The 72,089-nt window shown below is 38.3% G+C and overlaps 1 protein-coding gene, 1 long non-coding RNA gene and 1 pseudogene across 2 annotated transcripts in view; 1 reads left to right on the forward strand and 2 right to left on the reverse strand.

Moving 5' to 3' along the window:
* Positions 1–5,947: 5,947 nt before the first annotated feature.
* On the forward strand, positions 5,948–40,969 carry LOC112825493 (uncharacterized). Its single transcript, XR_003208709.2, has 4 exons — positions 5,948–6,032; positions 31,874–32,008; positions 39,835–39,937; positions 40,704–40,969. It is a non-coding gene; the product is annotated as an uncharacterized lncRNA (long non-coding RNA).
* On the reverse strand, positions 22,516–40,673 carry LOC112825492 (alcohol dehydrogenase 1-like; annotated as a pseudogene).
* Positions 40,970–67,395: 26,426 nt separating the features above from the next.
* Positions 67,396–72,089, reverse strand: part of ADH1B (alcohol dehydrogenase 1B (class I), beta polypeptide) — an 18,822-nt gene continuing 14,128 nt past the window's right edge. The window contains exon 9 of the mRNA XM_025873554.2: positions 67,396–70,169. Coding sequence (XP_025729339.1) covers positions 70,145–70,169 — 25 coding nt within the window. The 3' untranslated portion in view covers positions 67,396–70,144. The remainder of the gene's footprint in view (positions 70,170–72,089) is intronic.

The following is a 72,089-nucleotide window of genomic DNA, read 5'->3' on the forward strand; positions in this document are numbered from 1 at the left end:
GGAAGAAACAGAAAAGCTGAGCAGACCCATAACCAGCAATGAAATTGAAACGGTAATCAAAAATCTCCAAACTAACAAGAGCCCAGGGCTAGATGGCTTCCCAGGGGAATTCTATCAAACATTTAAAAAAAAATTAATACCCATTTTTTCTGAAGCTCTTTCAAAAAATTGAAACGGAAGGAAAACTTCCAAACTCATTCTATGAGGCCAGCATTACCTTGATCCTAAAACCAAAGACTCCACCAAAAAGGAGAATTACAGACCAATATCCCTGATGAACATGGATGCAAAAATTCTGCCAAAATACTAGCCAATAGGATCCAACATTTCATTAAAAGGATTATACACCACGACCAAGCAGGATTTATTCCTGGGTTGCAAGGATGGTTCGACATCCACAAATCAATCAGTTTGATACACTACATAAATAAAAGAAAGGACAAGAACCATATAATCTTCTCAATAGATGCAGAAAAAGCATTTGACCGAATACATCATCCTTTTTTGATCAAAACTCTTCACAGTATAGGGATAAAGGGTACATACTTCAATATCATAAAAATCATCTGTGAAAAACCCACAGTGAGTATCATTCTCAATGGGGAAAAACTGAGGACTTTTTCCCTAAGGTTAGGAACATGGCAAGGATGTCCACCATCACCACTGCTGTTCAACATAGTATAGAAGTCCTAGCCTCGGCATTCAGACAACAAAAAGAAATAAAAGGCATCCGAATTGGCAAAGAAGAAGTCAAACTGTCACTCTTTGCAGAGGATATGATAGTCTATGTGGAAAACCCAAAAGACTCCACCCCAAAATTGCTAGTACTGATACAGGAATTCAGTAAGTGGCAGGATATAAAATCAATGCACAGAAATCAGTTACATTTCTATACACAAGCCTTGAGACAGAAGAAAGAGAAATTAAGGAGTCAATCTCATTTACAATTGCACTCAAAATCATAAGATACCTGGGTGGTCCTCAGAGGGATGTATTTATCTGGTTACCAAATAACCAATTTATTTGGTTAGAATAAACCTAACCAAAGTGGCAAAGGATCTGTACTCTGAAAACTGTAGAATACTTATGAAAGAAATTGAGGAAGACACAACGAAATGGAAAAACATTCCATGCTCATGGATTGGAAGAACAAATATTGTTAAAATGTCTCTGCTACCCAAAGCAATCTACACATTCAATGCAATCTCTATCAAAATACCATAAGCATTTTTCTCAGAGTTGGAACAAACCATCCTAAAGTTTGGATGGAACAAGAAAGACCCCAAATAGCCAAAGGAATGTTGAAAAAGAAAAGAAAACCAAAGCTGGTGGCATCACATTCCAGACTTAATTTTGTTATTAATTGGTTTATAGACTTTGCTCCTCCCAAGTTAGGGACATAAGTATCTATAATTGTTAGATCATCCTATTGGATAGATCCCTTTATTATGATACAGTGTCCTTCTTCATCTTTTATTACAGTCTTTGGTTTAAAATCTAGTTTGTCTGATATAAGGATGGCTACTCCAACTTTCTTTTGATGTCCATTAGCATGATAAATGGTTCTCTACCCCCTCACTTTCAATCTAGAGGTGTTTTTGGGTCTAAAATGAGTCTCTTTCAAGCAGCATATCAATGGGTCTTATTTTTTTTAATCCATTCTGATACCCCATGTCTTTTGATTGGAGCATTTAGTCCATTTACATTCAGAGTAATTATTGAAATATATGAATTTAGTGCCATTGTGCTACTTGTAAAGTCACTGTTCCTTTAGATTGTCTCTGTTTCTTTCTAGCCTTTGTTAATTTTGGGCTCTTTCTCTGCTCAAAGGATCACCCTTTAATATTTCTTGCAGTGCTGGTTTGTGTTCACAAATTCCTTTAGTTTTTGTTTGTCTTGGAAATTCTTTATCTCTCCTTCTATTTTGAATGACAGCCTTGCTGGATCAAGTATTCTTGGCTTCATATTTTTCCCATTTAGCACCTTGAATATATCATGCCAGTCCTTTCTGGCCTGCCAGGCCTCTGTGGACAGGTCTTTATGTCTACCATTGTAGGTTAAGGACCTCTTGTCCAGAGCTGCTTTCAGGCTTTTCTCTTTATCATTGTAATATACAAGCTTCACTATAATATGTTGAGGTGTTGATCTATTTTTGTTGATTTTGAGGTGGGGAGTCCCTGTGCCTCTTGCACTTGAATGCCTGTTTAGTTCCCCAGATTAGGGAAGTTTTCAGCTATAATTTGTTCAAATAAAACCTCTGCCCCTTTTTCCTGCTCCTCATCTTTTTGGGACTCCTGAAATAACAGATGTTATTTTGCTTTATAGAATTGCTGAGTTCCTTAAGTCTACCTTCATGATCTAACAGGTTTCTTTTCCCCTCTTTTCAGCTTCCATATTTTGCATAATTTTATCTTCTATACCACTGATTTGCTCTTCTGATTCATTCATCCTTGTTTTTATGCCTCTACTTGGGACTGCATCTCAGTAATAGTATTTTTAATTTTGGCCTGACTAGGTTTTAGTTCCTTTATCTCTATTGTTAAGGGGTTCTGTAGTGTCTTCCATGCTTTTTCAAGCCCAGCTAGTATCTCTATAATCTTTGTGTTAAATTCTAGTTCAGACATCTTATTAATAAGTGTATTGATTAAGTTTCTTCCTGTGAGTACTACCTCCTCTTCTTTCTTTTGGAGTAAATGTCTCTGTCTCATCATTTGGTCCAGAAAAGAAAGGAAGAAAGAAAAAGAAAAAGAAAAATAACACCAACAATAATAACAACAACAACCACAACAAAAACTTCAGGAAGTTTCTGGTGTATGCTGTGTACACTGTGTTGTTGCGTTTGTCTGCTCTTTCCCCCTGGTCCTTCCTCTACAGAGTTCCTCCTTGCTTGTAGTGGGGAGTGTTTGGACCTTTAATTAGGTGTGCTTTGGTTTGTTTGTTAAGATAAGCTCAGAAGAGAAAAACAACAAAAAGTCTTGATCCAATATAAGAGAAAAGTTAAAGGAACAAAAATGCAAACAGACAAACAAAAAACTATAAGCCTGATTCCAAGGAATAAGAAAGAAAGAAGAAAAAAAAAAGGAAGAAAACAAGGGGGGAAAAAAAGCCTGATTTGAAAAATAATAGAAGGAAACAAATAAACCAACAAATGATTGATTATAAGCCTGATACCAAAAAAAAGGATAAAACGGAAGAAAATAAAAGAAAAATAAGAAATAAGAAATAAAAAAATAAAGAAGTTAAAAATTTTAAAAATCAAGGAAAAAAAAGAAGCAAGCCTGATCCTATTTCCACCAGAAGCTAATGTTTTTTTGGAGCATTCTTTAATCAGTAGACTTGGTAGATGCAGGGGCCTGTGTTGCTCTTCTGAGGGAGAGGCCTGCTGGGTAGGTTCACAAGCAGAGGTGCCTTTGTAAAGATGCCCCTGACAGGTGCAGGGGGGCAGGATCTAGTGTAGGGGACTCCAGCCTCCACTGGAGGTGCTGTGTTTCTCTTTGATGTCTGACTGTGCTGGTGGGTGGGAGGAGAGAGAGGTGGTGGAGGAGGAATATGGCGTCCCCTCATCCTTTCATCACCAGAGAGGGGAACTCCTGACCACCGATGTTCAGGAGGCCCTCTTAGAAGGGCAAATGATCTCCTGTGCCTTGGGCTTTTGTCACTTTCCTGCCCTTAATCTGTCTGTGCCTATGCCGTTGGTTTGCCCAGTGCCATGTGTTTTATCTCTAGCGGGTGGCTGGGATTCAAAACTCCAAGTTTATAGGGCCTGGCAAGGCCCACCTGTTGGCCCATTCCCCTCCCCCAGAGGAGAACCTTGCAGTGTACCTGACACTGTCCTGTTCCAGAAAAGCAGTCACACAGTTCACACAGAGGCTAGAGTTTATTGTGAGGCTCAGTGGAAAGCTGGAATCAGGTTATCTGCCATCTGTGAGTGACTCAGTCCCCTACCCCGTTCTGTCCCAGAAAAGCAGTCATAGAGGCTTGAGCCTGTTGCAGCAGACAGCAAAAAACAGCAGCCAAGTTATCTGCAGTCTGCCCGTGTCTCTGCTCTTTGCTGAGTTCTGTCCCAGAAAAGTAGCTACTTTGGGTGGTTTAAGCCTATTGTGACTCACAGCGAAGAGTTAAGAGGTTTTCTGCCCTCTGCACACACCTCTGGCCCTGCTGTTGAGCACCACTCACTGGCTCCTGGCTGGCCTTTTGTCCTTGGAGAGGCAAAATACGCTCTTCCAAATATACTACGAGAAGAGGAGACCTCTCTCTGTGTGTGACCCAGGGGAGCTCCTCACTGGGGCTTATTGTGTGATCCCTACCTTCTATGCTTACTCTGTTCTGCTCTCTCTCTCCCTGTCCCTGACTTTGCTCTGTGAAAGGGTTCCCTCCCCTTCCTGGTCCCACCACTTTCCTCTCCCCCAATTCATGGCTCCAAACTTCACATCTGCCACAATGTCTCTCTCCAACTGTGCAGATTCATTTCTTAATCCTCAGGTCATATTCCTAGTTGTTCAAAATAGTTGGATATTGATCCAGCTGTGTTTGAGGGATGAGGCAAGCTCAGGTTCCCCTGCTACTCCATCTCCTGCATGAATTCTTGATTGCATAAGCCAGTAACATTTCTGTGACTTTACAAGCCTGCTTTTAACTTTTCTTTTAATGGGGATGGAGCAGAATTTTGAGATCCATGGTCATCTCCCCATATATTAATCCTCATCTGCAGCCAAATTATTCTAATCCTCAAAAGAATTTTTCCAGGAGAGATGTTTCCATCTCTAAAGATTTGTCTTCCTTTGCAATAAAAGACTATTTGAAAGAATTTTCTGGAAGCTGTTTTATTTTTATCTCCTTTGGTCTTCATTCATTCTACACATATTTTATTTTGTATCTACTCTGTGCCTAATCCTTTGCTAGGCACTGGTAATCTATGGTGAACTTGATGAATAAAATCTTTGATCACAAGAAGGATTCACTCTAGTGGAGAGGGAGGGCAGAGGGCGGAGGCACTGAACAAGTTAAACATACATAAATCAATAATTTCTTATAGAGGTAAGTGCTATGAAACTGGGTATTGAGGTAGGCACTTGAGGGTGAAGTGTTTGATAGGGTGTCAGGGAAGCCTTCTTTGAAGAGATGATAATTAAACTGAGACCTGACTGACTAGAAGGAGGCAGCTTTGCAGAGTTCTGGGAGGAAAACATTCTAGGCAGAAAGTTTTCCCTTGATAATTCGTTACTTTAGTTTTCGATTTCTTGAGTCAACTTTAAATAATTATGTTTTCTCAGAAAATCATTTATTTATCAAGAATTACAAACATATGTCCATAAAAATCTACTTGGCATTTTCTTGTAATGAAAAGAAAATGTCTGTCTTTGGTTAGTCCTTTTCTTACTCTTAATCCTCTGTATTTGTGTTGTCTCTCTTGATTTGTTTTGCTCAAGGTTGCTGAGGGTGATGTGGGCCCTGGTAAAAATTGCTTTTTAGAGCCTCCAGAGACAATAAACTGGCTTGAAATCTTTGCATGGGATCTGTATTGATATTTTACACAGTCAGGCCTGAGGCTCTGGTAATTTATGCCCACTTCCCTCTGTTTTATCAACCCAGGTATTGCCAGTTACACAATGCAGGCAAGAAGGAGTATGTGTAGAAGCCATGTGATCCACTTGGGTATCTCCTAATATTCCATCATACAGTTGTAACTGTGACGGACATTGCAGCAACCATCTCTCAGGAATACTGTGATTTCCAAGTGCTCAGATCCCTCATGGAAAATGATAGGTTCCACCACCAAGTAACTCACTAAGACTTGCTAAGGTGATAGCTAAGGGAGAAGGACATTTAGAATGGATGGAGAAGAGGGAAACAGTGAGTGGTAGTTGCAGCCCTGAGATGAACTGCAGCAGTAGAGCCTCTGGTCATCCAATTATCATCTCTTTTCTTAACTTCTCCTCAGGAAAAAGACATGGGAATCATGGAGGAGCTGCTTCTGATCATGGAAGGAGAAATGGATGTAGTGCAAGGGACAGACTATGGAGGCCATGGAGGTGAATTCTCAGATCTCCTTAAGAGAACCTGCTATGGGGAGCATAGTAGATGGAAGGCCTCCAGTTGCCACCCCAACAAATGCTGACATTACACTCCCCTCTAGACATTCTGCTTTTAATCCTATTAAGAGAGTCTGATTCCATTTTTCATGTTTGGCTGCTGACTGCTTTAGCCCTTACCCATCTATTTTCCCTTCTTGCCCCACATATCATCAGAAATGCTGCACACTGTCTCCTTTGGTGATGGGGGAACGTTCAGACCACATGCCCTGGTCTGCCCTTATCTTGACCCACCCCTTAATCCCAGTAAAGATCAAAACCAGTCATCCCACCTTGTTCTCTCACGCCATTTTTGATCCTGCTTGAAAGCATGCCTGTTCTCCCTAGGAAGCCTCATTATGTTGTTTTTTAAAAAATATATTTTATTTATTTGTGAGAGAGAGAGAGTGAGAGAGAGAGAGAGAGTATAAGTGGGGGGGAGGAGTAGAGGCAGAGGGAGAAGCAGACTCCCCACTGAGCAGGGAGCCTGATGCGGGCCTCAATTCTAGGACCCTGAGATCATGACCTGAGCCAAAGGCAGATGCTTAACCCACTGAGCCACCCAGGCACCCCTCATTATGTTAATAATAAATCTTTTCATACCTTCTTGGTATACACATAACATCATTGATCCACATTTGATTGGATTTTGGGTGAGAAGTCTGTCCTATCTCAACAGGGTGTGTGACAGCAGCAGTTCCTAACCACCACCACTGGGGGATCTTTTCTTCCTTTGGCTTGCTAATTTGCTCTGCTGCTAGCTGGTGAGTGCATACTTTGAGCCTCAGCTTGCTGGCTAGCATGCTTTTTGAGCTATGCTGGCAAGCTTGTACTTTGAGCTATTGTCTAGTGTTGCATTTGCTGAGTCCTGTGGAGTCTCTGTTACAGATTTAACTGTCCTAAATCAGAAGCTTTGATAACTTCCATTTGGGGAGAGGATATAAATTTGGAGTCCTCCTTAACTTGGCCCTGAATTGTGCATCTTGGCCCAGACCTACCTGTATACCTCAGATTGAATCATGCATTTCGATTCCAGGATAAGCTGTGGCTGATGCTAGGATCAGGGAAATGATTCTTATTCTGTGATGATGACTGTGTATCTCAGCCAGGTGTTGGTGCCATTCTATAGAGAACTCAGGAGAAAGACTGATACTCTCTTCAATGTACTGGTTATTTGGGTGGTTGCTTGTGTGGAGGAAGAATAGTCACCATGTGGTATGTGAGGTCCACACTCCTAAAACAGATTGCTCACTAGGACCCTCTGTAATGCTGTACAGCTGTTGCTGCCTATGCCTCTGTCATCAACAAAGATCCCATTTCTCAGGGTGATAGGGCAGAATACCCATGGCTTGGCCAAGGTGTTAATTCAAACTTAACTTAAGTCAGGGGGTCTTTAAACCCTACAGAGCAGCCATTGTAATGAGTGAGTCCCCTAACCCAAATAATACAGATTTGAGGCTCTGGAGGAAGAAACCTATAAATATAAACACAGTAGAGAGAACTCCTTCAATTAGTCAATTACCACCAAAAAAGACATCCACAATTTGACCTGATTAGAAATCCAAAATTACTAAGAAGATTATATAACAGAAAACAACACCAGAAAGTTTTTGTACCCATATAATGTAGGTTCTAAATTAACAGCTCCTGAGATGCACCAGATGGCAAACTTTTCTGGACTTAATACTAGGACTCAAAGTATAGTTATACCTGTGGATTCTACTGAATTTAAAGGTTCCCTATTCATGGGGATCTCATTAAATTGAAATAAAGCACACCCTATACTCTTAGGGAATTTGCCAAATATAAAACAGAGGAAAGTTAAGTATTTTTCACTTTAACAATCAGAACTATTGCCTTGTGTAAATTTCCCATGGTTATAAAGCTCCTTGTTCTAAAATATCTCCCGGGCATGGAGATATTGGGGATAGACACTCTGGCCTACCAAGTAATTAAATTAAATTAAATTAAATTAAATTAAATTAAATTAAATTAAATCTTTGGTACTTATAATTGCCCTGACAAAATAACCTTTTTCCCCTACTTGAAATACTTAATATGGCACAATATAAATTAGAACAGGGCTTTTAAAGATTGAAACCCATTATAAAAGACCTATGTAGAGAAAGGATGATTATTCCTGCTGTTTCCACATTTAACTGTCCCATTTGGCCTACTCTCAAACCTGGCAAGAATGAATGGCTTTTCATAGTGGATTACCACAGTCTGAATGCTTATGGGCATACCCATTAAGGCCTCTGTACCAATATCATTGAAATTAAAGATTACATGCAATTAGTAACTGGAAAATATTTTGGACTTATAGATTTGACTAATGCTTTTGTTCCCTGCCTATTTCAAAAGGCTTTTAGTGTGTGCTTTACCTTCACCTTTGAAGGGACACAGTATCCTTTTATTAACCTGGAGCTGTCTATTCATGTAATGCTTTAATAGCCCTGGCCATTGTACACAATCCCTGCAGGCAAATTCTTACCTGCATCCACCCTTCTCTAGGAACATGGGTATCATATTACATTGATGACATTCTTCTCTGAGATTCATTTGAGACACTCATTAAGAATATACAAATATTCACCAATTTGCACACAAAAAAGAATGGGTCATTGCCCCATGCTTAGTAACAGACTTCACTACTTCAGTAACATTTTGGGGTATTATTTGATCAGTCAAGGGCCTCTCCATCTCTCATACTGTCAAGAAAGAGTTACTGACACTCTCAGCACCCATAATGTTAAAATAAGCTGAACATCTTTTAGGCTGTTTGGGATTTTAGAGGCAATATATTCCTCAAGTTTTGTTTAGGCCAGTTTATACTGTTACTTGACAAATCACCCCTTTGACTAGAACCCTCTATAGCAAAGCTCTAGAATCTGTTTAAGTTGCAGTATAAAAGGCATTTCCATCAATGCCCACCAAGACTCCTTTTGTAGAGGTCTGAACAACCTCCTTTCTTGCCTCCTGGGGTCTCTGGACTGCCTCTGATGGCCATAAATTGTCCACCTCCCTTAGCAGCCTCAAGCTTCAGGCCACTCAAAATACCATAATGGTTTACCTAATAGTGTCTTCTGATACAAGAGACTGCCCTCTTAAATCCCACACTATATGCCATTTGAGTGACAACTGCTGGCCACATACTAGGGTCTTTTGGTACAGGCCCTGAGTCTATGACCTTCCATACCCAATTGCCTATTAACCCTGTGTTATGGAAGCAGTACCCTACAAGCATGACATGACCTCTAAATCCTCCTTGCTAAAATGTAAATAAGGATTCTACAGGATAGGGCCAGATCTGGACCCTCTGACATATGCCGCCTGCAAGAGGGTAGCCTTCTATCCTTAGTCCCTGGCCAAATGCCATACAGGAGGAAGTCACCCATTTCCTGGATCCCTTGGCTACATAGGGAGCCTCTTGAGATCAACTGAGTGAACAGCAAAAGGAGTTTGTTTTGCAGATGGCTGTACCACCATCACACATATGGAGCTCCAAGGAGAGTTGTCGATTTTCATTTCTTACCATAAACATCCCTGGTAAAGGGTGGGACTCAAGGGTCAACACAACTGGCCAAACGTCAGGTAGTCATCTTTGCAATAGAGGATGTCCTGGGCCCAGTTGGCTCCATAGGCACTTTCATACAGATTTGCACACTGTTGTCAATGATATGACCATCTGGCCCGACTAATGGCAGCAACAATTCCTTATCCAAGATTGCTCCCTCTGAGGAAAAGGACTGTGAGAATTTCCTGCTTCACAGATGTGCAAAAATATAAATCAAGGCCACAAATGGATATGTACACGTTCAAGCCATAATGAAGGACTTATCCAGACATTGCCTATCACCCAGATTTACAGACATTATTGAGAGTAACCAAATCACTGATTTCTCTTCTTAAAATACACAATATTAGGCTCTTGAAGAAGGCAGTCAGTAGAATTTTTACCTCTCTTACCAGGCTCAGGCTTGCTGGCCAGGTAGGATTCCATAATGACTTACGTTCAAATTCAACTAGATTAAACAAACAGAAACTCTATGGAACTTTTACCCTAGCCTCACCCTTTAACCCCAATAAAAGCTGAAGATAATCAGCTCAACCTTCTCTCTTGTGTCATTTTTGGACATAGTTGAGAGTCTGTTCTCTTCCTGCCAGAAAACTTCATTATATGAGTAATAAAAATTTTCAGTTTCTCTTGGTGTGTGTGGCATCATCAGTCTCAGCATTTTACCTATTAATTAAGATATGGATAAAAGTAACCAGTTGCAATTTGGCTACTTTTCTATTTTTAGTCAAAATTTTAATTTTTGTATGGGTTGCTGCTCACTTTGCTAGTTAATATCTGAAGGGAAGAGTAACATTTTGACATATGTATATACCTATATACCTATATTTTGGATACTAACCCTTTATTGGGTATGTCATTTGCAAATATCTTCTCCCATTCTGTAGGTTGCCTTTGAGGTTTTGTTGCTTGTTTCCTTCACTGTGCAGAAGCTTTTCATTTTGATGTAGTCTCAGTAGTTTATTTTTGCTTTTGTTTTCCTTGCCTCAGGAGACATATCTAGAAAGAAGTTGTTATGGCCTATGTCAAAGAATTTACTGCCTGTGTTCTCCTCTAGGATTTTTATGGTTTCAGGTCTCACGTTGAGGTCTTTAATCCATATTGGATTTATTTTTGTGTATTGTGTAAGAAAGTGGTCCAGTTTCATTCTTTTGCATGTTGTTGTCCAGTTTTCCAACACCATTTGTTGAAGAGATTTTTCCCATTGGATATTGTTTCCTTCTTTGTCAAAGATTAATTGACCATATAATTGTGGATTTATTTCTTGATTTTCTATTCTGTTCCATTGATCCATGTGTCTGTTTTTGTGCCGGTACCTATGCTGTTTTGATCATTACAGCATTGTAATATAGCTTGAATGTGATGGCTCCAGCTTTGCTTCTCTTTTTCAAGGTTGCTTTGGCTATTTGGGGTCTTTTGTGGTTCCATACAAATTTTAAGATTCTTTGTTCTAGCTCTGGCCTCTTTTTTATGATATCTTTGTCTGGTTTGGGTACCAGGGTAATACTGGCCTCATAGAATGAAGTTAGGAGTTTTCCTTCCTCTTGTATGTCTTGGGATATTTTCTCCAAAGAAGACATACAGATGGACAACAGACACATGAAAAGATGCTCAGCATCACTCACCATCAGGGAAATACAAATAAAAACTATAATGAAATATCACCTCACACCTGTGAGAATGGCTAAAAACTGTTGTAAAAAAGAATGAAATCTAACCATTTGCACAAAATGGATAGAGCTAGAGAGTATAGTGCTAAGTGAAATACATCAGTCAGAGAAAGATAAATACCATATGATTTCACTAATATGTGGAATTTAAGAAACAAAACAATTATCAAAGGAAAAAAGAGAGACAAACCCAGAAATAGACTCTTAACTATAGAGAACAAATTGATGGTTACCAGAGGGGTGGTGGGTTGCGGGATGAGTGAAATAGGTGATGGGGATTAAAGAATATGCTTATCATCATGAAACATAAAATAAAATAAGATGATTAAAAAAAGAATATTTGTCATGTGGTGTTTCAAAATTGTGTGTAATCTACCCTTTTCCAGGCATAAGTGGTTTGACCCTGCTATACTGTTCATTTGTATAGATTTTCGGCATCAGATTGCTTTCAGCGTATTTATTCTGGGCTGTATGTGACAAGTACAGTGCAAATATAAATCAACTGTATTATTGAAAATTCAAATGGTATATGTAAAATTTACACCCAGCCAAAAAAAACCAAAAAACCAAAAAAACAACAACCCCAAAACAAAAAAAATTGAAATTGGTTTGACTTGCTTCCTTGAAGTATTTAAATACAGATGATTTCAATTGTTTGAGATCAGGCTAGAACTTAGAAAGCATACCAACAATCAGAAATTTAAGATTATCAAAATCTTGACCTTGTAACATCCATTGACAGATTTTCTGAAATTTCACTCTGGATCCAGCTGATAACACCACAGAAGGACTTGTATGTTCTGAGCCAATCAAGATGCAAATAGTCTTTAGAATGTGGGGTGGGAAATCATGAACAATCACTTCAAGTCACTACTTCTCTAGAAAATAAAAAGAGTTTGGAAATACAGAAAAAAAGTGTTCATACATAAATAAATCTATTTCTTTCAATAACATTCTCATAACTACATACATTTCTTATGTAAACCACCATGAGATTCCAATGTGTATTTAAGGTGCATTTTAGGCACTCCAACTATCCAAAAAAGCTTCCTTCTTTGCTAGTGAGTAGAATAAAGAGAGAAGCCTGGCCTCAGCCATCTTTCAGTGCTCTGAGACTTCTGAAGGGAAAGATCTTGCTCTTGGTGTCAAGGGGTATCTTATCTTAAGTTCACCATTCTTGGTGAGTATAGATTTGAAACAATTTGTAAAAGTCTCTCTGATGAACAACCTCTCCTCTCTCAAGAGACCTTCCTTGAGATTGGGGGTTGTCTCTTCTCTAGCTGGCTTCTCTTGATCTCACACTATGAAGAAGATGGGTAGAGCTAAGCTTCAAATTAGTCATCATATTAGGTAGAATAAATCTCAGAATAACTTCATAATATTAGAAAATCAATGATATAACAATAATGCCAAATGCTTATCTACAAACCCTTATTTCTGTTTTCTCCCCTTACTATATTGGGAGGTACAAAACCACGTGGTTCTCCTCTGAAGTTAGACTTGGAGCTTTGCAAGAGGTCCCTCCTTGGAGATGGACATTAAAGCGATGCACATACACATGCATGCATGCATTTACATAGAACTCTGGTCAGCCTTTCAGTCACAAGAAAAGCTAATAGGGAAGCATATCAACCTACACGACAGTAAAGAAAAACATCTACCTATAATCAGCCTAGTCATTCATTCTTGAATCAGAATGTACCACACATAAAATACATAACTAGCAGCATATATATAACAATGGAATATTATGCAGCTATTAAAAAGAATGAAATCTTGCCATTTACAACAATATGCATGGATCTAGAGGGTATTATGCTAATAAAATAAGCCAGGCACAGAAAAGACAAATACCATATGATTTAACTCATATGTGGAGTTTAAAAAATAAAACAAATGAACAAAGAAAAAAGACAAACCAAGAAACAGACTCTTAACTATAGAAAACAAACTGTTGGTTGCCAAAGGGGAGGTGGGGGGGGTGAGTTAGGTGACGGGAATTAAGAGCACACTTATCATGATGAGCACTGAGTGATGTATAGAATTGTTGCATCACTATATTGTACACCTGAAACTAATATAACACTGTATGTTAATTATACTGGAATTAAATAAGTAAAAATCTTTAAAAAATACACATCTAGCAGCACCAATTACGAGGAACAACAATCCACACACACACACACGAAAAATACAGCAAATAGAAGACTGAGTTTTTAAAAATCTAATGTCTGTGCTTAGAGAGGATACAGATATTAATTTTATGAAACAGGATGCTATGAAAAGGGAACAAAGAAGAAAGCATTCTTGTAAAGTTAAAACATGATTTCTAAAATTATAAAATAATAATGATGATGATGATGGAAGTCCTTGAAAATCATCTAATAAAGGGAAAAAAAAAACCCCAAACCCAGAAATTATGACAGGAAAAAAATAAAGTGGAGCAACAAGGATGTCAGGCAACTAATTGAAATATAAAAGAGAGAAGAAACAAAAAGGAAATTACAAAGAAATAAATAGAATATTTCTCAGATCTGGAGGTATAGAATACTTAAAAAAAAAAACCCTCATCAAGTATTCAAAACAATTAAGGATTTGTATGTAGGATGAAAGTGGTGAGAGTAGTCATACTTATCTTGTTCCTGACCTTAGGGGAAAAGCTCTCAGTTTCTCCCCATTAAGTATGATGTTAGCTGTGGGCTTTTCATATATGGCCTTAATTATTTTGAGATTTATTCTCTCTAAACCTACTGTGTTGAGGTTTTTTTTTTTTTTTGTCATGAATGGATATTATACTTTGTCAAATGCTTTTTCTACATCTATTTCTGCATCTCTTGAAATGATCATGTGGTTTTTATTCTTTCTGTTATTGATGTGATATAGCACATTGATTGATTCGTGAATATTGAACCACCTTCACATCCCAGGAATAAATCCCACTTGATTGTGGTGAATGATTTTTCTAAGGTATTGTTTGATTCTGTTTGATAATATTTTGTTGTGGAATTTTGCACTCATATTCATCAGAGATACTGGCCTATAGTTAGTTCTCTTTTTTGTGTGGTGTCTTTATGTGGTTTTGATATTAGGGGATATCATAGAATATGATATGGCCTCATAGAATGAATTAGGAAGTTTTCTTCCTGTTCTGTTTTTTGGAAAAGTTTGAGAAGAATAGGTATTACTTCTTCTTTAAATGTTTGGTAGAGGGGTGCCTGGGTGGCACAGTAATTTGGGCATCTGACTCTTGGTTTCAACTCAGGTTGTGATCCCAGGGTTGTGGGATCGAGCCCTACATCGGGCTCCGGGCTCCAGGCTCAGCAGGGAATCTGCTTAAGTTTCTCTCTCTCCCTCTTCCTCTGCCCCTCTCCACTGCATGCTGTCCCCCTCAAATAAATAAATAAATCTTAAAAAAAAATGTTTGGTGGAATTCATCTGTTAAGCCATCTGGTCCTGGACTTTTTTGTTGGCCATTTTTTGATTACTGATTCAATTTCATTGCTGGCAATGTGTTTCTTCAAATTTTCTATTTCTTCCTGTTTCAGTTTTGGTAGGTTAATATGTTTCTAGGAACTTATTCATTTCTTCTAGGTGGTCCAATTTGTTGGCATATGATTTTTCATAATATTCTCTTACAATCTTTTGTATTTCTGTGGTGTCAGTCATTTCTTCTCTTTCATTTCTGGTTTTATTTGAGTTTTCTTTCTCTTTTTGAAGAGTCTGGTAGAAGTTTATCAATTTTGCCAAGTTTTTCAAAGAATCAGCTCCTGGTTTCATTGAGCTATTCTATTTTTTTAAATTTCTTTGTCATTTATTTCTGCTCTAATCTTTATTATTTCCTTCCATCTGCTGGTTTTGAGTTTTGTTTGTTCTTTTTCTAACTCCTTTATGTTTAAGATTAGGGTTTTTTAAAAAATAAAATAAACTTTTTATTGACATGTAAGATACGTACAGAAAAATTCACAAACCCCGATTGTGCAGCTTGATGAATTAGCACCAGGTGAACACATTCATGGAATCATTCAGGTCTAGAAGTGAAACACTTCATCAGCATCTCAAGGGCCTGCCTTACACACTTTCTCAATCACTAACTCCTACCTAAAGATAATCAGTATATTGATACTTAATATCATAAATTAGTTTCATCTGTTTTTTAGCTTTATAAAAATACAGTATATATTCTTTTGTGTCTGGCTTCTTCTGTTTAACATGAGTTTGCAAGATTCATCAAAGTAATTGCTCTAGTGTACTTCACTTATTTTCATTTCTGTATAGCCCTCCATTCTGTGAATATACCATAATTAATTTGTCCATTCTACAACTGATAGACATTTGGGCTATTACTAGATTGAAAATATCATGGATAATACTACTTTGAACACTCTAGTGCATACCTTTCAGCACATATACCTCTTAAATTGTCTGTCATTTCAATGTTTTAATTAAGAACATCAAATCCATGAACCACATTAGTACATTGGCAAAGCCAAAATTCAAAAAGCTGTTAATGTGTTGCAATAACTGGCCCAAACTAATGAAGTTAAATGTAACAGGGATAAATGTAAAGTTTTACATTTAACTTTAATGAACGTGTACGATTACGTTGAGATTTTTCTTGCTTCTTGCAGTAGGCCTGTATTGCTATCACCTTCCCTCTTAGAACCACTGTTGCTGCATCCCAAAGATTTTCAACCATTGTGTTTTCATTTTCATTTGTTTCCATGTAATCTTTTATTCCTTCTTTGATTTTCTGGTTGACCCATTCATTGTTTAGTAGCATGTTATTTAACCTCTACATATTTGTGGTTTTTCCAGATTTTTTCTCATGATTGATTTCTAGTTTCATAGCACTGTGTCAGAAAAGATGCATGATATCACTTTGATCTTTTTGTATTTTTGAGACTTGTTTTGTGGCGTCATATGTGATCTGTTCTGGAGAATGATCCATGTGTGCTTGAAACAAATGTGTATTCTGCTATTTTAGGATGGAATATTCTTGATATACCTGTTAAATCCATCTGGCCCAAAGTGTAATTCAAAGCCACTCTTTCCTTGTTGATTTTCTGTTGGGATGATCTGTCCATTGATGTAAGTGTGGTGTTAAAGTCCCCTACTCTTATTGTGTTTTTATCATTTAGTTCTTTTATGTTTGTTATTGACAGTTTTATGTATTTGGGTGCTCCCATGTTTGGTGCATACATATTTACAGTTGTTATGTCTTCTTGTTGGATTGTCTCCTTTGTGATTATACGGTGTTCTTCTTTGTCTCTTGTTACAGTCTATTTTATCCTATGTAAGTATTGCTACCCTGGCCTTCTTTTGACATCCATTTGCATGACAAATTTCTCCATTCCCTCACATTCGGTCTGCATGTGTCTTTAGGTCTGAACTGAGTCTCTTGTTGGCAGCATATAGATGGGTCTTGCTTTTTTATCCATTCTGTCACCCTATGTCTTTCGATTGGAATATTTATTCCATTTATATTGAAGTAATTATTGATAGGTATGTGTTTATTGCCATTTTGTTACTGGCTTTGTGGTTGTTTTTGTAGTTCTCTGATCCTTTCATCTCTTGCTCTCTTCTCATGGTTTGCTGGCTTTCTTTAGTGATATACTTGGATTCCTTTCTCTTCAATTTTTTGCATATCTGTTACCAGTTTTTGATTTGTTACCATTATGTTTGTATATAATATCTTCTGCAGTCTGTATTGAGCTGATGTTTGCTTACATATGAACCCATCCTTTACCCTCCCCCCACCGTGTTTTAGATATATGGTGTCATACTTACATCCTTTTAATCTGTGATTCTGCTGACTGATTTTTCCAGATATACTTATTTATATTCACCGCTTTTGTGTTTCCTACCTTTTCTTTACTCTTCCTTGTGGTTTTTCCTTTCCACTCAAAGAGTTCACTTTAACATTTTGTAGGACTGGTTTAGTGGTCATGAACTCCTTTAGTTTTTGTTTGTCAGAGAAACTCTTTCTCTCTCCTATTCTGAATGACAGCCTTGCTGGATAGACAACCTGCTTGGTTGCAGGTTTTTGTCTTTCAACACTATGAGTATATTGTGCCTCTCTCTTCTGTCCTGCAAAGTTTCTGCTGAAAAATCTGATGCTAGCCTTCTGGGGTTTCCCTTGTTTATAACCATCTTTTGTCTTGCTGATTTTAAAATCCTCTCTTTATCTCTACTTCTTGCCATTTTAATTACTATGTGTCTTGGTGTGGACGTCTTTGGGTTGATTTTGTTGGGGGATCTCTATGCCTTCTGCATCTGGATATCTATTTCTTTCCTCAGATTTGGGAAGTTTTCAGCTATTATTTCTTCAAATAAATGTTCTGCCCTGTTTCCCCTCTCTTCTCCTCCTGGGATCCCTATAATGTGAATGTTTTTATTCTTGAAGGTGTTGTTGAAGTCCCTTAATCTATTCACATTTTTTATTATTCTTTTATCTTTCTCCTGTTCAGCTTGATTGCTTTCCATTACTTTGTTCTCTAGGTCACTGATCTGTTCTTCTGCTTTCTTTGGCGTATTTTAAATTTCAGTTATTGAGTTCTTCATTGCTGATTGGTTCTTTTTTTTTTAAAGATTTTATTTATTTACGAGAGAGGGATAGAGCACAAACAGGGGGAGCAGCAGGCAGAGGGAGAGGGCGAGGCAGGCTCCCTGCTGAGCAAGGAGCCTGATGTGGGACTTGATCCCAGAACCCTGGGATCATGGGCTGACCAGAAGGCAGCCACCTAACCTTGACTGAGCCACCCAGGTGCCCCTGATTCGTTCTTTTTGATATTTTCTATCTCTTTGTTGAGGGTCTCACTGAGGTCCTCCACTCTTTTCTCAAGTCCAGTGACTATCTTTATGACCATTGCTTTAAATTCTCTAAAAGACTTATTAGTTATCTCCACTCTGTTTAGCTCTCTTGCTGTGATTTTGTCCTATTCTTTCCTTGGGACATATTCCTCTCTTTCCTCATTTTATTTAATTCTCTCTGTTAACAAAGACAGGTATATCCCCTGCTCTTGAAAGTAGTGGCCTTATGAAGAAGTCCTGTAGTGTCCTGCAGTGCAATGTCCCCTGTTCACCAGAATCTGGCACATCAAGAGTGTCTCCTATGTGTGTTGCATGCACCCTACTATTGTGGCTGAGTTGTGTTTGCCTTCAGTCCAATCATCTGGACTGGATGGCTCTTTTTGCCTATTGTGAACAGGGGTTGATCCCTGTGTTGTTAGTGGGCCATTCTGGGGTGCCCTTGTGCTTGTGTTGGGTCAGACTAGGCATTTGCTATACCTTTAGTAGCACTGAACTGCAGGGTGCTCTCCTTGCCTTGTTCCCTGAGTGACATTCATTGGCAGATGGGGCCGGCAGTCAGACCAAGATGTCTGTCCCCAGCCCACTGCACAGTCAAACTGGTGTGTGTGGTGTTCTTTCCCTCTTCCTGTAGCAGGAGTCACTTTGGGGTGGTGTTGACCCCTGTTGAGGCTGATTTGCATACTGCCATATTTATGATGCCACTTTGATGAACTCTTGCCTAGGGTGTGTTACAGGGGGCAGGTGTGCAGAATTCAGGGGCGGGGCATGTGGTGTTTGCAAAGTTTGGGCTGCTGTGGGAGAGGACGTGTAGCTGCTTTGGAAAACTCTTGCTGAGGTTGAGTTGGAGGGGGCTGGTCCACAGAAGAGCACAGGGGCAGGATGCACTGTTAGCAGGCGAGGTGGAAAGTGTTTGTGCTGTGCTATTTTCTGCAGGTGTCTATGTATCTAGACTGGGTGGCAGGTGAGGGGAGGATTGGGAGGGAATGGCATCTGCCAGCTCCTGTGTTCTTGGAGAAGCCTCCCAAAGATCCCCACACTTCCAGCATACTTTCTGAGATTAGTAAACAAATCTCCTTCCTTTATACCCCAGATGTTTTCCAAACTGCTACTTCTATGCTGTATCTCAGTGGAGTTGTTTGTTGTGCTGACTCTTTAAGGACAGGGACTCAGTTTCCTATTACCTTCCCACTCTCCCAGAGCTGAGCCTGCCAATTTTTAAAGTTCCAGATGTTAAGCCCCACTGACCATAAGAATTCATGAAGTTAATCCCTTTGGTTTTCAAAGCCAAATATTACAGGAATTCATCTTCCTAGTGCAGGTCCCCTGTGCCTGGGATGCCTGGGGTGAGATCTGCTCTTCTCCCCTCGGTGCCCATGATGTCCCTTCCTCCTAGTTCTAGGGGTCAGTTTAGTTTCCAATTGTGTCTGCCCTTCCTACCTTTTTTGGTGTGACCTCTTTACATTTAGCTGTGGAGAGTCTGTTCTGCATCTTTGGATCATTTTCTGGGTTATTTACACTGATGTGGGTGTTATCTAGGTGTATCTGTGGGAGGAGGTGAGTGTAAGGTCCTCATACTCTACCTTCTTCCTTGGAAGTCCCGTGTACTCATCTTTTATGTTGTCATCATATATATATGTGTGTCATTATATGTGTGATATATGTCATATGTATATATATAATCATGTATGTATATTACTTATACATGTTCATTCTAAAAATTGACATAGTACATAAGAAGTGAAGTGGAAGATGGAAAGTCTCCTCTCTCTCTCATCTTCCTTCCCACACAGATTTGAAGAGTGGGAGAATAGTTTTGTTATATGTTAGTCAGTTTATGGCCCAGCTGCAAAAACCAATAAAATAACAGCACTTCACAGATTTGTTGCAGACATGGTGTACTGATAAGGGGAGAGAGGATGCAAGTCTGATCAAAGTCATGTGTTCTGTTTTCTTTCTACCTCCATTCAATCTCTGTGGTTCTCAATGATTCCAATAATGAGCAGTAAGAAATGGGAGTTAGTGGGCTGAGTCTAGCTTATGGTCTTCTGGCCTATGAACTTGGGAAGAACACCTTGGCAGTCATGGGTCCCAGATCCATATCCATATCTATATCCATATATACTTAGCTGGGCCACATTTTAAAAACAGAGCTAAACATCAAGCCTCAGCTCTTTTCATTTTTAAATTCAAGAGAAATACTCCTTGACTGCCTATTTCCTTCATTCTCTACCCCATACTCCTTATTTCCTTCACAACCCAAAAATAATTCAGTGTATCTTTTCACTCTCTACTCAGTTTCTGGAGCTCTTGTACCAACAGATCATATCCTTTTTGCTTCCCTCATAGCAATTTATTTATACCACTAATATAGGATTTATATTAATATATAATAGCCTTATATGTTATATACATGGTAGATGCTAGAAGTTCAAAGAATAATGTGACATGTCCCTACTTAATTAAGTCACCAGAATACACTTGGTTACTTACTAAATGCCAGTCACTGTTTTAAGTACTTTCTATGCATCATATAATCCTCATCTCAGCCCTATGGCTTAGGAATCTTTTCTCCATTTCACAGAAGAAATAACAGAGAGACAGAGAGATTAGTTATTTTGCTCAACAGCAAAGACTAACATTTGGTAATATAATCACAGAGTCTGTGTTTTTAAATCATTTTTCTCTATTATTTAATTTTTACATTTAAAATGTAAATTTGTCTGAAAATTAATTTTGAGTGCAGTGAGTGTAAGGAATCCATCTTCATCCCTCTCACCCTCCCCACCCCCAAATTTAGCCAGCTGGCCTTACCAAAGCATGTGAATATTTATTGACACTCTGTCCTTCTTAGACTGAAGTCCACACATGAGCTAGGTAATTTGAGGGCAGTTGGGTTAACTTGATGTCTCTCTAGTCATGTCTGGGGACATAAGGCTCTCAGAGAAAGCGAAGAAAAAACTTTCCATCTAAGTATGTCCTGCTCTTGGCCCTAGTATGTGTTTCATGTTTCTTGGTTCCCAAGCTTCTTTGCAAGTGCAGAGGTCCTCTAGCTTAAGAAACTGTCCTTGATGGCTGGGTACTCCAACCCCAATCTTCTGATAAAGATGCAACAGTGCTACCAGCTTTTTTTCTATTTGTGATTTATTAAGAATATGTTCTATTACTGTTTTATTTTCTTTCTCATATTTTCAGTCACCATGATAGCTTTTATACTTTATTTAAAACAGTTTTCATTGTATTTTTTGAAATTCAGTTCTTCCTAGTCTTACTTGTTGTTTTATTCTATAGGATGTTTTAATTCTACAGTTAATTTTTATTTATAATTGATTAGTTTAAAGTATTCTTTGCTCTATCTTCTTCCTCTTTTAAAAATCCTAATTATTTTATTCTTTATGCTTTTTAGAGATTTTCCATTTTATTTTTATGTTTATGCACATGATCTCCAGTCTTAAAAATCATCCAACAACATGGCTTTTATTTTCCCCATTTTACAGTGTGGCAGTTGATACTCAGAGAGGGAAGGGCTTGTGAAGGTGAAAGAACCAGATTGTCAGGATCGTATTTAACATAGTCACCTTTTAAAAACTTTTTTTTCCATGTGTTTTCTTTAATTCTTGAACTTTTTCCTATTATGTCAACTGGCAATTCTCTGCCCAAATATCAGGAAGGGATATTGCAATTAAACAATTATAAAAGGAATTTTCCTCTTGGCTTTTGTGTTTCAAAAGCTGAAGGATTAAGGAGAGTGGAAATGACTCAAGGACAGATGAAAAATATTAGAAAAGAAGCAGGGTGAGAAGACCTAAATTTTTCCTTCTGCTTCCAATCTCCCAACCCCAATGAGGAAATGATTACACTGACTCAAAGACTGAAAAGGAAGTTAGGAGGTTGTAGACATGGAGGAATTCTTCTGAGAGGGTCCTATACTTGCTACCTAGGGGTGGAGTTGGCAAGATTTCCCAAATGTGTTTTCGTGTTTGAAAGCAGATGGGAACTGTGGCTTGACATTTCAGGGGTAGAGGCATAGGATAGTGTAGGATTAGGATAGAAAATGGCTTACTGTGTCCTGAGATAGCCTTCCAAAGATTTATGACAGCCCAGCATGTTGAGGGAGCAGCAAAAGCCTGCAAACTCTTTTGTGACATGAAAGATAAAGAGAAATCTGTGTATTATGGAGGTACTCTGAGGATGGGAACAAGGGATAACTCAATGACACATTTTGTGGACTGGTGACAGAGATCATTTGGGTTGATGAACATATCAACAGTGTCACCACTAAATCCCATCATCTCTCTTCTTAAAGTTATAGGATGAATTATATAACATCTGTTCTCTAAGAAGTTATTTTATTACAGCTACATTCAAGTTGCACTTATTTTATTTCGCAGAATTACACTACATTTCCAACTTTGATACTCTTCCTCTCTACTGGTACAATCAGAGAGGTGATACAGGAAAGAATGAAATCCCCAAGGATGCTCTTGCACCTTTTATCATCTGGGATCTCAGAACAGTAGAACACAGCGGATGCTGAAAAATAAAAGCGCAATAATAAAATGATTGATTTGTTTAGGAAACAGTGATTTCAGCAAAGCAATTTTGCACTGTACCATGTGAGGTTGCGTTGCCTACCTTCTCCCTTGCTCCTCCTCCTGACTCCACCTTCAACCTAGTTCACCTGTATGAAATATCACCTGATCATCTGATTGGGATCATCATTAATATCACCACCTGGATACGGTGAAAGCAGGATCAACATCAGGATCCAACATCAGAAAGGAAGGCCTCAGCTTTGAGTCCTGCTCCCTCAGGCTGCATGACCACAAAGACATCCAAACCCTCCGCTACAGCTTCAGATCAGCTTCTGTCAATCCCAGAATCTAGCACTGTGTCTGATTAGGAAAGAAAAAATGCATTTTTTTGGGGGGGGGTTCCTTTCCTTTTGTTGTGTGTCTGCTGCCTGCTAAATCCTCTCTCTGCATTCTCCAAAATTTGATTATAAAATTTCAGATGAGGTTTCTTGATTCTTCATTCCTGGTTTGTTTGTTTGTTTATTATGTTATGTTAGTCACCATACAGTACATCATTAGTTTTTGATGTAGTGTCCCATGATTCATTGTTTGCGTATAACACCCAGTGCTCCATGCAGAACGTGCCCTCCTTAATACCCATCACTGGGCTAACCTATCCCTCCACCCTCTTTCCCCTCTAAAACCCTCAGTTTGTTTCCCCAAGTCCATAGTCTCTCATGTTTTGTCTGCTCCTCTGATCCCCCCCCTTCATTTTTCCCTTCCTTCTCCTAACGTCCTCCATGCTATTCCTTATGTTCTACAAATAAGTGAAACCATATGATAATTGACTTTCTCTACTTGACTTATTTCACTTAGCATAATCTCCTCCAGTCTCATCCATGCCAGTGCAAAAGTTGGGTATTCATCCTTTTTGATGGCTGAGTAATATTCCATTGTATATATGGACCACATCTTCTTTATCCGTTTGTCTTGGCTCTTTCCACAGTTTGGCTATTGTGGACATTGCTGCTATGAACATTGGGGTGCTTATGGCCCTTCTTTTCACTACATCTGTGTCTTTAGGGTAAATGCCCAGTAGTGCAATTGCTGGGTCATAGGATAGCTCTATTTTTTTTTTAAGATTTTATTTATTTATTTGACAGAGAGAGACACAGGGAGAGAGGAAACACAGACAGGGGGAGTGGGAGATGGAGAAGCAGGTCTCCCGCAGGGCAGGAGCCCAATGCAGGGCTCAATCCCAGGACCCTGGGATCATGGCCTGAGCCGAAGGCAGACGCTTAATGACTGAGCCACCCAGGTGTCCCAGGGTAGCTCTATTTTTAACTTTTTGAGTAACCTACACACTGTTTTCCAAAGTGGCTGTATCAACTTGCATTCCCACCAACAGTGTAAGAGGGTTCCCCTTTCTCCACAACCTCTCCAACATTTGTTGTTTCTTGCCTTGCAATTTTTGACATTCTAACTGATGTAAGGTGGTATCTCAGTGTGGTTTTGATTTGAATTTCCCTGATGGCTAATGATGATGAACATTTTTTCATGTGTCTGTTAGGCATTTGTATGTCTTCTTTGGAGAAGTGTTTGTTCATGTCTTCTGCCCATTTTTTGACTTGATTATTTGGTTTTTGGGTGTTGAGTTTGAGAAGTTCTTTATAGGTCTTGGATATCAACCCCTTTCTGTGGTGTTATTTGCACATATCTTCTCCCATTCCGTGGGTTGCCTCTTAGTTTTGTTGACTGTTTCCTTTGCTGTGCAGAAGCTTTTTATCTTGATGAAGTCCCAAAAGTTCATTTTCCCTTTTGTTTCCCTTGCCTTTGGAGCCGTGTCTTGAATTAAGTTGCTGTGGCCGATGTCGAAGAGGTTACTGCCTATGTTCTCCTCTAGGACTTTGATGGATTCCTGTCTCACATTGAGGTCTTTCATCCATTTACAGTTTATCTTTTTGTATGGTGTAAGCGAACGGTTGAGTTTCATTCTTCTGTATATAGCTGTCCAATTTTCCCAGCACCATTTATTGAAGAGACTGTCTTTTTTCCACTGGATCTTTTTTCCTACTTTGTCAAAGATTAGTTGACCATAGAGTTGAGGGTCCATATCTGGGCTCTCTATTCTGTTCCATTCGTCTATGTGTCTGTTTTTGTGCCAGTACCATGCTTCTTGGTGATCACAGCTTTGTAATATAGCTTGAAACCAGGCAACGTGATGCCCCCAGCTTTGTTTTTCTTTTTCAACATTTCCTTGGTGATTCAGGGTCTTTTCTGGTTCCATACAAATTTTAGGATTGTTTGTTCTAGCACTTTGAAAAATGCCATTGGTATTTTGATCGGGATGGCATTGAAAGTATAGACTGCTCTGGGCAGCATAGACATTTTAACAATGTTTATTCTTCCAATTCATGAGTATGGAATGTTTTTCCATATTTTTGTGTCTTCAACTTCTTTCATAAGTGTTCTGTAGTTTCTAGAGTATAGGTCTTTCATCTCTTTGGTTAGGTTTATTCCAGGTTATCTTATGGTTTTAGGTACTGTTGTAAATGAAATCGATTCCCGAGCTTCTCTTTCTACAGTTACATTGTTAGTATATAGGAAAGCGACTGATTTCTGTGCACTGATTTTGTATCCTGCCACATTACTGAATTGCTGTATGAGTTCTAGTAATTTGGAGGTGGAGTCTTTTGGGTTTTCCACATAAAGTATCATATCATCTGCGAAGAGAGAGAGTTTGACTTCTTCTTTGCCAATTTGAATACCTTTTATTTCTTTCTGTTTTCTGATTGCTGTTGCTAAGACTTCAAGCACTATGTTGAACAATAGTGGTGAGAGTGGGCATCCTTGTCATGTTCCTGACTTTAAGGGAAAAACTCTCAGCTTTTCCCCATTGAGAATGATATTTGCTGTGGGCTTTTCATAGATGGTTTTTATGAAATTGAGGAATGTTCCCTCTATCCCTATACTCTGAAGAATTCTAATCAGGAAAGGATGCTGTATTTTGTCAAATGCTTTTTCTGCATCAATTGAGAGGACCAGATGGTTCTTCTCCCTCTTCTTATTAACGTGTTCTATCACAGTGATTGATTTATGAATGTTGAACTACCCTTGCATCCCAGGGATAAATCGCACCTGGTTGTGATGTATAATCCTTTTAATGTACTATTGGATCCTATTAGCTAGGATCTTGTTCAGAATTTTGGCATCCATATTCATCAGGGTTATTGATCTGAAATTCTCCTTTTGGATGGGGTCTTTACCTGGTTTTGCGATCAAGGTAATGCTGGCCTCATAGAATGAGTCTGGAAGCTTTCCTTCTGTTTCTATTTTTTGAAACAGCTTCAGGAGAATAGGTATTATTTCTTCTTTGAATGTTTTGTAGAATTCCCTAGGGAATCCATCAGGTCCTGGACTCTTGATTTTTGGGAGGTTTTTGATCACTGCTTCAATCTCGTTACTGGCTATTGGTCTATTCAGGTTGTCAATTTCTTCCTGTTTCAGTGTTGGTAGTTTATAGATTTCCAGGAAGGCATCCATTTCTTCCAGGTTGCTTAATTTACTGGCATATAGTTGTTGATGTTAATTTCTGATAATTGTATTTGAGCAAATTGTAGCTGAGAACTTCCCTAATCTGGGGAATGAAACAAGCATTCGTGTCCTAGAGGCAGAGAGGACCCCTCCCAAGATCAAGGAAAACAGCATGTAATAGTAAAACTCGCAAATCTTAGGACCAAGGGAACCATCTTAAGGGTAGTTAGGCGGAAGAGATTCCTTACATACAGAGGGAGGAACAACAGAATAACCTCAGAACTGTCCACAGAGACCTGGCAAGCCAGAAAGGGCTGGCAAGACATATTCAGGGTACTAAAGGAGAAGAACTTGCAGTCAAGAATACTTTATCCGGCAAGGCTGTCATTCAGAATGGATGGAGAGATGAAGAGCTTCCAGGACCGGCAGAAACTGAAAGAATATGTGACCACTAAGCTGGCCCTGCAAGAAATATTAAGGGGGGGCTCTATAAAAGGATAAAGACCCCAAGAATGATATAGAATATAAATTTACAGAGACAATCTATAGAAACAAGGACTTTACAGGCAACAATAAAATCATATCTTTCAATAATCACTCTCAACGTGAACAGCCTAAATCCTCCCATGAAATGGCACAGGGTTGCAGATTAGATAAAAAGACAGGACCCATCCATATGCTGTTTACAAGAGACTCATTTTGAACCTAAAGATACATCCAGACTAAAAGTGAAGGGTTGGAGAACCATTTTTCATGCCAACAGACCTCAAAAGAAAGCTGGGGTAGCAATTCTCATATCAGACAAATTAGATTTTAAGCTAAAGACTGTAGTTAGAGACACAGAAGGACACTATATCATTCTTAAAGGGTCTATTCAACAAAAGGATCTAACAATTGTAAATATCTATGCCCGCAACATGCTAGCAGCCAACCACATAAGCCAATTGTTAACCAAAATAAAGAGACATATTGATAATAATATGTTAATAGTGGGAGACCTCAACACTCCACTCTCAGCAATAGACAGACCATCTAAGCAGAAAATCAACAAAGAAATAAGAGCTTTGAATGACACACTGGACCAGATGGATCTCATAGATATATACAGAACATTCTACCCTAAAACAATAGGATACTCATTCTTCTCGAGCGCACATGAAACTTAATCCAGAACAGACCACATACTGGGTCACCAATCAGGTCTCAACCGATACCAAAAGACTGAGATTATTCCCTGCATATTCTCAGACCACAATGCTTTGAAACTGGAACTCAATCACAAGAGAAAATTTGGAAGAAATTCAAACACTTGGAAGCTAAAGACCACCCTGCTTAAGAATGTTTGGGTTAGGGGGGCCTGGGTGGCTCAATTGTTGAGCGTCTGTCTTTGGCTCGGGTTGTGATCTCAGGGTCCTGGGATTGAGCCCCGCATTGGGCTCTCTGCTCAGTAGGGAGCCTGCTTCTCCCTTTCCCACTCCCCCTGCTTATGTTCCCTCTACTGCTGTGTCTCTCTCTGTCAAATAAATAAAATCTTAAAAAAAAAAAAAGAATGTTTGGGTCAACCAGAAAATCAAAGAACTTAAACAATTCGTGGAAACCAATGAGAACAAAAACACATCGGTCCAAAACCTATTGGATACTGCAAAGGTGGTCCAAAGGGGGAAATACATAGCCATGCCAGCCTCACTCAAAAAAAGCAGAAAAATCCCGAATTCACTAACTTTACACCTTAAAGAACTGGAAAAAAATCAACAAATGAAGCCTAACCATGCACGAGTAGAGAAAAATTAAGATTAGAGCAGAGATCAGTGAATTAGAAACCAGAAATACAGTAGAGCAGATCAACGAAACTAGAAGCTGGTTCTTTGAAAGTATTAATAAGATTGAGAAACCACTGTCCAGACTTATCCAAAAGAAAAGAAAAAGGACCCAAATTAATAAAATTATGAATGAGAGGGGAGAGATCACGACTAACACCAAGGAAATAGAAACAATTATCATTCCTGATTTAGATGGGCTGACATGCTGGGTCAAAACGAAGGAAGTGTTATAGCAGGGTAAAATTTAAAGACCTAGATTGAATTTAAAAAAAAAAATCACTTAACAGAAAATGTAGGTAGAGTTGGGGGACAGAATATGAAAGCGAGATGTGCTTGGAATCAGAATGAGAAAATCAAAGCATTTATCACAGGAGAAATTCCTTTTTACTTATTGTTGCTAGTTCTCTTCTGTGTCTCCAGCACTTAGGACAGTCCTGGCAAATATTGCACTATCACTAAATAAACACTGAATGAACAAATGAACAAACTGAGTGAACACTCCATCCCTGCTAGCTGAAGCAGAGTGACTATTTGTCAGAAATGATGTAGAAGCATTAGTACTCTAGGTGGAGTCTAAACCTTGGCCTTTAAGATTCCTTGCAAGATTGTATGACTCCAGTCATGTCACCTCATTCATACTAGATCATTTCTCCGACCAGAAAACAAACAAACAAACCCACAATTGACCAGTGTAGTGTGGAGTGGTTCTTGGTATTATATTGAATTCTCAAACATTTCTTTAAAATAGATGTGGATATTTCCTGAAGAGGGGCCTACAGGTAAAACCTTTTATTTTCCTGGTGACAGTAGGGAATAGGGTTGAGCATGTGAAAGATATTGAAGATCCAAATAGCCCTCTCTTTCTCACAAAACCACTTGGAAATGTTTGAAGAGTCATTTTCACTGTGAATTCAGGGTATAGGAGATCATCAAATAAAGCACTCACGTTTTTCCAGCATGGTACAACTCGAAAGCTTTGTGGAGTTGGTCAAAAGGCAACTGATGTGTTACTAATGGGTCTATATTAATTTTATTTTGCAGGTAGCCAGTCACTAATTGGGGAATACAGTCTCTGGTTTTATAATCTGCAAAACAAAAAGGCTATTGTAATAAGATTTGAGAAATGCCAAACCAACCAAAGGGAAAAAAATGATGTCATGAGATTTTCTTCTGAAAATTTGACACTGAACATGGAAAATAAATCATTTATACATCAGAAACCATTGACTACTGTTACTAAGTGTGCTGCTCCAGAAACTCTGTTACCTAGAATTCCTTTGGAGAAAAACTGGGTCAATATTCACATTTTACTGAATTGAAAAATGGTCCCTTTAAACTAGAAGTCTCTAGCTCAGCTCCTGGGCTTACCATGGCATAAACATTTCCTCCCCTTTGTATTCACACACGTGGAGATGGCATTGGGAACTTACTATCAGAGGAATGGAGACAGATGGGATTGTTAATTGACTAAAGCTCTTGGTCAATATTGCTCATAAATAAGGGCTCTTCTGGAAAGATAAGAGTCGGTGCCAAAACACCAGGTTGGTGTTATATATTTATAAATAATTATATATATATATGTAGTTTATATATGCACATATATAAACATATATATTATTTATATAGTATTATATAATTAAGAAGTTTTGCTGCTAAAAGAGCACAACAAACCCACAGGCTTGGAACTGAGGTTGACTGAATTATTTGAAACACTGGAAAAACCCAAAAACTATTTTGCAGGAGATAAAAATTGTATTTGCGCTTAAAAAACCTATTTAATTAAATTAACCGAAATTGATTTGCAAAATTATCCAACTCACTGGAGAAGTCTTTTCTACCATTATAACTCTGTTTCCTCAAGGAGAGGAATTTTGAATTATATGTTTCTACAAAGTCAAAAGGGATTTCATGAAAGCAACCAACCAGTCCTCCTATTCATTGACCTACCTCCTAAGCATACACCCTTCAGTGTCCGTCCGGAGATAGTCACTGATGCATCCAGGGAAAGCTTTGAATTTAATGGAGCCAGCCCAACAATCAGACAGACACCATGGCTCAGGTGGCAGGAATCCCAAGCAGCAAGCTGATAATGATAATAATGACCATAAGCACCTTCCCATGAATAACTAACAACTACCACCAGGGGTGGAAGGAATCACGTTCCTAAATCTTGAACCTCTTCCTGGCCAGATGCTACCTCAATCTCAGTTTCGACACTGCCAGTGATAGGATCTCATTAGAAAAACCAGTAGAATTTAGTGGGAAAGAGCACAGACTGCTAGCTGTATGATCTTAGGTAAGTTACTTAACCTCCCTATGCCTCAGTTTCTTCATTTGTAAAAAGAAGAATAATACTACCCACTTCGTAGAATGGTTATGAGGATTAAGTGATTTATCATTCTTAAAATATTTAGAACACTATCTGGCATAGAGGAAGGAGCACATATTTGTTAAATAAAATTACCCACTGCCTTTTGCCAGACCTTCTCACTTGCCATGGTTCTCTGTCTAGATTGTCTTGATTGTATTAAAACAAAACAAATACATACATACGGGTGTGTGAGAAGCATTATTATTTTTTTAATTCGGTTTTGTAGGGATGTATAGTGTACTTCTTCACACCTATTTATTTTACTTTCTGGTTAAGAACAGGTTGACTGAGCCTTTCTGTCTTTCTCCTTTCCTCTGTTTTGCCTTATTTTCTCTTTCCTGTAACCTATATCACTACTTTTACTTCCTTTGTTTTTCAGTCAAGTACATTAGGTACACACTGAAACATATTAAATGCCTACATTCTGTCCTCTAAACTGTAAGATCCAAGAGTATGGTACCTATTTTATTCACCCTTGTATCCCTAGAACATAACACATTGGTGCATAGGAATTCATTTTTCAAACGAATGAATTGTTCTAATACAGGACCCATAATTATCATGTGAATTAAATAATGTTTATACTTAAATATAAAAGCATATATGCAGAGCTAGGAATAAAGAAAAGGGAGTACTGGTATTGTGGCCTTTTGAGTGTTTAAACTTTGTGTACTACAATGACATATTTTTAAATGTCTATTGCTTTTATTTTTAAAATAAATGTTTTAGAGTGAATTTACATTCTGTTTTTACATATGGGGTCCACAGGTCCAAAACCTATGTTCAGGAGAGTTTATACCTATCTACATGAGGATATTTAGCACGTCCCTCCCCACAATTAAGCATCTAATCACTGTGCCCCACGCCCACGTACCATGACATCACTGAGTCCAATGGCCTCAAAGGCAAAGTCAGCACCAACTCCTGTCATTTCCATGACCACCTGCTGGACAGGCTTCTTGAGTTTTCGAGGATTGAGACAATCAGTGACCCCTAACGCTCTGGCCCGGGGAAACTTCTCCTCATTGATGTCAACCCCAATGATTCTAGAAGCACCAGATGCTTTACAGCCCATGACAATGGCTGAACCGATTCCTCCAAGTCCATAGACCACGCAGGTGGAACCACGAGTGACCTACAAATTCACAAGGCATGTTTGTATTAGGAATCAAACCTGGGCACATATGTAATTAAGAAAACAAACAAACAAACAAAAACAACCATTGAAACTTTTGGAACTGTATATAACAGTTGAACATTTAGACTGATTGGTGTAATTTTCATGTTTTCCAGGCAAATCACTATGACATATACTAACACACAGGTACCTTCCTTACCTTGGCCGAGTTCACAGCAGCCCTGTAACCTGTGGGCACCTCACAGCTTATGACACCGACTTTATCCATAGGAGCAGCATCATCAATTTTTGCCACTGCAATCTCAGGTACAACAGAATATTCAGTGAATGTGCTTGTGCGGAAAGAGTGATGAATCTTTTTGCCTTCGCAGGTAAATCTGCTAGTCCCGTCCAGCATTCATCCCGAAGAAGACAGAGCACTGTTCCGCAGGGACATAGACAAAGGTGCAGGCAGTGGCACAGACATACGGAGTTGTAAAGACAGAAGTGAGCTCCTTTAGTTACAGGTCGGTGCTTATACAATATCGGCAATTTAATAAAAGAGTAAGGGGTAAATTACTAACTCTTGCTTCTCACAGAAGTTTCCCTTGGGATGCAAGCAGAAACTGCATTCTCTACACTGTGGAATAGCGAGTGCGAGGACTTTATCTCCTATATATGTAAAAAAATAATACAAGCATTATTTAAAAATATTATTGGAACTGAAATACAATTGGATGGTTTGAAAACTTGCTGCGGGCAGATTATGGCAGCCAGGATAACATTGCCCATTGTTGTTTTTTTTCTTTTTAAGTTTTTATTTAAATTCCAGTTAGTTAACATACAGTGTTTTCTCAGTTTCAGGTACTGTTCTGGTATAACACTTCCATACAACCCCCAGTGCTTATCACAATAAGTGCACTCCTCAATCCCCATCACCTGTTTGACCCACCTCCCCTCTGGTGACCATCAGTTTGTTTTCTATGGTTAAGAGTTGGCTTCTTGGTTTGTCTTCCTCTGTTTTTTTTTTCTTTCCCTTTGTTTGTTTATTTTGTTTCTTAAATTCCACATATAATTTAAATCATCTGAAATTTGTCTTTCTCTGATTGGCTTATTTCACTTAGCATAATACCCTCTAGCTCCATCCATGTCATTGCAAATGGCAAGATTTCATTCCTTTTTATGGCTGAGTAATATTCCATTGTGTGTTATATATACCACATCTTCTTTATCCATTCACCAGATGATGGACACTTGGGCTGTTTCCATAATTTGGCTATTGTTGATAATGCTGCTATAAACATTGGGGTGCATGTATCCCTTTGAATTAGTATTTTTGTATCCTTTGGGTAGATACCGAGTAGTGCACAAAAATGCTCTATCATAGAGTAGTTTTATTTTTAACTTTTTAAGGAACCTCCATACTGTTTCCAGAGTGGCTGCACCAGTTTGCATTCCCCCCAGCGGTGCAAGAGCGTTCCCCTTCCTCTGCATCCTCACCAACACCTGTTGTTTCCTGAGTTGCTCATTGCTGTTTTGAATGAGAAACCATATAACCTGGTTTTAGAAATTACATTATTCTTTTGGGCAAATAATGGAAATTTGGGGATATTTCTTATGGGGTGGATAGTTGTAGGTCTGCTTGCCCCTGCTCTGGAAATACAATAATGAAACTAAGACTAAAACCTTACAGATGTTATCTAGTTTAACCCTTTTGTTTTCCATTTGAAGGATTTAAGCCCCACAGTGTAGTCACCTGCATAAAGTGGCCTAAGTAGGTAATAACAGAGCACTTTTCATTGAGTCTTCTTGCCCTATGATGGCACACTGACCCATAGCAGCCTCTGACATATTTTCTTTAGTGGGGCTAAGTTCCTAGATAGGCTAATTCCAGAGAATAAAAGGAATCACTCTCCCTCTGCAGAGAGAGTTCTGGAGAGAATATTGATTATATTTGGATCCAGTCATTAGCTAGCCTTCCTAGGCCTTAGGGTGACAGTCTGGATAGGGTCTGTGAAGAAAATTAATCAACACAGTCATCACAGATTTACAAAGACCTGGTCAGAAGTCTACAATATTGTTGCTACGGCCCTTACAATTTTCCTAACAAAGAACCACCCCCACCCCACCCTTGGTCTCTTGCAGAGTTTAGATGGCATTAAAACCTCTTGTAAGTTTAAATAAGGCACATCTTAACTTCACTGGCCCTTAAAAATTTCAAAGGTCCTGGATCTCAAATTCAGGAGAACTTTTGCTGTCTTATCCTTTCCCTCCAAATGCTCATTGTTTTTCACAAAACTTTCACTGGAATTTTTTTTCTAGCTAAAGAGGATGAGTTAGAGCATATATCTCACCTGTTTGCATTATGTTCTTGGAGACATAGAGACCATGCCTTTTACTTTTGTCCCCCTGCTATGCATAGCATCAGATGCATGGTAGCCACTCCATAATTGTTTGCTAAATGAATTCCCTGGTAAGAGCTTCACAAGTGTCCTGACTATGCACTCTCTTAAATCTCTTTGTGTTCCTGGCTCCAAATTGTGAGGTTCTGTAGTATCTTAATCTGTGTGATTGCTTTTATTCATTCTGTTCATTTCAGACGTACTAAGAATAGCTATGTCAAAATCTTTTTTGATTGTCTGGGGAAGAGCATATACTTGCTTTCTTTGATTCTTTGAAATATCTTTATCATCCTGTCAATTAAAATCCAAATTCTATATTCCAGTTGATTAGAACATTCATTTGTCAAACATTCTAATGCATTCTAACCCCGGGACAGGCACTGTGCTAGGCAAGTGGGGGGTAAAAATATATATATAAGAAACAGTCTCAATAGTTTTCAATCTATTTAGAGGTACACTGGTCCTATCTCAAATCTTATTTAGCTATGGATATACACTTGGCTCATCTATTGCCCCTCTGGATTGCTAGAGAAGACAGTAGGGAAATTGTGACTCTTGGAGTCCCTGGATACACTTAATATAATGATATGTGATTAGTTAGAAGATCTAGAGGCAAACCCATTTTTTTCTCCTGTAAATATATGTTAATGCATTTAAGTTCCTCTTCTGTGCAAGGGTTGCTCTTTGGGAGGCTTTTTGTGGGAAGGGTTTCATGGCCCCACTTCCTACCTGGTTTCACTGAGCTCACTCCTTTGCCAATAAATACTCTCCACAATCCCAGCTCCTTCATGGCCTGGGATAAAAGGAAAGACTGCTGAGATTAATCCTTTTATTGCATGATCGTCAGTACCACAGATCCCTGTAGATGCCATCTGCATAGGAATTAAGTGACCAAGGGTCAGTTGGTTTGGAGTTTTTCTTTCTTTCTTTTTCTTTCTTTCTTTCTTTCTTTCTTTCTTTCTTTCTTTCTTTCTTTCTTTCTTTCTTTCTTTCTTTCTTTCTTTCTTTCTTTTTCTTTCTTTCTTTCTTTCTTTCTTTCTTTCTTTCTTTCTTTCTTTCTTTCTTTCTTTCTTTCTTTCTTTCTTTCTTTCTTTTTCTTTCTTCTTTCTTTCTTTCTTAAATCTGAATCTGATTATTAAAATTTTTTTACATGAATTATGTCATTTGATCCCTATACCAATGCTCAGAGGAATACAGGGCAGATCTTATCATTTCCAATTTAGAGATGAGGAAAGGGAGATTCAAAGACTGAAAATGACTTGTCCAAAGTCACATGGCACATGTTCAGATCTGGAAATAAATTTAGGTTTTTTGAAATCTACTCTGTACATTTATGTCATCAAATAGTTTTGAAATATGAGGGACAGTTGCATACGATGAAGGACTTTTTGCCCACATTATCAATAGCACCGCCATTGAGAAAGAATTTTAGGCCCGTATTGTGGAATGTTTTTCCTGTGCTCTGGGAAAATCTGTTTTTTAGCATTTTAAACTTGTATATTGGAAACATCCTTTAAATTAATAATGAGTTTCAGTTAAAATTAACCATTACAAAATTTAGTTGACATTGAGAAGTGTTTTTTTTTTTTAAGATTTTATTTATTTATTTGACAGAGAAAGACACAGAGAGAGGGAACACAAGCAAGGGGAGTGTGAGAGGGAGAAGCAGGCTTCCCGTGGTGCAGGGAGCCTGATGTGGGGCTCGATCCCAGGACCCTGAGATCATGACCTGAGCTGAAGGCAGACACCTAACGACCTTGCCACCAGGCTCCCTGACATTGAAAAGTTTTAAAACTTCTTACTTAATGGTTTGAGTTTTCTTGTCTGTTAATAGGCCTGATCCAACTACATTGATCATAAAAATGAAACATTTCATGTACCATAGCCCCTAAGTTACTGCTCTGCCCAGAATATAGCCAGGAAAACATATGCCCAAACAGACTGACTAGTTTTCCAGTATGTGTAGTAGTGGGAATGGCAGCATTTATAACGGGAACGCTGGGAACAACCATGTGTATGATTGTGGCAAATGGCTAAGAATATATCTCATGAGCAATATGCTGTGGTTTGGGTTGCCACAGTGCTAAAATGGCTTCAAGATGCTATCAAAGGCCAGAAGTGTTGTTTCAGGTAAGCAGCAGGCTGGAATCCCCTTGTTAGGTTTGTTCTATATATCAGAAAAAAATATGCAGTTATTTTGGGGAAGTTGTCCATGGCATAAGCTGGAGGTGGAATTGTCTGTGCTTATGAACAGATCCAGTCCTTAAGCTTGATTTTGTCTAGGGCTCAGTGTGATATTGCTCAAGTTCTTGCTGCCGCAACATCTACCTTGGTGGCCTGTGGATTTATTATTTAGGGGTTACCTTTGTGGTGAAGGAGCTTATCAGTGTAAGAAGAGAATATTGGCTAATTAGGAAACATTTCAGCAGTTGGTGACCCAGTATACAGTAAGCACTAATTGGGGCGCCTGGGTGGCTCAGTCGTTAAGCGTCTGCCTTTGGCTCGGGTTATGATCCCGGGATCCTGGGATTGAGCCCCGCATCGGGCTCCCTGCTCAGCGGGGAGCCTGCTTCTCCCTCTCCCACTCCCCCTGCTTGTGTTCCCTCTCTCGCTCTCTCTCTGTCAAATAAACAAATAAAATCTTTAAAAAACAAACAAACAATAAGCACTAATTAAAAGCTGTTTGGATGGATGATAAATAGAAAAACATAGCTTCTGAGAGACTATGGACTTTGAGAAACAAACTGAGGGTTTTAGAGGGGATGGGGGTGAGGGGATGTGTTAGCCTGGTGATGAGTATTAAGGAGGGCATGTATTGCATGGAGCACTGGGTGTTATATGCAAACAGTGAATCATGGAACACTACAACAAAAACTAATGATGTATTGTATGGTGACTAATGTAACATAGTAAAATAAAATAAAAAAAAAACATACCTTCTGAATAGCAGTCAGTTACTAAACTCCTTTCTCTGTGTACATTCTTATCACTTTTCATTTTGTTCTTTACCATCTCTCACTGGTGAAATAAAATCTCTAGTGTAACACTAGACATGGAGTTGATATATTCAATGTTAGTTCCCATATTCTCCTGTTTTGTCTTTCACTGCCTATCTGTCTTTTTCTACTTTCCTCCTTCCCTTCATTGCCTTTCCATCTGTCATCTTTCCAATTCCCTTCATTTTTTTCTCCTGTAACCATCCTCCTATACCTTCTACTTTGATTAGATATAGTGTGGACTAGAAGCATGTGGCTTTCAGTATTTGTTGTGTTCATTAAATCAAGTGTTGAATTTCCTGGTCTCAAATTAGAAGATAGGTGAAGTTAATGTTTAATAAGACTTAACACAATAATACTCTGAATACTGGGTATTTAATGATTTTGTAAAATTTGAGATGCAGTGATTGAGAGGTGATTTGAGAGTGGCAAGGAGTCTTTGACAGGACAGTGTTCTCCCATCCCTGGTCTAAGTTCTGTTCAATAATGGTTAACTCTTCCAAGTCGCTTTGGAGACTATCATGGAGTCCTAGCTGCTCATTCCTAGAAACTGAAATTTACCACAGAGTGAACTTTTTCAACAAACTCTGAGGTTATTATAATGTATGAGCCCAAAACAATAGAGATAGAAAATTAGTCTGTTAGTCACTGCACATTCATTTGTTGATATCAATTTTGTATCATACAAGTAGGGAGAAATGCACTTCTTCTCCCCTTTCCCTCAAAAATGAAAAAAAAGTTACTACTTAAAGCACGTTCTAGGTCACATTGTGAAGTATATAGGCCTATGGTATTATATAATTTAAGTAAAAATTTCAATCCTGAAAAAATAATTACAGTGGATGAGTGAACTACTAGTATTTTACAAGTATTAAGAATATTTTAAACATTCATTACCTCTATTCATTTATCTTAGTTTTAAAATTTCTTCTTTTACTAAGAAAAGTGGACAAACCCCAAATGCAAATTTTATACATATTTTATATATATATATATGTAATATATATATGAAATGAGACAGGATTTCCTTACATTTACCTTCAAAGGTAAAAGTTAAAAGACTTAAGTTTACCTTAATTCAAACTTCCCCAGCCTTTGGTGGTTCAACTTGTACTTCCTCAATTGAAAGAGTAGAATTTGCCGCCCAGGCAATGGCAGCCCGGCATGTAATTGTCTGTTGACACAACGACAATAAAATGACATCATTTAATGAAAAAATTTAACTTTTATTCTGGTCGTACAAATGCCACTTATTTGTTACAATTAGTAAAAATACAAAAATCAAAAAGAAACAGAAGAAGGATCATTGCAATTTCACATACAACCTGTTGAAATTTTAGCATATTCCCTTCCAGTCTCTTAAGACAATTCTGATGTAGTTGAGACTGTATCTACAAGCAGTTTTGTATTCTGCTTTTTTGCTAGTAACAGCCACCATATAGTGAGCATTTATCATTTACTTGTAAGTAAGCATTTTCTCATGACTCCAAATGCTTTGTAATCAGAGATTTAAATGGCTACTTTGTACTTCATCATTTGAATGTGTCCCAATTTGCTTAATAACTATTTAGATATGTAATTACTTCCATTGTTTTGACTATTCTAAAGTATACAGTGACAAACAACTTCGTTCATAATTTTGACTTGCCTGGTTTCCCAAAGTAACAATTACTTTGGAAAAGATAGAGACATTGTTAGGGCTAAATTGATTTCCAAATTTCTTTACAGAAATGTTGAATAATTTGGCACAATTCCTAGAAGCATAAAAGAATATCTGTATCATCATTTATTCCACCCTTATTAGCATTGACAGTAGTCGTTAAAACCAAAGTATCTAATAGGTTACAAAAAGCTAGTTATTTTTTTCCACTAGTATTTTTTGAATGCTAATCATGTTGAATATTTTTTATATTTATGTTAGTCATATGTATTTTCTTGTTTTGTGGAGTGTTTGGTCATATAGTTAATATAAGTATCTACTGGCATCTTGGAGTTTTTCTTATTAATCATTTGACCTCTTTACACATTAAAGGAGTGAGTTATTATCTGTCAGCTTGTCATACATGATTTTCCCTGGTTGATATTTGAACCTTAATTTTTATGAAGTTACATGCATGCGCATGCACATACACACACACACACATTTTAAAATTTGGCTAGTTGAAGTATCTTTTCCTTTGTTATTTATTCCATTTTTATACTTTGGAGATTCTCTCCATATAGAGACTAAATATTTATCTTCCTTCTGGATTTTTATAGTTTGATTTTTAAATATTTAATTCTTAAATCCAACTTAAAATTATTTTTTTGTGTGATGTGCCATCATAGAATCTAAATGAATTGTCCTAGCATGAACTCTTGATTGTTTCTTTCATTTCTGCTTAAATTAGCCCCTTTACTACAGAAGTTCTTACATCTACAGGTTAGGTTGCTCTTTGGAAACTGTTTCTATTGTCCCATTTTTCTTCTTGGCAGTTCCTGCAGCAGCCATCTTGATGATTTGAATACTTTAAGTTTTTGATTTATTTTAATATCTGGTGGGGTTAGTACACGTTATAATTTTATGTATGTTCCATTTGCAGGTTTACTGCACTAGTAATTGTAAGTTGTACTGAGCTGACTAAATCTGTTATGTCTTCAAGAAATTTAGACACCACTGGAGGAGTTAATATATATCTTATAATACAAAGAAAAGGGACAAATGCCAGAAGAGAAATTAAAATAAATGATACCAAAAAACAAAATTACTTCTGGGATACCTGGGTAGCTCAGTCGGTTGGGTCTGCCTCTCAGTTTTGGCTCTGCCCTACCCCTCCCCACCACGTGCCCCCCCAAAATAAATAAATAAATCTTAAACAAAAAAGGAGAAAACATTACTTGTTTCAGGATGAAATAATTCTGCTTTTACCTACTGAACTCAAGTAAAAATTTATGAAAAATCTTTTGTAATTTCAGAATGATACACACTCAAGGCAAAAAACTTGGAAAACTCAGACAAAGGTAAAAGGGAAAAACTGCAAGTCTGGCACCCATATATTACTATTTGTAACATTTTAGGGTAAGTGTTTCCAATTGATAGTCTATGTGTGTTTGTGTAATCCTACTAAGAATACTGTTTTAGAGTCTGCTTTTGCATTTTGCTTTATAAATGTTTTCCAGGTAATTTAAAATGATCACTTAGGACTTTATTGACTAATATATCATAACTCATTTAGTCAGTTTATTAGTATTTGACACATCTGCTTCCAATGTTATACTCTTTTTTTTTTTTTTGACAGAGAGAGAGAGTGAGCAAGCACGAGTGTTGGGAGGGGCAGAGGGAGAGGGACAAGCAGACTCCGTGTGGAGCACAGAGCCCAATGTGGGACTTGATCCCACCACCCCAAGATCACAACCTGAACCAAAATCGAGTCAGAGGTTTAACTGACTGAGCCATACAGGCGTCCCTCCCGTGTTATATTCTTAAAAACAATACCACAGTTAACCTATTTATAAAAACAACATAATTATTTCCTTTGAATAAATTTCTGGGTCATATGATAGGCAAATTTTTAAGACATTTGATACAATATTTTCAAACTATCACCCAAGAAATTTCTAGCAAGTTGTTTTCCCACCAGTGATGTTTGAGTTTCCATAGGTGGGAAACATTAGGTATTGTCATTAAAAATCTTTGCTAGTCTGATTGGAGAAAATGGTGTCTTGATTTTGTTTCAGTGTATGTTTTTAGATAACTGATGAAAATGATATAGATCTATTTTAAAGGTAGCACTTACTTTGCCTGAAGTGTCCATGATGAATTTTCTTTCCATGGTGCCTTACAGGTATATCCGAGAGAACCGTACTTCTTTGACTCTGCTCCTGGACAACCTAGACAGAGTATTTATAATATTTGCATGCCAAAAGTTATTAAAAATAATTACGTAATCCCATGTCGACATAGGAAAAACCAGACAAGTGAAGTGGTTAGCAAATATGTGAAGGCGGAAGACAGAAAGGAACATAGGAGTGATTAGGGAGAGAGTGGGTTAAAACAAGGATGCTGAATTAAAGAGAGCTTGAAAGGTAGCAGTGCGTGAGAAAGCAATGAATGGACTATTAAAATGTGAATCAAGCGGCACCTGGGTGACTGAGTCCTTAAGCGTCTGCCTTGGGCTCAGGTCATGATCCCAGGGTCCTGGGATTGAGCCCCGCATCGCATTGGGCTCCCTGCTCAGTGGGAAGCCTGCTTCTCTCTCTCCCACTCCCCCTGCTTGTGTTCCCTCTCTCATTGTGTCTCTCTCTGTCAAATAAGTAAATAAAATCTTTAAAAAAAATGTGAATCAAGTGATAGAAACTAAGAGGAAGATCAACTACTAATTAGTTAACAATAAGAATTTCTGGAATGTAGTTACATGAAAGGTATTGCTAGATCCAGGCAATGAAAGTATAACACAGGGTCTCTGGGAGTCTAAAAAGATGGAAAAGCACAAATAATGATACAAAGTACAAGAAGAAAGTCAGAAAGAACTCAAATACATGGAGGCTAAAGAGCACCCTACTAAAGGATGAATGGGTCAACCAGAAAATTAAAGAAGAATTTAAAAAATTCATGGAAACAAATAAAATTGAAAACATAACAGTTCAAAATCTTTGGGATGCAACAAAGGTGGTCCTCAGAGGGAAGTATATAGCACTACAAGCCTTTCCAAGAAACAAGAAAGGTCTCAAATACACAACCTAACTCTACACCTAAAGGAGCTGGAGAAAGAACAGCAAATAAAGCCTAAACCCAGCAGGAGAAGAGAAATAATAAAGATTAGAGCAGAAATCAATGAAATAGAAACCAAAAGAACAGTAGAACAGATCAAAGAAACTAGGAGCTGATTCTTCTTTTTATTTTTTTTTAGATTTTATTCATTCATTTGACAGAGAGAGACACACACACAGAGAGAGAGGGGCACACAAGCAGGGGGAGTGGGAGAGGGAGAAGCAGGATGCGGGGCTCGATCCCAGGACCCTGGGATCATGACCTGAGCCGAAGGCAGATGCTTAATGGCTGAGCCACCCAGACACCCTAGGAGCTGATTCTTTGAAAGACTTAGTATTGTTGATAATCCCCTGGCCAGAGAAAAAAGAAAAGAGAAAGGACCCAAATAAATAAAATCATGAAAGAGGAGATATCACAACCAACACCGAAGAAATACAAACAATTAGAAGAGAGTTATTATGAGCAACTATATGCCAACAAATTAGGCAATCTGAAAGAAATGGATGCATTCCTAGAGACATATAAATTACCAAACCTGAACCAGGAAGAAATAGAAAAGCTGAACAGATACACAACCAGTAAGGAAATTGAAGTGGTAATTAAAAATCTCCTAACAAATAAGAGCCCAGAACCAGATGGCTTCCCAGGGGAATTCTACCAAACATTTGAAGAAGAATTAATACTTATTCTTCTGAGACTGTTCCAAAAGATAGAAATGGAAGGAAAACTTCCAAACTCATCCTATGAGGCTAGCATTACCTTGATCCTAAAACCAAACAAAGACCCCACTAAAAAAAAAAGAATTACAGACCAACATCCCCGATGAAATGGACACAAAGTTCTCACCAAGATAGTAGCTAATAGGATCCAACATTACATTAAAAGGATTATTCACCACGACCAAGTGGGATTTATTCCTGGGCTGCAGGTGTGGTTCAACAGCTGTAAATCATTCAATGTGATACACCATGTTAATAAAAGAAAGGACAAGAACCATATGATCTTCTGATTAGATGCAGAAAAAGCATCTGACAAAATACAGCATCTTTCTTGATCAAAACTCTTCACAGTGTAGGGATAGAGAGAACATACCTCAATATCATAAAAACCATCTATGAAAAACTCACAGCAAATATCATTCTCAATGGGGAAAACCTGAGGGCTTTTTCCCTAAGGTCAGGAACATGACAAGGATGCCCACTCTCACCACTGTTGTTCAACATAGTGCTTAGAAGTACTAGCAATAGCAATCAAACACAAAAAGAAATGGCATCGAATAAGCAAAGAAGTTAAATTCTCACTCTTTGCAGAGGACATGATAGTCTATGTGGAAAACCCAAAGACCCCACCCCCAAATTGCTAGAACTCATACAGCAATTCAGCAAAGGGGAGGGGTATAAAATCAATGCACAGAAATCAGTTGCATTCCTATACACTAACTGAGACCGAAGAAAGAAAAATTAAGGATTTGATCCCATTTACAATTGCACCCCAAACCGTAAGATACCTAGGAATAAACATAATCAAAAGGCAAAGTTTCTGTATTCAGAAAACTATAGAGCACTCATGAAAGAAATTGTGGAAGACACAAAGAAATGGAAAAACATTCCATGCTCATGGATTGGAAGAATAAACATTGTTAAAATGTCTATGCTACCTAGAGCAATCTATACATTCAATGCAATCCTATCAAAATAGCATCAACTTTTTTCACAGAGCTGGAACAAATAATCCTCAAATTTGTATGGAAACAGAAGAGACGCTGAATAGCCAGAGGAATGTGGAAAAAGAAAACCAAAGCTGGTGGCATCACAATTCCGGACTTCAAGCTCCATTACAAAGTCGTCATCATTAAGACAGTGTGGTTCTGGCACAAAAACAGACACATAGATCAATGGAACAGAAGAAAGAACCCAGAAATGACTCTCAACTCTATGGTCAGCTACTCTTTGACAAAGCAGGAAAGAATATCTACTGGAAAAAAGACAGTCTCTTCAACAATGGCGTTGGGAAAATTGGACAGCCACATGCAGAAGAATGAAACTGGACTATTTCCTTACACCATACACAAAGATAAACTCAAAATGGATGAAAGACCTCAATGTGAGACAGGAATCCATTAAAATCCTAGAGGAAAACACAGGCAGCAAACTCTTTAACCTCGACTACAGCAACTTCTTACTAGACACGTTTCCAAAGGCAAGGGAAACAAAGGCAAAAATTAAATACTGGGACTTCATCAAGATGAAAAGCTTCTGCACAGCAAAGGAAACAGTTGATAAAACCAAAAGACAACCAACAGAATGGGAGAAGATATTTGCAAATGACATATCAGATAAAGGGCTGGTATTCAAGATCTATGAAGAACTTATCAAACTCAACACCCAAAGAACAAATAATCTAGTCAAGAAATGGGCAGAAGACATGAACAGACATTTCTCCAAAGAAGACATCCAAATGGCCAAAAGACACATGAAAAAGTGCTCAACATCACTCAGCACCAGGGAAATACAAATCAAAACCACGATGAGATACCACCTCACACCAGTCAGAATGACTCAAAGTGACAATGTAGGAAATGACAGGTGTTGGCGAGGATGTGGAGAAAAGGGAACCCTGTTATATTATTGGTGGGAATGAATGCAAGCTGGTGCAGCCACTCTGGAAAAGAGTATGGAGGTTCCTCAAACAGTTGAAAATAGAGCTACCATATGATCCAGCAATTGCACTACTAAGTATTTACCCCAAAGATACAGATGTAGTGATCCAAAGGGGCACATGCACCCCAATGCTTATATCAGTAATGTCCACAATAGCCAAACTATGCAAAGAACCCAGATGTCCATTGACAGATGAATGGATAAAGAAGATGTGATATATATACACATACACAGTGGAATACTACTCAGCCATCAAAATAATGAAATCTTGCCATTTGCAATGACGTGGATGGAACTAGAGGATATTATGCTAAGCAAAATAAGTTAATCAGAGAAAAAGGTTACCACACGATCTCACTGATAATGTGGAATTTAAGAAACAAAACAGAGGATCATAGGGAAAGAAAAAATAAAATAAGATGAAACCAGAGAGGGAGAGAAACCATAAGAGGCTCTTAATCATAGAAAACGAACTAAGGGTTGTTGGAGGGGAGATGGGGGGGATGGGTAACTGGGTGATGGACATTAAGGAGGGCATGTGATGTAATGAACACTGGGTGTTATATAAGACTGATGTATCACTGACCTCTACCTCTGAAACCAATAATACATTGTATGTTAATTAATTGAATTTATGCCTGGGTGGCTCAGTTGGTTGAGCATCTGCCTTCGTTGGGGTCATGACCTCAGGGTCCTGGGATTGAGCACCACATTGGGCTCGCTGCTAAGCGGGGAGTCGCTTCTCCCTGTGTTCACTCTCTCTCTCTCAAATAAATAGATAAAATCTTTTAAAAAATAAAATAAAATAAATTTATCTAAGTAAAAATGTAAAAAAAAAAAATTGACCTAGTTGATGGTATATTTGTTATAGCACCCTGGACACACTAAGACAAAGGTCTTTGGAGATGTATAGTTAAGATGAGGTCATACTGGATTAGGATAAGGACTAAATTCAGTATGAACAACTGTCCTTATAAGAGGAGAAGATAAACAGTGATGTGCCACACAGGTGAGAAGGCCATGAGAAAATGGAAACAGACCATGATTGGAGTGATCTCACAACAATTCAAGGAATGTGAGGGATTGCTGGGAACCATCAAAATCTAGGAGAGGGGCATGGATCATCTATCTTCTCCCTCAGCCTGCAGAGGTCACCAACTCTGCTGACCCCTTGATTTTGGACTTCTAGCTCTAGAATTGTGAAAGAATGAAGTTTTGTTGCTTTTGTTATCCCGTCTATGGTAATTTGTTACAGTAGCCCAAGGAAACGAATACAGATTTTTGTATGGAGAAGTGGGGTGCTCCTTTAACAGGTAACTAAAAATGAGTAAGTGGCTTTGGATTTGGTAATGAGTAGAGGCTGGAAGAATTTTGTGACACAAGTTAGAAAAAGTCTAGTTTGCTTGAAGAGGCTTTTGGCAGAAATATAGTTTTTGAAAGGTGATTCTGGTGAGGGCTTGAAAGGAAACGAGAAATCTATTATTGGACACTGGAGGAAAGGCAATCCTTATTATGAAATGGCAGAAAACTCATTTTTTTTATTATGTTCGGTTAGCCACTGTATAGTACATCATTAGTTTTTGATGTAGTGTTCAATGATTCATTAGTTACGTATAACACCCAGTGCTCATCACAACACGAAGTGGTAGAAATCTTATCTGAATTGTATTGCAGTGTTGTGTGGAAAGCAGAACTTGTATGTGATGAACTTGGTTATTTAGCTGAGATTTCTGAGCCAAGTGTGGAAGGTGTGTTCTGGTTTCTCCTTGACGCCTAGAGTAAATAGGAGAAGAAAAGACAAATTGAAGAGAGAACTGGTAAGCAAAACAAAACAAAACAAAACAAAAAACAAAAAAACTGTTGAGGATCTAGATAATGCAACTCTGAAACAGAGCCAGGATGTCGCTGGACAAACCTTTGCTGAAGAGATCAGGTGTGTTATCCATGGATGTGGTCAACTATCTCATTAGAAGCCAGGAATAAAAATGAGGTTACCGAAGAAGGATCTGTGGAAAACCCTCTTATGTAATGGCATGGATCCCCTGACATACACAAAAGACAAACAGCATTCTTGAAAACATAACAGGAGAAATACTACCAGCTTGAACTGAAGGGGCCAGAGACAGGACGAAGGAAGGCTGCCAGACTTCTGGGAGTCTACAGACAGGAAAACGGCTGACAGAACTATCCAGCTACATACATGTGCTACCCTTCAAGACAAAGGAAAAATGATCCTGAGATAAGGCTGTGGATGCAGAGTCCAGAGTGACAGGCCCAGAGAGTCGAGCCTCCATGAACCTACAGGGTATCTCCACCATAGACATTATTCCATGTGTCTTCCTGTATCTCTGCTTCTCTTCCTCTCTCCTGTCTGACTGGGAGTGTTTCTCCTTCACTTTTTTTTTTTTAATTTTAATTGCACTATAGTTAACAGCCTCAAAAAGTTAAAAATAGAACTACTCTGTGATCCAATAATTGTGCTACTGGGTATTTGCCCCCCAAATACAAAAACACTAATTCAAAAGGATACATGCACTCCTATATTGATAGCAGCATTTTTGACAAATAACCAAACTATGGAAGCAGCTCAAGTGTTCTCCTTCACTTTACATGTCTGTTTCACCTTTATTTAACTCTCTCTCCACATAACTATGGAGGGAATTTTTGTCTGTCTAGTTTATTTGGAACTTAGCATGCACACTGTCTTTTGTTTTCTGTTTTCTGTGTAAGGACTGCTTTCTAGACTGGAATTGAGTCAAAAAATGCAGAAGTCAGGGCGCCTGGATGGCTCAGTTGGTTAAGCGACTGCCTTCGGCTCAGGTCATGATCCTGGAGTCCCGGGATCGGGTCCCGTGTCGGGCTCCCTGCTCAGCTCGGAGTCTGCTTCTCCCTCTGACCCTACCCCCTCTCGTGCTCTCTGTCTCTCTCTCATTCTCTCTCTCAAATAAATAAATACATAAAAAAAAAAGAAATGCAGAAGTCAAAACTACAAAGTAAAAGTTTTCTTTTTCTTCTTCTTCCCCTTTTCCTTCCTTCTCTTCCTCTGTTACATAGGAGACTGGGTTTGAATCTCTAGCCAGGACGGTTTAATGATAGTTATTTTTAGGGATTAAATTTGCTTAGATATTTTTAGTCTTAAACTTCAGTTAAATTGATATTGAGTTAAATATTGACTCAATTAGTAGATATTGACTTGAGTTAAAGTGATATTCATTCATATCAATCTCTTTTCATTATTATAAAACTACTACCAGTCAAAACATTTTTTAAAAGATTTTATTTAATTTTGAGAGAGAGAGAGAGCACAAACAGGGGGAGCAGCAGTGGGAGAGGGAGAAGCAGGCTCTCCGCTGAGTAGGGAGCCTGAGGTGGGACTTGATCCCAGGACCCTGGGATAATGACCTGAGCCAAGGGCAGACACTGAACCGACTGAACCACCCAGGCACCTCAGTCAGACATTTCTGTAGAGAGACTGACATATGTTCCAGCACTCTCCTCCTCTTCATAGCAGGAAAGTCATATACACCAGTCAGTCACAGCAGAAGTGCTCACCATCTCTGGCATTTCTGCTCCATGCAATAGAAATCAGCACTGACTACACACCTCCCCCTTCCAGGCACTCAGCTGGGCACAGTGGAGTGGCAATGATGGATAAGAGATGGCCTCTGCCTGTGCCAACAGGGAATTTGGAGCAGTGGTTATGGCATGGCCTTGGGTTCAGGCAGACCCTATCCCAACTAGTTGTTTAACTTACACTTATTAACTGTGCTTGACCCTAGTTTCCTTATTTCTAAAATGAGGATGAATAATAGTACCTCCTCAAAGGGCAGTTTGATGAACAAATGAGGTAATGCTTTTAAAGGATTTAGGAGGCATTCTGGCAGATAAGACAACCCTCAATAAATATTAGCTACAATTATTATCCATAAAAACAAGATTACAATCTATGGGAGAAAAAGATACACAGACAACCAGGGCTTGTGTTGGCCTATCTGGGAAGTGCCATATCATGGGTATGAGATAGTGTTCTGGGAGCAGAGAGGGAGGCGCTGTTCTGAATGAAAGACTCAGAGGAAGCTTTGTAGAGAAGTAGGCGTTTGAGGTAGACTTTAAATAATCTTGGAGACTAGAGAAAAATCCTCACTGGGCCATTTCTATTGTCCTTTATTCAGTATAACTAGTATGTGTATGGTTTCCAGAGAATAGAAGTTTGCTTTTTTTTTTTAATTCAAATTTGGCAACCTTATAAAATCCATCGTATAGCTAGCTACCTAATTAAATGTAGTTTTTCCAGTTGGATAAGTTAACATAAAGAACATCTTTCCCTAGAATTGCCAAGGGAACAATGTCATGACTGGTCCATGGCTGTATCAGCAAGTTTTAATTATGTAGTCATTGAGAAATGACTGGGGGCTAAGAAACATCACCTACCAGAGGCAAGGGAGGGCCTATGATTTCAAGTTGCTTCCTGTTTGGAAAGGTTTGAAGGAAAGAAGAAAGTGCCAAATCTTGTGTCTGGCATTCAAGGCCCATTATAATCTGACTCCAACCTTCCCATCCACCTTCCCTCTCCATTTTCTCCAGTGGAGGATGTATGTTCTTTAAAATCTTCTGTCTGTGTTGTCCCCAGAACAGAAATCCATTCCTCATTCAGCCCTTGTTCATCATGTTCCTTTCTTTTTCTGTCCCCTTGGTTCATTTAGATCCTACCCAAATGCTGAGACCTAGGTCAAAGTGCCCCACTATGGAAATATGTTAGCTCCATCTCATAGTCATCCCTTCACTACCAGCATTCCTCCTGTGGCATTTGGAACCCATTCTCTTCTGTTGCTCTTTTTATTTAGTATAGAGATCAGTTTTTCAAATCCTACTGGAAATTTCTGGTTAGGCACCTTCTTAAATTTCATTTATGTTCCCAGCTGTATTTAGTAGCATATATACAATAGGTGTTTAATAAATAGTTGATGAATTTTTTTGCTCATTTACCTTAGGGCAGGCATATGCTAACCATGAGGAATCTGTAATGAATATAATCCAGTGCTTCTTCTTTAAGGACTTGCAGATGGCTGTGGGGTCAGCATTCATTAGGTCAACAAGACAGAGAAACCCTCGTATGTGGTAGGAAGTTGTCAGTGCCATTAGAGTTCCAAAGTGGTATCCAGAGGAGGAGGACTCTACCCTGTTTTTTCATTTTGCATTCTCAACACCTAACTCACTGCCTGGCACATAGTGAGTGCTCAGATATTTGTTCACTAAACTGAAGGGGCGACTTCTACTTACAGAGTCAAGAAAGCCTTGAAGGAAAGTATTTTATTAAGTCTTATCTAGAAAGATGAGTTGGAATTGAGAGGTAGAGATGGAATCAACATAGACAGAGAACCTTAAACAAAATCTTTTCTCTTAATATCCTTTTTTATACTTTGTCCTGTTTACTCATCTCCCCTGCCTGGAGCCCTGGGGTTTGAGGGAATTATATCCATTACCACCTTGTTTTCAAGTCCGAAGTGATTTTGGAGCTCTGATACCCAATCATGACATTCCAGCACTCCATGAACATATGGTTCCAGGAACAACCAAAAACACACGAGGACAAACTCCATAGAGTCAGACTATCTTCTTTAATACTCTCTGGGAAGTTTTCTGCTTTTACCTGTTGCCCTGCCTTCTAGAAGTTTAGATGGGCCGGTCAGAAGAGTAGGGGACACGTTATTGGGTATCAGTGTTCCAAAATCAAAATGGCCATAACAGACCTGGAACAATGTTTGGAATATTCAAAGGTAATCCTATCAGTTTCTAAAGGGTCACAGGTATCCCTCCCCTCTGCTTCTCTCTCTCTCTTTCTCACTGTTTCTCTCTCTGTCCCTGTCCCTCCTTCTCTCTGTAACTGAGCCCAACTCCATGTAACATTCTAATCCAAGCACAATCTTTGAAGTTCAGATTCTCCTCTCTCTGTCTCTCATGAATAAATAAATGAAGTTCAGATTCTCTAGAGAGAGGATATGATTGTTTCAGGCCAGGTCACAGATCCCCCCTCGGGTAGGCATGATAAATAGCCTTCAGGAATGTCCATTCCTAATCCCCAGAACCTATGAATAAATTGACCCTTGTACAACTCAGGGGTTAAGGGGCACTGACACCCCCTTTCTACTGCACAGTTAAAAATTGCATATGACATGTATCATGACCTCACTGATATGAGGAATTCTTAATCTCAGGAAACAAACTGAGGGTTGCTGGAGTGGTCGGGGGTGGGAGGGATGGGGTGGCTGGGTGATAGACACTGGGGAGGGTATGTGCTACAGTGAGCGCTGTGAATTGTGCAAGACTGTTGAATCACAGACCTGTACCTCTGAAACAAATAACGCAACATATGTTAAGAAAAAAGAAAAAGAAGAAGATAGCAGGAGGGGAAGAATGAAGGGGAGTAAGTCAGGGGGGGAGACAAACCAGGAGAGATGATGGACTCTGAAAAACAAACTGAGGGTTCTAGAGGGGAGGAGGGTAGGGGGATGGGTTAGCCTGGTGATGGGTATTAAAGAGGGCACATTCTGCGTGGAGCACTGGGTGTTATGAACAAACAATGAATCATGGAACACTACACCAAAACAAATGATGTAATATATGGTGATTAACATAACAATAAAAAAATTAACAAAAAAAATTGCATATGACTTTTGACTCTCCCAAAACTTAACTAACAATAGCCTACTGTTGACTAGAAGTCTTACCAATAACATAAACAGTTGATTAACACATATTTTGTAGGTTATGTGTATTATATACTGTATTCGTACAATAAAGCAACATAGAGAAAAGAAAATATTATTAAGAAAATCATAAGGGAAAAAAACTAAAAAGAAAAAAAACACAAAAGAAAATCACAAGGAAAAGAAAATAAGTTTATACTACCGAACTGTATGTATTGAAAAAAATCTGCCTGTACAATTCAAACCTGTGTTGTTCAAAGATTAACTGCGTGTTGCCTTACATGCAAAAAGGATTTTGCAGATGTGATTAAAGATCTTTTAAAAATTACTATTATTTTCTTTTTTATTATTGAAGTATAGTCAATATACCATGCTATATTAGTTTCAGGTGTACAACATAGTCCATTTGACGATGCCATACATTACATGATGCTCACCATGACGCGTAGTTACCATACATTATTACAATATTACTGATTATATTCCCTACACTGTACTTTTCCTCCCCGTGACTTATTTATTTTGTAACTGGAAGTTTTTGCCTCTTAATCCCCTTCACCTATTTTGCTCATCCTCCCACCCGCATCCCCACACTTGCTCTGGCATCCATCAATCTGCTCCCTGTATTTATGAATCTGATTCCGGTTTTTTGTTTGCTTGTTTGTTCATTTGTTTTGTTTTTTTACATTCCACATATAAGTGAAATCATATGGTATTTGTCTTTCTCTGTCTCACTTGTTATTAGGATGATACCCTATAGGTCCATCCATGTTGTCATGAATGGCAATATTTCATTCTTTTTCATGGCTGAGTAATGGCTGAGTGTATATACCCATATATACGTATATATACACATATACATATATACACGTGCTACATATACCACATCTTTTTTGTTCATTCATCTATCAATGGAGACTTAGGTGCTTCTGTATCTTTGCTATTATAAATAATGCTTCAATAAATATAGAGGAGCATATATCTTTTTTAAAATTAGCATTTTTGTTTTCTTTAAAGATCTTGAAATGAGGTGATTATCCTGGATTACCCAGGTGGTAATGGGTTGTTAAAATAGAACATTTTCAGGTTGTGGTCAAGGACCGCGCTGTGGGTCAGGACTACCCAAGGTCCTCAGATGACCATGTTACAACAGGGGGTATATTGATTTTCTGTTGCTTTTATAACAAATTACCACAAACTTGGAAGGTTACCAGGAAGGCAAAGACTGGCATCTCTAATACAGTTATACAGCTAATAATGAGCGTTGCTAAGATTTGACTCCAAAGCCGAAGAGGGAAAAACCAGCATCTTTGCAAGAGACAGGACTATGTTTTTTTTTTTTTTTTTTTACCTAGAGGGCTCATAATTTACAAGAACCTAAGAAAGAATATTGTAACTGGTAGAAATCATTCTCAGTCCAAATCCTTAGTTTTAGGAGGTTAAATTACTGGGTAAAATGATGAGATTAATGTTATTTTAAAAATATTTAGAAAGAAAAAATGTAACCCTTCACGTATGTACATAAATAGTCTGAAAACTTTAAAGCACGAGGGTTGAGTTATAGATGAAGGGTGGGGGAGGAAATTTAGTAACAGTAAATAGAACTCTGGACCAAGATTTTTAAATTCCTAGAGCAATTTTGAAAAATACCCACCTTCAAACCCATTAGTTACTATACAATTAGCATTTCATTTTGATTTTAATACTGAAGCCAAAAATGTTGAAGGAATTGCAATACTTGCCAGAAACCTTGCCATGAGCAATATCGTGAGTGACTGGCAACATCCTGTCGGCCTCTCTCCTGAGGGTGTTGGGAAATGATCTAGGAGAAGCCCAAATCCCAAACCATAAATATGTACACTTCATATCTCTGTGAGAACCAACTGACAAACAATCTGAATGTCCCACAAATGTTTTGGGGACTTATTTTAAATCACTTTTATGGTATGTTTGGCAGATGCAAAATAAAATTACTGAGATGATGTAGAAACACCAAATGTTCATAATACCTTGAAATAATACAAAGTAATACAAATGCCGTGGTTGTGACAATATGAAAATATCCTAAAGCTAAAAATAGTCCTTTAATGGTGAAGAGTTTTCTCCTCAATTGAAGAATATTATTTTTCATGAAAAACAAATTGTTACTATGGGGCACCTGGGTGGCTCAGTTGGTTAGGTGTCTGCCTTCGGCTCAGGTCATGATCCCAGGGTCCTGGGATCGAGCCCCACATCAGGCTTCTTGCTCAGCGGGGAGTCTGCTTCTCCCTCTCATACTCCCCCTGCTTGTGTTCCTTCTCTTGCTGTGTCTCTCTCTGTCAAATAAATAAATAAAATAAAAAAAAACCCAAATTATTACTATCAATGTCTAATATTCATGGGGTGCTTAGTTTGCTAGGTACTTTGCATACATTGTTGCATCTAATTTAATTCTTAAAATTAATGTATGAGGTAGATATCTTTGTGATGCCCATTTTACAGATGAGAGCACTGGGGCTTAAGGAGTTTACATAAATTTTTCAAGGAAAACAACTGGTGGTAGAGCCAGTATTCCAGGAAGCCCAACTCCAGGTTAAATAACCTGCCTAACAACAACAACAACAACAACAACAACACCACAACAGTGATAGCTAGTATCTTTGTTATTCTCACTGTGTTCCAGGTACCATTTTAAATGCTTTACAATTATCAACTCATTTAATCCTCACAATAATTGTGTGATAGGTTCACTATTATTCCCATTTTAGAGATGCAGGTTTTTCACCAATGTCTTTGTCATCATTAAAACCACTTTTTGAGTTTTGTAGCACTTTTCTAGAGCATGTCAGTTATACTTCCATGTAAGTTGCTTGAGACAGAGTACATTTTCAAGCAAGAGCTGATACAGTACTGGAAATTTTATTGCCAGACATCTTTCCTACTGGAGACTTTGGCATATTCTAGCATGGACTGGCAGTGCCTTGCATCTGGGCATACCTGCCAGCCTGGAGCTTCCCCACCCTTGTCCTGGGGAATCACTTTACTTTCTCTGGGGTGAGAGCATCAGCTTCCTAGATCCCATGTCTTTCTCTCTCTCTCTCTTTTTTTTTTTTTTCAGAGATTTTCTTCCCAGCTTTATTAACATATAAATGGCATATACATTGTGTAAGTCTAAGGGTACAACCTGTTGATTTGATACATTTCTATACTGCAAATGATTTCATCATAGCATTAGCTAACACCTGCATCATGTCACATAGTTATCATTTCCTTTAATGTGGTGCAAACGTTTAAGACCTACACTCTAATTAACACAGAGATTTTATGTTGAGCTGATAACAACTTCCTCAGTCTGCCACCTGGTTGTGCCCCATGGGAAAGAAAATATATATCTCCTAGCATGTCTTGCATTTTTCTTCCTACAGCAACCATTCAAATGTGGATGTAAGACCTCTTCCCACAATAAGTGCTCTCATCAATGGCTTCAGTGCTTCCTTATCTGGTGGAGCCCCAGGATTGCTTGGGTTTTGTTACAAAATACCCAGGCCTTTCCCCAGACCTACATTTTAGAATGCTGGATGTGGGTCCAAGAATCACTTAATAAGCCCTACAGGAGAGGCTGATGCACAGCCATGTGGGAATCCTGCTCTATGTGCTTGCTACTTCAATGTGTGATCTGAAGACTAGCAGCATCAGCACCAACCTTGTTATAAACCCAGAGTCTCATGCTCTACTCCAGACTGTCTGATCTTTAGAAGTCCAGGAAATTCTTGTGCACACTAAAGGTTGGGTCTCCCTGGTCTATATGCCTTCTAGGCACAGAACCAGACTGTGCAGTAAGCTCTGGGTGCACGCTCTGTTCAGCTTGTTTAGCCTTGAGGAGTCCACAGTTTGGTCCGGTTCCTTTCTTCTCCTCCTCTTCCTCCTTCTTCTGTTTCAGAAGTAGAATGTAGTGTCTTTCTCTTGATTTAGTTTGTCACTTTGGGAGAAATTCATCAGGTAGCTTCATGAGAAAAGGTACAGCGGGGCATAAATTTCTTATCTTTAATGTTTCTTTTGGATTTTCATTCCTGCTGTGAAAACTTAATTCTCAAGTCCTTTTTTTCTCCCTTGCAACCTATTCTTCTTTCATGCATACAGTATCTTTTTGTCTCCCTCAGGTTATTAATAACAGTTTGGGGGGAGATTTTCTAAATCTTTCTTCTCATGGATTATTTCTTCTAACTTCTTTTTCTTTGTTTGCTTTGTTTTCTCTCACGTTAGAAAGCTAGAATCACCTCCAACATCTGGTGGGTTTTGGTTGTTTGCTTCTGTTGAAGAATGGGACACTAACAAGCTGCTGGGAAGCTCTGGATACATGGGTGGCATTTGTTGACCATGGGATTTGCTATAGAATTATCTGGTAGTTTTAACGATTAGGGAATCTGCAATGTCAATATGTTTAAGTCTTTTCTCTTTGGGCTGGTCAGATTTTTCACAGAAGGATTTTCCAATTTTGTGTGTGGAAGGTACATGCAGTTGAAGATCCCAGTATCAGCCTCTTGGAAAAAAAAGGCAGAATCCAGGACTATGCAGGCAACTCCACAAAGTTTGTTTATATTAATCTCATATGACTATAAGCCAAAACTCTATTAGACCTTATAATCTCACATTTAGTAGCTCTTAAATGGTTTCTTTTAAGGCCTGTGAAATTTTTTTTATATCAAGCCTTATATACCTGCCTTAGATAATCTTCAGGTTCCTCAAAGATCCAGTGAGAAAACGCGTCTATGACTCTACGAGTACATGCAAAATGTACAAAGTTTTGAAAACTTCTCAAGGATTTAGACATCTCAGAATAGTTTATATTATTTAGACAATTATTTGTCCAGAGGGTTTTTTCTTAAATGAAAACAAAAATCACAGTAACTTCAAGTTATTTCACAATTACATAGGAATGTCGGCAGCTGAAAGCTTTATTTCCTCACAGTTTCTTTATAGATAATAAAGCCATAAATCTCACTGTAACAAGTAAAACCAAACAGTTACAGTTAAAAAAGGTAATTTTATTTCTCCACTTTCCTTCAGTCGCAGGTATCTGAGGTAAACAGCCAGTTTTGAACATTCCCACACCTTTCTCCTTGCTCATATAAACCTGTGTACTAACGAATGAGAATATTTTTACTTTGTCTTTCACAAAAATTGGATCACACAATACATTACTCTGTACTTTGTTATTTACACGTAATGATCATCATATTTATCCCTCTTAAAAATATATATAATTTTATAAATATCCACTTAACATTCAAAATTGGGGTTTATTATTCCTTATCCTGTTAACTGGACTGTTTAAAGATTTTTTTTTCCTTCTACAATCAAGACCGCACTAAATGGCCTCATCTTTATATCCTTACACCCAGATGCCTTATATTTCTATGGAGTTGATTCCCAGGTATAGCATTCCTAGGGGAAAGGACACGTATGTTTTAAAATTTTCATAAATAGTAGCAATTGCTTTTCAGAAATCTGTAACCATTCACATTTTTATCAGTTGTATAAACTGGTAGGTGAGTAATGATATCTCATTTTTTTAAAAGATTTTTATTCATTTATTTATTTATTTGAGAGAGAGAGACAGAGATAGCAACAGAGTTAGCAGGGAGAGGGAGAAGCAGGGAGGAGAGGGAGAAGCAGACTCCCCGCTGAGCAGGGAGCCCGACGTGGCGCTCAATCCCAGGACCCTGAGATCATGACCTGAGCCAAGGCAGACGCTTAACCCACTGAGCCACACAGCTGCCCCTCTCATTTTATTTTATTTTGTGTTTTGCGGACTACTATCAAGGTTTTGCATCATTTCCTATGCTTGTTGGCCATTTGTATTTTCTCTTTTATGAATTTCCATTGTTGCTCATTTTCCTATTGAGCTGTTTGTCTTCATTGTAAAAAAGCTCTTAGATATTAGAGATCCTAATTCTTTGTTAATCATGTGTTGTAAATATTTTTCCTTGTGTATTATTTTCTTTTCGACTTTATTTCTTTACACCAAAATTAAAAATTTTCTACATGCTCAAAATTTGATTTTAAATACTTTCATGAAATTATTGAAGTCATCTTCTGAATTTATTTGAATTAATATATCTCATGAAAAGTCAGAGATTTAAAGTGATTATTATATACCACATACATTTTCTCCTTTGTTCTCTATGCCCTATGATTTAGTTACTCTTATAATCCTGTTTTCAGTATCCATGACATGTGCCTGTGCCTTTTCCCTTTCTGTGGAAATTTTCGATTATAGTCCTAGCCAATAACTTCTGTGCTGGAATATATATTTATATAAAAATATAATCACTTGAACTATTTAATCAATTTCTCCATAGTAAAAGTTGATTGATTTATCCAATATTCTTTTTTTTTTTTTTTTTTTTTTAGAGTTGGGTAGGGGCAGAGGGAGAGAGAGAGAATCCCAAGCCGGTTCCATGACCAGCATGGAGCCAATGGGGGGCTCGATCTCACGACCCTGAGATTATGACCTGAGCTGAAACTAACAGTTGGATGCTTAACTGACTGAGCCCCCCAGGTGCCCTGATCCAATATTCCTAAAAGTCTTAAAAAGAGAACTGGTAATCAAATTGCTGTTAAGCACATTCTTTAGTAATTTAGAAGAACTTGATATTGAGGGTTTCTGGTTCTGAATTCTTTTGTCACTTTGTAGTAGACAGAATTCTAAGATGACTCCCAAGAATCCCTTACCCTGGTATTCACCCTTTACGTAATCCCCTACACCTAAGTGTAGATGGCACCTTTGAATATGATGGGCTAGTCGCTTGATTAGATTATTTTATATGGTAAATGGCGATGGTATTGTTACTGCCATGATTATGTTCCATTACATAAGACTGGAGGAGGATTGGAAGTCAGGAGATTGTAAGCATGAAAGGACAAATGGAAGGAGGCAGGTTGAGATTGTTTATGGCCTGCCACCAGCAAAAGAGTGGAAACTTTAGTCCTCTAACCACAGGGAACTGAATTGGGCCAACAACCCTGTGAACGGAGAGGAGGACTCCAAGATCCAGAAAGGAATTCACCCTAGCTGACACCGTGATCTCACCTGTGCCTAAACTTTTGCTCTAAAGAAACCATGACATAACACACGGAGGTTCTTTCAAGCCACTAATTTTATGGTAATTTGTTACATAGTAGTAGAAAACTGATACACATATAGAGATATGTTTCATGTCATTATGAATCACGCACAATTACGTTTATTTTTCAAGTACATTTTCTCAAATTTAGAGTAAACTTTTAGGTGTAATCAAGGGAGATATTTAGAAAGGGATCACTTTCAGGTAATAAGGACAGGCTTTAGGGAGGACAGGGAATTATGAAACTTTTTTAGTGATGTGAAGGGTGAAGGAGACAGGTGAGTAGAGACAGGGAAGTCACTTGGGGTAAGATTTTGACTTGCAGAGCGGGGGAAGCATAGAGGAAACTGACAATAGAATACTACTTGCTGGGAAATTTTTGAAAGTGGAAAATTTAGTTTAAAATAAAAAAGTATGATACAAGAATAGAAATAAGGCCTAACATAATTTAAAAAGTCTTATATACTGGCTATATGTTAAAATTATTTATTTCTACTTCTGATATTTATATAAAGGAGTTTTTTTTAAAGTTTTATTTATTTCAGTAATCTCTACACCAAAGCGCAGGGCTCAAACTCACAATCCCGGGATCAAGAGTCACATGCTCTTTTCTTTTTTTTTAATTTAAATTTAATTAGCCAACATATAGTACATCATTAGTTTTTGATGTAGTGTTCAATGATTCATTAGTTGCATAGAACACTCAGTGCTCATCAGATCATGTGCCCTCCTTAATGCCCATCACCCTGTTACCCCATCCTTCCACCCCCTCCCTTCCGCAACCCTCAATTTGTTTCCTGAAGTCAAGAGTCTCTCATGGTTGGTCTCCCTTCTCTGTTTTCTTCCCATTCAGTTTTCCCTCCATTCGCCTATGTTCCTCTGTGCTATTTCTTATATTCCACATATGAGTGAAATCATATGATAATTGTCTTTCTCTGCTTGACTTATTTTGCTCAGCATAATACCTTCCAGTTCCATCCACATCGATGTAAACGATAGGTATTCATCCTTTCTGATGGCTGAGTAATATTCCATTGTATATATGGACCACATCTTCTTTATCCCTTCATCTGTTGAAGGGCATCTCGGCTCTTTCCACAGTTTGGCTACTGTGGACATTGCAGCTATGAAGTTGGGGTGCATGTGCCCCTTTTCTTCACTACATCTGTATCTTTGGGTTAAGTACCTACTAGTGCAATTGCTGGGTCATAGGGTAGCTCTATTTTTAACTTATTGAGGAACCTCTATACTGTTTTCCAGAGTGGCTGCACCAGCTTGAATTCCCAACAGTGTAACAGGGTTCTCCTTTCTCCACATCCTCGCCAACATTTGTTGTTCCCTGTCTTGTTAATTTAAGCCATTCTAACCGGTGTAAGGTGGTATCTCATTGTGGTTTTGGTTTGTATTTCCCTGATGCTGAGTGACATGGAGCATTTTTTCATGTTTCTGTTTGTCCATTTGTACATATGAACAGAAGTGTCTGTTCATGTCTTCTGCCCATTTCTTGACTGGATTGTTTGTGTTTTGGATGTTGAGTTTGGTAAGTTCTTTATATATCTTGGAGACCAGCCTTTTATCTGATATATCATTTGCAAATATCTTCTCCTATTCCATAGGTTACCTTTTAGTTTTGTTGACTGTATCCTTTGTTGTGCAAAAGCTTTTTATCTTGATGAAGTCCCAATTTTTGCTTTTGTTTCCCTTGCCTCTGGAAACATGTCTAACAAGAAGTTGCTGTGACTGAGGTCAAAGTGGTTGTTGTCTGTGTTCTCCTCTAGGATTTTGAGGGATTCCAGTCTCACATTGAGGTCTTTCATCTATTTTGAGTTTATCTTTGTGGATGGTGTAAGAGAATGGTTCGGTTTCATTCTTCTGCATGTGGCTGTCCAATTTTCCCAGCACCATTTATTGAAGAGACTGTCTTTTTTCCATTGGATATTCTTTCCTGCTTTGTTGAACATTAGTTGACCATAGAGTTGAGGGTCCATTTCTGGGCTCTCTATTCTGTTCCATTGATCTATATGTCTGTTTTTGTGTCAGTACCATGCTGTCTTGGTGATCACAGCTTTATAATATAGCTTGACATCAGGCATTGTGATGCCCCAGGTTTGGTTTTCTTTTTCAACATTCCTCTGGTGATTTGGGGTCTTTTCTGGTTCCATACAAATTTTAGGATTGTTTGTTCCAGCACTTTGAAAAATGTCGATGGTATTTTGGTAGGGATTGCACTGAATGTGTAGAAAGCCCTGGGCAACATAGACATTTTAACAATATTTATTTTTCCAATCCATGGGCAAGAGTCACATGTTCTTTTGACTGAGCCAACCAAGCAACCCTATATAAAGGAGTTTAAAGTATTCAACCAACAATTTTTATAGTTCTGAAAATATAACAAAGAGACCTTAAGGACTCCAGTAGCAATTTGGGCCAGTAGTTCCTTCTTTCCAAAGATTATTAACAGTTGGCCCTACAATGACTGTCCCTCCCAATTACCCCAGTATATCTAGGAGATTGTTCATGGGAAGGGAGAGTTGTTAGTCATGAGATTTTGTCCCAAGGGGAAGTACTGTAGCTCTTCCCTCCCTTCCTATTTCTTTCCTAGCTGTGGGAAGGGCTGTAAGACATTTGCTCTTTCAGAGAGTTGCAGAGATTTCTACTTCTGAAGCAATGTACATTATGTAATCATGACAGCTAGGTCCCAAGGTGTTATCAGTCTTCAAGTTTTGGAAGTGTATTGTATAAATCTCCCACTTCCCCAAATGAAAGGAGATAATTGAATATACTGTGACTTATTTCAGACTCCTAACAATTTACTTCTCATTTAATGTTTAATTTATGAGTCACTTTTTCTAGTTTCCCAGTTTCCCAATTCCCCAGACGGTGGACTAGTTTATGCCAAAAGCAAAAGAAAAGAAAAGAAAATCATTTTCAAAGTTATCATTTCTTCTCTATGTAATACTCATTTTCCATATATGAACTATCATTCAATTAGAATTCTTCACTTCTTCTTCACTTACCAAACTGGAAAGAAATGTAGTTCCTTTTGGGAACTGTTTTAGGGGAAATAATAATTTTTAGTTATTTCACAAGAATTATTCTATCTTTAATGATCAGTGGAGGACCACAGAACTGAACGGAAATGTAGACCCAGAGAGGCAACAAGACTCATTCGTGAGCTTAAACTTTACCCTCGAGGTAATGCACATGATAAAATTTGATCACTCCACACCATTGTGGTCTATTGCTGATTGCAAATATCTAAATTGCAAAAAATTAAGTTTCAGAACAACATTTACTGCTCCCCTACCATGTATATTGCAATATGTTAGGTACTGGGGAGATTAGATACATACAAAACAAGGTCTTGGCACCCTAAGACCCAGCCCTTATAGTGAGAGATTTAAGTGAAAGTTCAACATAATTTAACATAATGTTAAACATAATAAACATATTAAAGGTCAATGTAACCTTAAGGTTAAACAGAATATTAAAGGGTACATGTAAGGCAATACACGAACACTTGACCTATAAGCTGTAGAAATATCTGTTCAGGAGTCAGAGGAGAAAATTTCTCTTGCTGCCATGTCTTGTGATGTCCGTGTTTTCATTGTTGGGTAGCCTTTGTCACAATAAAGGAACTTTGGTGTCTCTCACAGAAATACTTTAGTAGCTCATTTTGTTTTTTCACTTTCTCATTTCTTTCATCAGCATGATGGCATTTGATGTTTGGCAGGCTTCCATGAGCGAGGAGGAGCACACCAGGTAGTGGGGCTCAAGTTCAACTCTCAGTGTGGGGATTAAGAAGTCTAAGAAGTGTATTAGTTTGAAATGGATTAAAGGGCAAGTAATTGAACTGAACACCTAGGGGTTATTTTCTTCCCAGATAATCAGAATTTGGAGGCAGACATTTTTCCTGCATGTGTTCAGCAGCATGTGACATCAAGGTCAGTGTTTCTGAAAGTACCTTAGCCTTTTCCCATGATTGTTACCATTGGGTCCAAGATGGATGTCCCAGCTGCAGGTTTTACAACTATGTTTAAACAGGCAAAGGGGAGAAGGAGGAAAAAAGGGGTAGTGCTAATCACATTTGCTTCCTTCATCAAAAAACTGGCAGCTTCATTCTAGAAGGCTTCATCAAAATTTTGTTACATCTCTGTTGGTGAGAAGAATGTCATATGGCCACGCCTAGATGCAAGAAAGGCTGGGAAAGCAAGTATATAGCTTTCCTAAGCCCTGTGGTAGAGGCGGCAAGGTAGAAGTGGTTTGAGATGTACTGGTTTAGGCAATGGATATTATTGGTCAGGGAACAAAGGACTACTGGAGGTAGGAATATGTGTTTTACATGAAGGGTCTCATTCAGTTATTACAATGATGCTGTAGATAGGTGCTTTTATTATCCCTATTTTACAGATGAGAAAACCGAGTTTAGCTAATTTGTACTAGTTAGTTGCTAAGATTCAAACTAGATAGTTGCAGGGATCCACACTGCTTGTTGACATTCAAAATTTTTTTTTTTTAATGCAGTGTTCATGCTCTTACTCGCTGTTACTGCAGACTTAAAATCAGATGTCACAGACTTTTATGCAAATGCTTAAAAACATATTTTGAGAAACGGCAACATGACTGGCATAAACATATCACCTTCTAAAGATAATAAAATGAAAGTAATAATAGTCCATTGAATCTGCAAATTTTATTTCTTTTTTAAAAATTCCTTTTTTAAAAAATTCATCTTATTTGTCATATAGTCAGTTTTCATCCTTGGGAGAGCGTCAGTGCAGACCTTTGGCAGCATGCTCCAGGCAACAGCCCTATGGAAGATCTGGCATGATAGTGAGAACTCACTGCTGGACTCTGGGCTCCATAATCCTGGCAAAAAACCCTGCCTCAGTCTCTTTTTATGGAAACTTGACAGATGGATGGCCAATAGTCTTGAAAGGCTTGTAATATTCATTGGACAGCAAATTGTATAGGGTGAGTCATCTATGATGTTGGGAACAAGTTAGATTTTTGATTTTTAGGGTGAGGTAAACATATATAATCTGACTCCATTGTCTTCCAGGAGTTTGACTTGTTATTGTTTTCATTATTTATCTTTGAAACATGGTCATTTCATGATAAATTTAGTTTAAATGCTAATAGTGTGAGAGAAAGGAGGCTACATAAGGTTTTTCTGAATTTTCATATTTACTGATGGCCTCATAGAAAAAGCATCACGAAGGTGATAGGCCAATGTTGACACAGTGTTTTTCAGAGCATGTTGTTTGTTTAAGCTGTGTGCCTTTAAACCCCAGATTCTCGTGGTTTTTATGTATGCAAAAATCAGAGTTAAAAAGAGCCCTTCCTTGGAAGTTACTTGGTCCGTTTTACATGAAACATCTCACTCTAATAAAAATTTGGAAGACTCAAGAACTCATAAGGATTGATGCTTAGTTGACAAATGAAAACTGTGCATCTTCACTTAGGGTCTTCATGAGGCTACCTGTGGGACAGGTAGTTAGTGAGTTGCATTGTAGTGTTGTTAACTGGAATGCCCAAGGGAATGGGTAACCTTTTTCTCCCTCACATCCAAAATCTATGTTCAGACTCCCAGCATCTTCCTGTCTACCTAGTTATTCACCCACCATCCTGGACTCATGTTTGAAATGTATACATACCACCCTTAACAATGCTTACAGTGAGGGTGCTGTTGCCTGGGATAGCAGAAAGCATTCCCAGCAACACCAAAAGAATCCGAATCTTGTGCTTTTATCCTAGGATGTAAGTGTTATTTTCTGTATGTATAAACTGCCACACACCGTTACACACACAGAAGGTGAACTGGGTTGGTGACTACTATGATAACCAACCATCTTATTTATTAATTTTTAATTTGGATGTGTTAATATCTCACGGTCCAAAGTTTCAACTTACAGTTATTAACAATCAGCCCATGAACTTGCAAGGTGAATTTACTAAGATGGCTGCTATAAGTAATGTCCAGTTGTCACATCATATTTTAGAAGTTCCTTCTTATATTGTTTGGAATTTGGAAAGCATTTCCCCATATGCATAAATTAATTCCATATTAGAGATCTTCCTCATTATTCTTCTTCATTGTTCCTTTTTTAAAAAGAACTTCCTCTCCGCCCTGTTGCTACTGCTATTATAGTCTACTTGTCCAACCTTTTAAAGTTGATCATATGGGCCTCTTTTCCCTTCCCAAGAGCTCAACTCTTGAGTTTCTTTGTTTATGCCATTTACTTCTCCTGCTCTCCTTTTTACTAGAACTGCCACTTCCAGAGGTAAAAGGGAGCTCTCTCCTCAAATCTCTGGCCTTCATAACCCAGTGTCTTCTCATTGTCTTCCTATCTTTATCAGCTGCTGCTTTTCTCTCCTCTTTGCAGAACTTCCTGTTTTTCACCCTAAAGATGGGGACACATCCCAACACCAGTCTTCTGCTCTCAAAAATTGTTTTTATTTTCATGCTTTTGACTATCACCTCTGCCTGGTCTGAGTGGGAATGAGGCAATGACCACCTCATCTCCTGTGCCATCTTGGACCTCACATCTCACGTCTACTTACTGGACATCTTGTGAAATACTTTCTGTCACCTCCATCTACCGTGCGTCCTGCACTCTCGCAGTCTTGCTGCCAAGTCACTTGTACTCCCTAAGAATATCTCATTTATCTGATGCATTCTTTCCCCTTTGACATTGCCCTAGAACAGGTTCCGTTCTCTCTTGCCTCTACCCAGTGAAAGCCTCCTTACTCTCCTCACCCCCCACCTCTAATGTCCCCTCCCCAGGGCTGCAAGAAGGAGTTACTAATGTGTTGTGATCCATCACCGCTCTGCTCAGAAAATTTCAATAAAGCTCCCATGGCCCAGAGGATAAAATCTAAAGCTCCTTTGAAGAATTCTGGAATCACTCTTACCTGGCCCCACACATTTCCCATCTTAAAGTTTGCAGGTCAGCAATACTAAATGATTATAATTCCCTGAACACATTCTGCTCTTTCAGGCTGAGCCCTCTGTCTGGGACTCTCCCTCCATTTTCTTTGTCAAACTCCTCTTTACTTTTTATTTATTTGTTTTTATTTTTATTTACCTTTAAAATATATTTTTTTAAGATTTTATTTATTTGTCAGAGAGAGCACAAGCAGGGGGAGCGGCAGGCAGAGGAAGAAGCAGGCTCCCCGCTGAGCAGGGAGCCCGACGTGGGACTCGATCCCAGGATCCCGGGATCATGACCTGAGCCGAAGGCAGACGCCTAACTGACTGAGCCACCCAGGTGTCCCAACTTTGTGAATTATTAAGCAACTTCTGGGTTCTCTTGATTCTCACAGGATCGTGCAGATGGTCTTCTGGACACTGGGTCCCAAGTGAATAAAATGAGCAAACCAAGGCCACATATACAACCATTAACCTCATCAAAACTGTTTGGCCCCAAGTCTCGTGTTCCCATTCTGCTTTTATTCTTGCCTCACTAGTTTTGGTTCCTCTTTTTATTCGGTGAACCATTTCCTAATATCGTTAGGTATTTGACAAATAGAACTTAATGTATTTCAATAAAAGTGTTACTTTAACATTTTCAGGGAACACTTAGTAGAGGTTACTTGTGCAATAATCATTTACTAGCAATTAAATAGTCAAATGTCTAAGAAATGTAATTTTCAAATACAGCTTTGCTCTCACTCTGCTTCAACTTCTGAGTGATTTTCTAATGGTCCTGTTAAAATGACCTTTCTTTCTAATCCTAAACCAGCCTATGTGATCTGTGAAACGGCAAAGGGTTAAGAGATCAGTCCCATTTCTCCTCTTTGCTTATGTACTATTTCAGGAGGAGCTGTGTCGTTGTGTCAGAGCCATTAGTTACACCATCGACATGTAATTATTTCTCTGCAAACTGAAAATTTTCTTCAATTTGACTCAGCTTTTTGGGGCTGGCTAAAATTCAGTGCAAGTTATATACATTCACAGTTATATATTTTTTTTAAAGGAGACCAGCAATATGGAAATTTTGGGTTCTAGAGTCAAAATTTTCACTGCTGGAGACCAGCAGGACACCGTGACCATGTGCACCATTATAGGCTTATCAGGATACATTTTTATACTTTGATTTCAAGCTGCCTCCTTTCCCACCAGTGCCGCTCCAGGGCTGGGTGCAGAAGGTACCTACCCCCAGCTTCCCCACAGATAGCCCATGGAGGACTGTGCCACTCTGTGAGGAGAGTGACATGTCCACCTCTGTCCTACTCTCCACTTGCTGCTCATAGGCTGGGAAAGTAGGGTTGGAGGTGAATACAGGCCTCTGGGCAACCAGTAGGGTTTTATGCCCACTCTTGTGATGTGTGCATTTGGAACCATACCTTCATTCTCTGGATCTCTCAGCAGCAGCACCAGCATAAAACACTGGTGCACTGAGTAACATGGGACCCCTAGTACTCCATGGCATTTTCTTAGGACCATTCTGAAAGCTGCCCTGACCCTAAATATCTCCTTCAGCCTCTTTGACAAAGCAGTTAAACTATGCCCTGCATGTACATGGTACTCCACAGTTGACAGAGCCCTGTCACTAGCATCATATCGTCTAATCTTTAAGAAGCTGTATTGGCCTGGTAGAGTAATTGTTTTTTAGAGACTTATTGGTCCATTACTTTAAGTTAATTGAGGTAAAGAAACCTCTGCACTATGTAAAATAAGTCAGACACAGAAAGACAAATACTACATGATCTCATTTTTATGAGGAATTCAGAATATTCAAACTCCTCGGACTAGAGAGTATAGTAGTGGCTACTAGGGGCTGGGGTGAGACAGAGAGGGACAAGTATCAATATATACCAAATTTCAGTACTGCGAGGTAAATAAGTTCTAGAGATCTATGGTACAACATAAGGTCTGTTGTTATAAGACCATATGTTAGAGTTAAAAATTTGCTAAGAGTGTAGATCTTACTTATGTTAAGTGTTCTTACCACAAACGAAAACAAAAATGAAGGCGTTGGAGGAAACTTTTGGAGGCGATGTGTATGTTTATGGCTTCAACTATGAGGATGGTTTCACGAGTGTATACTTATCTTTAATCTCATCAAGTTCTATACATCAAATGTGCACAGCTTTCTGTATGTCAATCATAACTGAATAAAGTGGCTTTAAAAAAGAAAAAAAAAGAAACCTCTTAAAATTTACAGTAGTTTATCAAGTAATAGAAATGCTTTTGTTTACTGCAAAACATAACACTAGTCTCATAGTAAACAATGGACAGAATTTTTTTATTCAGAGATATATGAAAAAAAGTGGACAAAAAACCCTCATGCCAGCATCAAAAATACAACAAAACCTTTATTTTTATTTTTACAATCCCTGAATTCCATAACAAAGAGAAAAAGGGTGACTTTTTTCCCCAAGTTCTAATTTAAATTTTAGTTAGTTAACATACAGTGTAATATAAGTTCCAGGTATAGAATGAAAAGGTTTGGTACCTTCATGAAGCAAAGACTTTGGTCTGTAAATAAATCACTTTCTCATCTACACACATTCTTAAGCACTTTTTTTTTTTATGGCTTTTGATTTGGCTTACTGGCAGCATGGAGAGACGAGAACACATTTACATGGGGACTTTACCAGTACCTCAGTTTTTTTCTTTGAAAATTTTAAAGCTAAGGAATGATTTCTAAAAATAAGAAACACAGTCCATAATTTGTGCATGACTTAAAAGTTTTTAATCTCTTTTTCAATAGTTAAAAAGCTAGAAAGTTTGCTGGCAATTTATTTCATGGGAATATATTGGATTTACATCATCTTCCAATGCATTGCCGATGCACAGACATTAGGGGACAGTCAGAAAGAAGAACAATGGTCAGGCCGTCTGCTGGACGGGACCGGAACATCAGGGCTGTCCAGGTGAACGGTGCTGATTGTTAAGAGCTGCTGGTTTGTTGTTTACCGAAAGCCCAGCTGACACCGGCATCATTTTATCACACTGATTCACACTTTGTTTGCAAGCTACTTTCCCCTCTCCATTTCTACACTGGTGAAAAAGTGATCCCCCTTTTCTCCTTCCATTATCACTGTGACTGAAGGGTTGGTCTGAGACTGTGAACCATCTGTCAGATAGGGGTGTCGACAGGTGTTATCTGCTCTGCCCTGGCCTACAGGGAGCCCAGCATCACCTGGTGAGTGTGGTGCTGTTGGGCGAGGTGCATGTGCAATACTCCATCATTGGTTTTAATAGGAAAAGCTCTGTTACAATGGACTAAAGTACGTGAGTCCATACACAGGTGTTAGGTTTTTGGCATTTCAACCTCTGGAGAATCTCTATCTGAAGCATGCTGCTCTAGGGCCCCAACAGTATCTTTTAAAATGCTGTTCTGCAGAATTGGGATAAACCTTTAATGTGGTCATAAGCTAGAGTTCTTTGTATCTGTGTGATCTGTCAGTGCTGATACCATATATCCTCTACAATCAAAAGTCTGTCAAAAGCACTAAATTAATCTTTCGTACTTTAAAATGACAGCTCCTCCCCCCCCCACAAAGGCTTTGTGGGCCTTGTGTTTAGAGTAATTCTTTAAAACAAAGGATGGAATGGGTTCGGAGAGGTTGAGTAACTTACTGAAGATCACCATTAAGTAGGTGATAGATCACTTGCTCTCAGTCCAAAGTCCTTTCCACAATATCAAACAAGTTGTAGACACAGAAACAAATAACACTTTTGGAGAGAGACAAAACCCCTTAAAAGAATAAACTTTTTATGTACATTTGGAGATAAAGCTTAAAACGCAAATCTTCCCTTGAGAGTGGGAAAGCATGAAAAAATGAGTACACAGGCTCTTGCATATTCAAAAAATTACATTAATTACAGGATTACATATTTAAGACATGGTAGTTAATAGAAAAGTTCTAGATTGAAAATGCACATCTGCATATGCATATCTGTTTACTTAGAAAATATATCGCTTTGGACATTTGTGCATTTCTTAGTTACCCATTTTACATGTTGTGTCCACAGCTGCTTCATTCCAATCCCTACACTTCAAGCCACCATATTACTTTTTAATTACCTTATGACTAATTTTCAGTTAATTATAATAATTAACAAAGTGTTTAGCCAATAAAGCACCAGAAAACTACAGATTTTTGAATGTGGTTCCAGGAACAGTTCAGTTTTCACATTTAATATCTGAACCTCATATTTATCACATGTAGCATGAAACTGCTTTTGTTTTAAAGAATAATTGTATATTCACTGTGAACAGTATAAAAAGCAATAAGCATACTTCCCTCTGTCATATAAAAATATGTGACATTTCCCTAGAAAATTCCTTGTATTTAGAATATAGTTAATAATATGGTAACAACTTTGTATGGTGCCAGATGGTGGCTAGATTTATCGTGGTGATTACTTCATAATGCACATAAATTGAATCACTGTGTCGTACATCTGAAACTAATGTAAGATTGTATGTCAGCTACACATCAATTAAAAAAAAAAAAGAAATTCCCTGCATATAGAAGTTCTAGACCTTCTCTACTTGTAAATCTAAGTGTATCCTTTCCCAGATGATAGTGTTTCCCTTAGGGCTTTGGTACATTTCATCAAAAGGAAAATACAGACAGTGAAAATAGAAATAGGAAGAGTTCAAGTGCAGTAGCTCATCATGTGTATGTTGGGAGGAATAATAGATTATATAAAATATAATGAAGACCTCCTCCCCTAGGTTTCAGTGACTAAGGGCGGCACAGGTACAAGAAATTCAAGAAGTCAAAGAAATACCCACCTTTCCCCAGTGGGAAAGATGCCATAATTCAACATGAGTAGAATGATTAAGAAGGAAAGTTTATTGGACTCAACTATGCAGCTAATGATTCACCTAGCTCTTACCTGAATTTTAAACATTGGCTTGAAAAAGGATTTCATATGAATTTTTGTTTCTTTTGGATAGCTCTCATGCATGATTTATTGACTGCATCTCTGAAGAACAGAATTAGTGATGTTGTTTGGTTGCTCGTTCCAGAAGGTGCAGGAGCCAAAAGACTGCTGCAAGCGAAGGCATTTGTATGGTCTCAGAATGTTAGGATGGTGCGGATGCTACAACAGGAAATGAAAGATATATTAATTGTTTTAATGTTCAGATAACCCACACTCTTCCACGTGAGAGTCCAAGGAACAGTCACTGCTGTCTCAGTGAAAAGCTATCTGTGGTTCCACTACTTCATTTGCATCCCTGTGCATTCATGTCAAGTAAAGTAGTACAGCGGGCCCCTTTTGCTGGTTCTTTCTTGTGTGTTCTCCTGCCTTGAGCTCAATCATAGCATCCTGAATATGACTGCCATTTAGGCTTCATTATATATGAACATCCTCAAAAAGTCACTTTTGAGAGCATGCATATCTGGCATAATAATACAAAACAACAATGGGTAATGACATGTAATAAGTGCTTGCTACTTGTCACATAATCTGTAGATGCTTTTTGTGCATTTTATCATTGAAACCTCAACTGAAACAACCATGCTATCAGGCAGGTCCTAATGTTTCCGTTTTAGAGATTAAAAATACTGAGAGAGGGGGCTATAACTTGTTCTAGGTCACATATCTAGTGTGGGGTGTGGGAATTTAAACCTCAATATAAAGTTGCACAAATTACAAAATGATAGATAACTTGCTGGAAGGAACCATAATGTAATAAAGACCATCTTGAAGGCTTCCTAGAGCTTTGATAAAGAAATGTTGAAGGATTCTTAGAAATATATAATAAAGTTGATTTGTATTCAGAAACTTCACTCTTATGGAGATCAGAAATTTAACATTTACACTGGAACCAGTGTCCTTTCTAAAACTATCTTCTGATGGATATAAACTTTTAGAAAAAGATGGTCTTTGTGCCTTAAAAAAAATATATATATATATATATATTTATATACTTATATTTAATAAGGAAAATATATGTAATTTTAGAGACTGAAAGATAGTGTGAAGAAGAAAGTAAAAATTAGAACGCCTGGGTGGCTCAGTCGGTTAAGCGTCTGCCTTCAGCTCAGGGCAGGATCCCAGGGTCCTGGGATCGAGTCCCGCATCGGGCTCCCTGTTTGGCAGGGAGCCTGCTTCTCCCCCTGCCTGCCACTCCCCCTGCTTGTGTTCTCTCCCTCTCTCTCTCTCTGACAAATAAATAAAAACAAAATCTTAAAAAAAAAGTAAAAATTACCTGTAATCCCACACCTAGAGATAGTGTTAATATTTTCTTGCATTCTGATCAATATTTTTTCTAGACATATGTCAATTTTTTACTGCTCATATTGAAAACTTGGGGTCACATTGTATATATAAGTTTGTGTTCTCAATTTTGTAACCTAAAATTACAATATAAGAATTTCCCAATTTGATGAAATAACTTCTTTCACATGGCTTCATTGATTTCTAGTACATGGTTGGAATTTATTTAACCACTCCCTTAATGTTGGACTTCAGTATGTTTCCAAGTGTTGATACTATAGACAATAGATGAGCGTGCTTAAATAGATGTGTATTTGATTCTCTGATTATTTCTGTAGAATAGCTTCCCAGAAATGGAATTGCTGGGACAAGGGACCTAGGTTTTTTTTTTTTTTAAGGGTTTCTGATGCAAATTAACCAAATTGCTTTCCAGAAAGGATATAATCTGGTGCTCTCGATAAGATTTGTCAGACAGCCCAGTATAGTATGTTATATTATTATATACATTATAAGCACCCACACTTAAGAACTTCTATTTAAAGTTGAAAACCTCATGAGAAGTGTGAGATAGCAGAAAAAGTATGGGTGATGCTCCTGGAAGGTGGGAGTTAGCTACAACTGCCTATTACAAGATGCACCTCATGTGTAAATGCAGATGACAAAATTCTTTTTAGGTGGTCATTACAGTTAAATGTTAGAGGTAGAAATGGAATTGGCTTATTTTCCTAATCTTCGAAGAAAATATAAGACTTCAGCATTTAAAAGAGCATTCCCCTTTACAACACAGGCACACCTCAC

The sequence above is a fragment of the Callorhinus ursinus genome, unplaced genomic scaffold, assembly GCF_003265705.2.
Source record: "Callorhinus ursinus isolate GAN/ISIS: 27379988/994484 unplaced genomic scaffold, GSC_fseal_2.0 scaffold4, whole genome shotgun sequence".
Lineage (NCBI taxonomy): Eukaryota > Metazoa > Chordata > Mammalia > Carnivora > Otariidae > Callorhinus > Callorhinus ursinus.